Source organism: Taurulus bubalis (genome assembly GCF_910589615.1).
Source record: "Taurulus bubalis genome assembly, chromosome: 3".
Lineage (NCBI taxonomy): Eukaryota > Metazoa > Chordata > Actinopteri > Perciformes > Cottidae > Taurulus > Taurulus bubalis.
The window spans coordinates 25,059,454-25,125,224 of NC_136591.1; the positions used below are offsets into that span (position 1 = coordinate 25,059,454).

At 40.6% G+C, this 65,771-nt stretch overlaps 1 protein-coding gene across 1 annotated transcript; it reads right to left on the bottom strand.

Moving 5' to 3' along the window:
• Positions 1-17,430: 17,430 nt before the first annotated feature.
• LOC306733747 (transforming growth factor beta-3 proprotein-like) lies at positions 17,431-27,790 on the bottom strand (the record flags this gene model as incomplete). Its single annotated transcript, XM_079215041.1, has 7 exons — positions 17,431-17,640; positions 18,476-18,629; positions 18,932-19,097; positions 19,453-19,560; positions 19,655-19,784; positions 23,164-23,327; positions 27,445-27,790. 7 exons carry the CDS (start codon positions 27,788-27,790, stop codon positions 17,482-17,484), a joined length of 1,227 nt encoding a protein of 408 aa, XP_079071167.1. The 3' UTR covers positions 17,431-17,481.
• Positions 27,791-65,771: the final 37,981 nt, after the last annotated feature.

The following is a 65,771-nucleotide window of genomic DNA, read 5'->3' on the forward strand; positions in this document are numbered from 1 at the left end:
TTTGTGATGATCACATTGCATCATGTCATTTATTTGACAAGGTGTTTGCTTGTAGGTAGATTTGATTTAGTTATTGAATACAAATCAAACAAAGAGTGTTTATTCATGTATTTATTTATACATTTATTTAAGCATTTATTTATTCCTGTATGTATTTATTTATACATTTATTTAAGCATTTATTTATTCCTGTATTTATTTATACATTTATTTATTTATTCCTGTATTTATTCTTTCATTTAATTATTTATACTTAAGTCATTTTCTGTCCTCCATAGATTTAAGCGGCTCAATGCATATGTGCGGTGTCTTTATTTATGTACTGTAAGATTGTGGAAGTCTGTGGTGTATGTTGATTGACTCATTGGATTCTTAAACATATATAATGCACAATAAATATTTAGTTGTATACTACATTTTGCTGAAATTAAAGTTAAAACTTAAAACTTGAACAATCCCAGTAGGGAAATTAAGCTTTACAGCAGCCCCAAAATGATGATGATGATGAGCATGACAAAAAAATCTCTATTTACATCTTGTTAAAGAGTTACCTATAGTGTGTATCGTCTAAGAAGTAGTGAATGATTGACTGAGGGGTTGATATCAGGTTATCAGGTTAAGTCATTATTCAGCGGATATTATGAAATCAAATGTTACAAGGCATCTGAGATAATTCGGGATAAAATGGATTAGGGTTTCCCATTCTTAGTTGATGAGTCAATTTATCTGTCTCAGTTCATTTTTAAATGTGATTGGTCTTGATGCTTTTTCCATACTGAATTACTTATTTCCCAAAAAACTAATGAACACATCTCTAGTAAACACAATATTTAAAGTGCTGCTTTTGCATGATGCTTCGTGGAGAAACTCTGATCTGTCGATTTAATTAAGTAGTCTTCTTAAATTGAGGACCAAGCTTATCTGGATATTATGGCGCTAGTTCATCTTACAGCTTGGTCTAAATAAGAGAGGAGCAGACAGGGTTGGCTTCCTCCGCCATTCCTTTTCTCCGATACCTCCCTGCTTGTACCTGTGAGACACCCACCAAATCACCAATAAAGAAGGCCAGGGAGTAATTGTCATGCTACCAGTGTTTTTATAATACCTACTGACAGATGTGATGAATACCACAGCGATATTACTGTGCCGGTCTTGTTTAAGTGCAGCCCGAGCTAACTGATTCTTGGAGGAGCTATAATCAAAGTCTTGGCTTTGCAACCAAGTTGGAGTGAGATTTCTTTCCTGTTTTAAATGCCGTATCATATGTCATGATCTTGAAATACAATTATTTGCCATTTCCACAATACTACCTGCACAGATTATGCCTTTACAATATGTTAAACTTGCTCTATAATAATGTAAATGTTGGCCGTGGGAGCAGTGAAGAGACTTTAATTTGAGCCGTTCGTCCTCAGATGCACAATGAATTCAAACCGGCTAGACGCTAAACTCAGCTTCTGTAAAAGTCGGCGGTTTGAATGTGCTCTATCAAATATTGTTCGGCTTCGGCCATACCCCAATGTGCATTTGCAGTAAAACTATAATGGAGGGAACAGAGGTACATGCTCTGTCTCTTCCGTTATCAATCTGTCATCCACCTCTCATTGTCCTCCAGCCCAACCGTGTCTTTACCAGTTAGCCATGCAGTCATTTTTCCCCCCGGTGAATTATCGCTTTACATTTACCGTGTGGTATCTTAGAGGCTCTTGAGAGCGAGGAAGGCCTTGCGATCTCATGGAAACTCGCTGCTGAAGCCAACAGAGGAGAGAGGGTTAGAGAGAGGGACAATTTAACGGCTGGTCAGGAAAGTTCTATCATAGTAAGACGTATTAAGAACCATCTCTCCTAATCTTATACCCCCAGTCTGTACTGGCCAGCCATTCCCAGAGCCATGTATTTCCACATTGGATTTATCTCATGAGCTGTGAAGATATTTTTCTTCAATCTAAAAGCCAGCTACGTGAAATGCAGACTAGTAGCAGAATTGCGAGGCCAAAGTATTGTAATCTATTTTTTGGTCCGATGCTGATGGTATCAGCAGGGGTGGTAAAGGCAACACTGCTCTGCTCTGATGCCGTGAAATGAAAAAGTACTTTGGGCTGACATCCACGATAAGATATGATTCAACACACAGGCACACTGCTCTTATTGATGTCATGTTACTGAAAATAAATCTTCTCTGCTCCTTTAGCCAAGCCCGGATCATCACTTTGGCCAATGTTTTCTTCGCGTTTCAGGCTCGCAGCCAACATAATGTAGTCACTGCCAGTGAGTTGCTAGGCAGGCATCTTAATGACCAGCTATAATGGTATTCATTCTCGAGAAAAGACAGACGGAGCATCAAAGCAAAAAGTCCCTCTCTCTTGTATCTCCTCCATGTGGAATAAAGTTGAACTTGTGTGTTTTTTGGTGTGTTTGTGGTTCTGGCCATAGCTCTGTAGCTTCCTGGACTGAAATTGTATCTTTACAGAGCTCACCACAATAATGACCTCTCCCAGTGAGCCTTTTCTGAGATCTCTATACTCCCATAGGTACGCCAACATTTAACTGGTAAATTAACAATGGGAAGATCAGCTTTCCTTGTAATTAATTTCTGTGGCATTTTTATGGGAACTTACTTTGGGGCATTGGGTCTCAGTAAGTAAAACTTAAAGGCAAGTGTAATAGCCGAAGAGGGGTCTTTAGTTCGGGGGGAAAAACTGATATCATCGTTGGAAATGGAAAGTTTGCAATATGTTGCACAGCTTTTTGGTTGTGTTTTGTTTTTTAATGAGCTTTCCCTCAAAAGATCTTCTCTTAATTTGGAGTGCGAACACATATTGACATTTGCATTTTCGGTATTTATCAGGTCATTCTATCTAACACAACTTGTAGTGACAAGGATAGACTGAAAATGTCAAATTGTAAAGTATTATAGGCGGTAAATGGCTTTCAGTGCAATATCACACAAAGTCGCAGCGCCCATAATAGATGAAATACATATTAAGTGGTTCTAAGAATGAACATTAGATGGTGCAAGAGAAATTAAATACATGCTTCCGGTCTTCATGCTAAGCTAAGCTAACCCACTCTCGGCTCTGATGCACAAACATGAGCATGAAGGCAAAAAAGCTCTTCCCAAAATGGTGAACTATTCCTTTTAGGAGAGACATCTTTATGGTGCAGTCTGTGTGTATTACTCATGTGCATATAAAGCTTTGCACAAACTCAGCCCCCACTTTGATACATAAAACTACCTCCCCCCCTTTTTGGATTTTTAAAATTATATATATTTTTAATAGCACCGTATACATTTGTCAGTAATGGCTACGAGTTAAAGATTAACATCTAATCAGATTTCAGCCAAAGAATCCCAACACAAGTCTGTTATAAATCTGTTCTCCGACCACATCTGTAGATATACTTGATCATTATAGAGAGGTTTCGATGGATCTACCATATGAAGCTAACCAACAACATACCTGAACAACCTCCAAATTCCCCTGGTGTCTATTTTTAACTCTAGGTCTTGCTGGATGTGCTTTTGCAAAAAGTAATTTTTGGAACATATGGCACAATTTAGAATTGGGATCATAAGACCGTGTGTGCAAACAGGAAACCGTGTCTGTAGTTAGCATGAAATACTTTTAGTTTCTGTTTACTCTCTGAGCAAAACTCATCCGATTCAGATGGGGGGGAAAAACACCCAATAAGAATTAACATTCTGAGTGAAGGGCTCAAATTGTGATGAAAATAAGAAGAAAAGGGGTAATTTCTCACAGGGTTATTCTTAGTTCCTCAAAGCAATACATTACTCATGTGTCCCATAATGTGTGTCACATAAGCCTGCACAGTTGACTTTTATATACAGCAATAGATCTTTTCTGAAGATGAAAGCTGGGCATGCAGTTGAATTCCTTTTCCTTTACTTTGTTGTAAATTATTGGTATTAAGCAATGATTCAATTGGCAATTGCTTGGTTGAGTTCATGTAACCTCCTTTAAATGAAAGCGTCTAAACTGCTGATAGTCCAAGAAAGCTAATTGAGAAGCTGAAATGAGAGTGTCGAAATTTGTTTTGTTTTTTTGCTCTCCTTATATTAAATTGAAGGAGAAAAAACTTGACTCCACCTTCATTGTTTTAAATCAGAGCCAGATGAGGGGCTCTGCACCCCTGATCCCGTGAGGTAAGAAACGCTACTCATGGTGAGCAGTTACATGCTAATGGGATCCCAGTGACACCGCTGGAGCGCCTGCAGGGACCGATTTCCTGGGCAGAGATAAACCTGCACATTCACTGTCTCTAACAACTCCACCAGATTATGTTCTCGACCAATTTTTCTCCCCAGCAGCTCTGGCGCTGAGCTCCGTAATTGTCAATGTTTCAGTCTGAAATTGCAATCTTTATGTGGGATCCACTCCCAGTAACATTTGAATAGCTGTGATTGATCAATGCAGAGGGGCTGTGATTATGTAAGACTGTGGTTTTATTTTCTTTGATACTTTAGCTTGTATTAGGGAGATGACACATTTTTGACTCAACACATATCAGTAAAAACCCCAACGTGTTTGCATTTGATTGCCTCCAAGCACAGCACTCTCCGTGTGAGGCCGAACATTTGGAAGAGAAGTTGTGCCTCTAGATTAATTTATCAAATCCATCTGATAGATGTTGTCTGATAGCAACAGTAAGCAAACCAGCAGACGCCTGAACGTCAGCGCCACCCAGCATGTGTGGGACGACTACCACTGCTGGGAAATTCTTCACAGATATTGTTTACTCTCTGACTCATGCTTTACAATGTGTGGGGTAAGGCCTGGATTTGGTCGTTTAAAGAGTTCGAAGACTTCGAATGAACTGGTTTTCTGGGTTTATCAATCATGCAATACCAGAAGATCAGACTGCAGAATCAATGTTAAAATAAGGCACTATAGTTTATTTGACTGCAACTTTGTTGGTGTTTGATGGTTGACCTGCTGGTTCAATTGTTCATTTAAAAAAAAGCTGGTGAATCAGTGTGTGTTGGGAGGTATGGGTGAGGCCTGAACGCCATATTAAAACATTATGTCATTAAAAGTAAAAAATGATAACAGATGTGTGCAACCCCCCTGAGAGAGCGGGCACTGAATGCAGATCCGCTCGTGAAAAAGTTCAAACACAGACCTCAATTTTGGTAAAAAGTCACAACACTTATTCTAAGGAATAGCAGACTTCTTAAAGCATTTTTTGGCAGAGGACAAATGATTTTAAGATAAGCTAAAGGGGTAGGGGGATTCTTCTCTGGAAAATCCCTGATACATTTCCACATAAACTCAATTGTCTCTGGACAGTTTTATTTCCTGAAAGAAGGGAGGATTGCTCTCAGATCTCCATCTTTTGTTTAGTAGCCTTGATTTTCTTATCAGATTGTAATAGATGTAGTGAAAACGAAGCCAGAAGCAGAGATCACGGCCGTAGTGGGACTGTAAAATAGTACAACCCTGTGGTTTCTGCCTACATTTACAGCACTGATGAAAGATGAATGACCGATCTGACGCACAGTAATCAAGGGAGACTGGATGTAAAAGAAAATCAAATCCTACTCAAGCATACGTGATGTTGCAAATGCATATGTGGAATCGTTTCCTGGGGGCAGACAAAAGTTAAAAATGAAGCTTTGGGCAAAGATAATTGCAAGTGTACAGTAAACCATATATAAAGGTGGATTAACAATAACAGAGGCCATGTGAAACTGTGTTGGTTAATGGCAGGTTATAACATTTGTTATGAAGATTACAAAGGATTAAGTCTCATCCGACCGTAAACATCTTTCATTACTGGCTCTTTAAAATTCCTAGTTAGATTTGCAAATGTTGCTCAGAAAGTATTCTTGGAATTTTAAATATAATTTAATGTCTAATTAACACAAAATCACAACTAAGGTTTGTGTATTGTGCTTCGTAAAATGAGTGTGAAATGTACATGCAAGCATTCAGTACTCAACACTGCTGTTTCTTTACATTACCGCACTGACAAGACTCTGCCTGTGGTTACAATGGTGTCTTTGCAACTTCAATTCATTGTAGACAAACTCACTCTGCTGTTTTTCTTACTGTGACAAAGTGTTGCTTATCTTTCCCAGTATATGTGATGGCATGTATTTTCTTTTTGATGCCTCATGTACAAACTAAAATTAGCAGTGCTGACACCATACATATACCGTGGAAGAGTAGAGAGCCAGCAGAGAGCCAGCAGAGAGGTTGCTGACGCGCAAACTGAATGTACTCTGGAAACCTGTGAGCCAGTATAGCAGATCATACTGGAAATGAGAAAAAAAAAAAAAAAAAACATGCTAATGTGACAAGAGCTCACTAATGCTGTTTTAGCATGGTTTGGATCTATATACTGCTGCGGATATTAGTTACAAGTTTTGAATATTGTTTTATATTTTTAATTCATTCTAAATAAGGCATTATTTCTTGTCTTTAAGTCGCATATGAACAAAATACATCCTTGTATGTGAATTTACTTTCCGCTATTAAATAACCTACTAAAAGTTAATACGAAGATCAATCATAAAAAAACAAATTTGTCTGTACTCTCTCACAGCTCTGACCCAGTTACCTGTCTGCTCTGCTGTCTGCATACCTGAAAGGAGCACAATATTTAAATAGTGGATTAAATACAGTGGTCACAGAGATGAAGCAGTTTGAAATTGAATAAAACAAGACAAGAAAACCTGGAAAACATGAAACCATTATGCATCACTGAAACATGGATTCAATATTTATGGCCCGCAATTGTGAGTCCTACACAACCAAGTGTGTTTCAACAGGGTCTTTGTTGTATCTCAGGGTGTCATATTTCTGGTGGGTGCACAGGCCCCACAGCTTACTTTGCATTAAGGGACAGAGAGGAGGAGAAAGGGGGTTTGGGTCATCAAAGGTTACCTCACAGAGATTTGCAACAAAACGTTCATATAGTCGTCCAGAATGTCAACTAAACTTGTGTAAACCTATATTTCTAATCCTGTGTATCAACCAACCATTGATACTGTTACATAAAGACATCCGACAGCATCAAACAACTACAACAAAATATCTATCTGGCTGCTGGTCACTCCTTTATTGTTAATATGATACCTCACTTTGAGCATGGTGTCACTGGGAGAACAAATAGTAACTCATCAATATGCTAAGCAGTGTTTGCAGTGTTCATTCGGCAAATCTGTGCTCTTGAGCTTCATGGATCCTTTTTAAATATGCCAAAGAATAAGTGGAAACATAATGCCGTAAAAATAAAATTACTGACTTGAGAAATTAATTAAAATAGCTGAATTACTCAATAAAGCTCCTCAAGTGGAAATGTTATTTGTTATTCCATCTTTGGAAATATTAATGGCAAAACAACGTTTTTTAACGCAGGGTGGTTTTTCTGTTTCCTATTACACTGATTATGTTTGCGGTGCTGAAAAGATAAAACTGTATTTAGATGGTAATCCGTGTAATATAAGAAACATGTTATTCACTGGGCTGGAGAAGTGGACCGTTGAACGGCCCGCAGCTTGACTACGAGGATGTTTGTTATTTGCGTTTTTGCAAACATAACAAAACACAGCTGATCAGCTCCATTTACAGCCACAGTGAAACCACTATTTCATTTGGAAGGGAATACAAAGGGAAATCACATAGGGGTCTGCAGATGGAGGGGTGAACAGTGGTGACAGAGGAAGACGACGTCTTATTCTGTATGTTTACACATCTAATTTAGCCATCTGGACACTTTAGATTATCTGAGCATTTTGAGAACAGGGAAACTGAACCAGCAATAGTTTGTTTAGTGGCATTCGATTTCACTGGATACACCATCAGAAGACAAAAAGGCACTCCTTGTGAGGCCATTTCCATCAGGACATCAGTGACTGCTTTTAAGAGTGGAGCCTGCCAAGCCCAAATCGTATGTGGTGCGTTGGAGCATGTAGTGAGAATGCGAGAAAGGGCTGCATATTAGTTTTTGTTTACAGTGACGACAGGATGTAACTTGAAAACTATGCAATGTTTGTTTGAATATCATAAAGAGTTACAGATTATAAATCCTACATGCGTGAGTCAAAGGAACACCCATGATTGTATCACTAGTGATTGACCTTCACAAACCTCCACTGGTGTCAAGCTGTAAATCATAGAGTTGAATCCAGGTTGTAGGCAAAAGTAGACAAGCTGATACTTACTCTCTTGTAAACCCGCTGTAATATAATATGTAAAGGATTTCACTTTTGAAGTGCCTTTGCCAGGAAATCAATCCAGCAGATAATATAGACACCAAATGCTTTAAGACGAAGGTCACAATCCTAAAATAGATGTGCCATCAAAAGACACCAGCAGGGCTGCGCTGTTATCAGCCGCTCCCACAATTGTGAGTTTGCTACTATGTTTCCACACACGTGTTTGTGAGGCTTTTCTTTTGATTACAAAGGAATTATGAATTTTTGATGACCAGCGAAAAAGTATTTCCTGCTACTGTAGGTTTGCCGAGCTACTTCACATCAGACTGTGGCGGCTGGACAGAGGCGGCGTCATAATTAGTTTTAGACTGGCGTTTTGAGACATGTAAGTCACCAATACAACAAGCTTTAGACACGTTATAGAATAGTGTTATTGTAGCAAAGTGGTCGGCCTTAGTTTGCGATTTGGAACCTATAAATGAAAGTGCACCTTTATTTATGACGACCCAACCCCCTAATATAGCCTCTACACACACGTACGCACATAAAAGTACAAACTTCCATAGAGGATTTTAGGCCTGCTGTACATTACAGCACACATATACACACACACACACACACACACACACACACACACACACACACACACACTCACACACACACACACACACACACACACATACATTGTGTGAGACAGCCTGTCGCCTATGGAGCGTTGCCAGCCAAAAGAGTCATGAGGTCTTGTGCAGATTAATGGGGAGGCACAAACCAAACATGTTTCTCATTGACTTTGTGGACGAACAGCATGTCTTTGCTTCTGCTGGTTACTCAGCAACACCAAGGCTGAAATATCTTGTTACTAATAGAAGAGTAATTACGGCGCTATTAGAGATGTACAAATTTGACTTTTTCCACTTTTGTTGAGTAATGTTGGCATCAGGTTGTGTATGTTAATGGACAAAAAAGTCCAACAGTGCAGTTTTCTGAATCCACAGGCTGAACAGTTAAGTTATTGTTAAAACTGAAAAAACTTTTCTTCACTTGGAAAACGTCAGTGCACATTTAAGTTTGTTACTTTTATCTAACTGTACCCGAGCAAAAGGTACTTTCTGACTGTATTTTGATGGCTCGTTATCACTGGAAGCCTATTGTTCCACTCCTCATTTAAAGGCTAAATACTCGATTAGTTTAACAGCTTCTGTTGGAGCCAAACTGTGGCATCTATAGTCCAACCACAGCCCAGTTAAATGCACATGGTCCAAATTTAAATGTAGACTTTGACAATTGAGCTGGAAAAGGCTTTTTACACCAACTTCAACTGCACCTGGAGAACACTATGCATATTATATTAGGTTTTATTACAAAGTCACAGAACATAAAGTGGTGAAAACCTCTTCTGAAACACCTGTTTAAAGATTATTTTAGGAAATACCTGGTTTTCATTTATTTAGTTATAGTCCAAACTCTACAATATATAAGACACCTGGAGACTTTCTCTTCGACCAACATTAAAGCTGGGGGAGGCTGTTTATTTTTGGCATTATTGGGCAAAAATCCCATAATTACATTTCAGCACATTGTAATTCAATTGGTACCTCAGGGTAGGGAGGGTTCTGGAAAAGGCAAAGAAAACACCAGATTTTTAGCATGCAGCCCGTCTCCTGCTGATCTCCTCTGTCCTAAGCCACTCCCAGCAGACATTGTCTGTGCAAGTGCGAGTCATTAATTTCACACATGACGCCATTATATAGGGGCAAAGAGATGGAGAGAAAATGTTGCTCATAGTTTAGTTTCTCTCCATCTCTCTCACAGAATGCTAAACTATGAGAGAGATGGAGAGAAAGTTGTACTTGCCCCGAGCGACTGCTTTGAGCAGAAGGCTAAACTATTAGCAAAATATTCTGTCCTCTTGAAATGCTTTGCCGATATTGCCAGACTCTTGTTTGGGTTGCTATGCAGAGTAGGCAGATGTTGCCAATGCTGGCATAGCAATTTTTCCTGCAGGACATTCAGTCATTGAATGAGGCTTTTACCGTCCAAAGGGACGAGCATCCATATGTGTGTTCAGCAGTCCTTTCTTTTGTACTTCCTATTTGTTTAATCCATGCATGTACTTTGTTCTTCTAATTTCTTCCTACAATACGAAACATAAGTAGCATATACTGTGTGAATCCAAAGGTAAGCGTATTGGTACCTCCAGTATTTAAGTTCCAGAGGGTGGATGTGGGGTCATAAAGCTGTGAGGTTGCAGATTGCAACCTGTTGAAATGTCTCCCGTGTGCCAAGCATGGAGGAAAACTACGGTGGCCGACAAGAAAACCTGAACACCTGAAAACCTGAATGGCCCTGTCTAGAGTCAGTCGTTGTAAGAGTAGCAGAGGTCATTTGACAAGTCATCGATGAAGCAAGACAGAGAGAGCGGTGCAAAAATAAAGTTAGTTTAGCGGTAAGGATTTTAAGTAAATGTGCAGTGGAAGTTGCAGTTTGTGCAGAAATTAATTCTGCACCTCCTCAATACCAACAGAGGTTTCCCATGTTTTGTTTTCCAGCCCTGGAGACCAAAACAACGGTTCCCCCTCCCCCCCTTGTGTGTTATGACCAAGGTCCCTAAAGAGGACCCACTTGGTTGATATACACAGCTCATTCTACAAAAGGTAACAAAAATACAACGATTCATATTTTCAGGTGATTAAACACTAAAGAAAACCTATTCTTATATTTCTGCCAATAGAGCCTCCTACTACGCACTGTTCCTTTAAGGCAAGGTTGCACATGATGCAAGTGTGGTCAAGAAAGCCTTTATTTTCAGCGTTTCTTACATCTGCTGAGGCCTCTTGCAGCTTATTGACTTGGTGACTTTTACGCTTTGCGTTCCTTAGCCTTTATCCAAGGGGCATAAATCTCTTGTTCTTTGTGAAGAGGCAGCTGCATAGCTGTTTTCACCAGTTTGATCCCCAGTTACTGTGAGAACATACAGTATGCCCAGACAGGCAGAAAGATAATAAACTTAGCAAAACCACTTAAGTCCTCATTTTGGAGCTTGTGCAGGAGAAAGCGCCCTGCTGACACGGTCTCCATTACCTGTTTGAGTGGAGGCAGCTGCATAGGAGGCTGTTAAGGATATGACTTCCCTCATCAATCTGGTTTGCACTTCTGGGATGAGGATGGAGAAGAAAGCCGGTGTAACCATTGCCTAGAGGGTAATCTGATGAGAATTACCACTCAGGTGTCCACATGATTTAAGATTTTATTTTTCTCACAAGCCATATATGTGCATGTGTTAGCATAGAATCCCTCCAGTTCAGCTGAGCACACATACAGGATGCTTTAAATGCCACACAGGCATCCTGCTTTATCCTCAGTCCTCATGTTTCTCTGAGGGTTTATATAGCAGTGGGTAAAGCATCAGGGCCTATAACTTTATGTAAACGGAGAAGGTGTTTACAGCTACAGAGACAAAATAAATGAGCTTGAGGAAACCTAAACCCCACTGTTGGCAGTGTTACACAGATTCCTCAAACAAAGGAGTCCTTTTTATTGTTTTATTGTCACGATGGTGTGCAGTTAGACTGTTTGTATATGTGACCATGTCTTCCTGGTGGTCACATGATGAGCATCAGCCTTCTTCATGGAGTTGTTATTTAAAGACCGAAAGCCGTTAAAGGACAATATTGTATTTTTGATGTAATGTCGCAAAATATCCAAATGAAGGGAAAAATTTTGCTGAACAGGCACAAAACCCTGACGAAAATACATTCATATATACGACTGAACTTAAGAAATGCAGGACTATGGCACCGGAGACCTAGTTCACAATCTGCACACCACATGTGGTCAGGTTCCGGCCACAAAAAAAACATTACATAAGGTTAAGAATGATCCTAGTCAGTCCTTTTTTAATCAAGATCAGATCTTTCTCTCACCTTAACACAGTGCTGAGTGCCTTAGATATCCATGAAAACATTGCAGACATTGTGTTTGGTATAAATCTTTTTCTTATTGCCAATGGGTGAACAGATTGTAACGTTAAACTATTATTAAAGTATTAATCTTTTTCTTATTGCCAATGAGCGAACAGATTGTAACGTAAAACTGAGACGTTCCCTGACTCGGTTGCCTATAACAGCCTGTAGACTGATTTCTGTGTAATGGACAACATGAAAAGTCTTCAAATTAGTGACCTAAATCAGTAGTGTTTGTAATACAACAAAATGTCTGTCTTAAGTTTGCTGACATTAGCCACCACAAGCTGCTGGCAAAGTAAGAAATTCAGTTTGAGAGACAGATTACTGCGTTTAAAGGCATCAGACGCCACAGAGGTAAAACAGTAGAAACACATCGTTCATGAAGCAAAGTGAATCCACCAGAAATGTGTGCTTGCATGTGTTTGATTAGCCAATACTACGCCTTATCAGATGAAGTCACGTTTCTGTGCAGCAAAAGCTGGGCCGGATCCAACGTTTTGGGTGGATGACCTTGGTGGAGCCCCCCTGCTACTAAGATTGTATGCTTTTTTCATGCTTAATGACTTATTTCCAAGAAAATAATGAGCATATCTCTATTTGAAGTCTTACTTTTGCCTACTTTTTTGTGGAGAAAGTGAGAACAGATCAGTTGATGACAATCAACTAATGAGTGTTAGTCATCTACAATATCTTTAGTTGAGGACAGCCCTAGTCTGACTGGCTATTGAACTGAGGAAGGCTGATTCGTGTTGAATACCTTTTGATTAGAATCAAGATTGAAGAATGTTTTTCAACTATTTTAGCTATTTTAAATTACAGTCTGGCATTTCTGCCCTCTCTATGTCTTAACATTCATTCTTTACGTTACGTTATTCAAACTGGCGATTTTGGTGACTTTGTTAACTTCGTATCCTGATTGTGCAAATGATAATCTCACACTGTCTCTGTCTCTCTCCCTTTCTCACACAGTCTCTATATTTCCTTCCTCCGGCCACGTGCGCGCTTCCATCCCTCTGTCACGGAAACACACACTCTTCTGTAATATAATGCTGTAGTTTGATCCAGACCTCCCATTCATTTGTTTAGCTATAAAGGTCTATGAAGTTGATATGTGTTTACATATTTGTTCACCCCTCCACTCTTTTCCAGTAACTATGGCTGCTGGCTTGACTGTGTGTGTGTGTGTGTGTGTGTGTGTGTGTGTGTGTGTGTGTGTGTGTGTGTGTGTGTGTGTGTGTGTGTGTGTGTGTGTGTGTGTGTGTGTGCGCGCGCTATCCCAATTGCGGAATTACACAACTCTTTCCACCCTAGGGCCTGAGAACTGGTCTGATGTGACCTGATGATTTTATTGCAGCAACAGTCCTATTTTTCAGTACGCTCTCTCTCTCTCTCTCTCTCTCTCTCTCTCTCTCTCTCTCTCTCTTTCTCTCTCTCTCTCCCACACACACACTTACTTTCCCTCTCTGTGTCTGTCTCTCACCTCCCCCTCTCAATTTATCCCTCTACATCTGTTAATCTGCTCAGGGAATAGCAGCAGACACAGTTTTCCAAACCTCTGTGCATTTACGTGTCATGCAATTCATCATTTGTAAGTTTTGGAAGAGCACAAGTTCGGAGAAAGTCCGACTACAACCCAGAAACGGACTCTGAACTCCAATCAGATTATCACTCGCTCATCCAGTAGCTGGGCGCTGGAAACCTGCTTCGTTGCAGGTTTGGAGTTGAGGTTGCCAGCATGCTCCAGGAAAAAAAGGTCCTTATCTGCATCTTCAAAATCATCCTCCGGTGATATAAATAAAAGCACAGATACAGCAGAAAGATTTATGCAATTAAAGAAGAGATGAGATTGCTTGCTGTGGTTCTTTTGGGGTGGTGCAACTTGTGCAACCGTGATACATCTAAAAGGTGAATATTAAGACAACCACTCTGTCTCATGTTTGACAAACATGTCTCATCACTGCAACATAAGCTTCACTTTTCACTGTATGTCTCTCCCTGTGAGCCTCTCACTGCCTGTGTGGTGTTTTGCTGAAAAATGTGGCTAGCCACTACGTGGGCCAAAATGACTCCTTGCACGAACTGAAAGAGCCAAGCCAAGCTCCTGCCTTTGTTAAGAAAGGCCTTGCCATCGCTAACCCCTCAGCCTGCTTCCATTACACCGACATGGGAAAAGATACTCTGGAAGAATCCGCTGTATTATTTTACTCTTGCTGGGAGTCCACCTAGTGAACAACCGCACCATTTTGGTTGCATTTGCTGACTTGAAGAAGTAAACAGTGAAATGAAGTTGCGGAGCAGTTATGCAATGTTAAACTTACGAGAACATTGCTGTTTTTTGTACATTTTCAACAGGGACAAATGGTGGACGTAAACGTACGAAAGTGGCATAACTTCTGCTGACTTCTGCTGAAGGTTAAAAGTCAATCATGCATGGGGCACGGCTGCTCTTTACCAGTAATGTGTGTTTGTTAGTATAAGCTGTCTGCAAAGCCATTAAAGCTCCGACCCCTGTTTTTAGACCTCGTCATGCCCTCTAGTCTTTGTGTTTCCATCATGGTTCATCTCTGATTGATTGTGACAGGGAACAATAACGGGCACACAGAGAAAGGGAATTCTCTTTGGCTACTTGTCAGTCCATATTAGCTCAAAAGATCCCCAACCCCCCCCCTACAAAATCTGTGCGACTGATTGCCAGTTCAGTAGAGAAAATTAAATAAATAAGCATGCTGCCAGCACCCTTAATAACGACTTTATAAGGCTTTATTGGTTAATAAAATATTTAGTAATGATATATAGAGTTAGAGTTAGGACCAAGCTGTTTTTCCCTTTTATTAATAAAGGTAAATGCATTGAACATAAGCCATCAATTCTGCAGCTACAAATAATAAAATCTCAAAGGTTCATGAGTTCATCACTTTCAAAATAGATCAACAGGTTTGCAGTTTTTATGTTAGTAATTTGGTAATAAATTTGCAATGGATTTAAGTTTCTAGTAAAACATTGATTCCATTTCAAATGGTAATATGATAAGAAATAATACATTTATTTTGGTCCAGATATTCTGCAGCTCTTTTCCAAAGGTCAAAGGCTCCATTAGAGTGGTCTTCCTGATGAATTAAAGGGCGTTATGAAAGCAGTGTCAAATGTAAAATACGTCTCTCAATTTAATGTGTGATTTCGCATTTATGAACAATAAGACCATAACGTGATGTCGGCACATTAATATGTACTGAAAATAAAAGTAATTGCTTTTTGCCTGGGAAAGCTCTCAAGCAACAATTCCAGAGAAAGGGAAGTTGAATTTATTACTCTGGTTAAAAAAAAAAAAAAAGAGAAGAAAAATCCTGCAGGAAACAGGTGGGATTGGTGAGATTCAAGTAAGAAAAATTATGTTCGTATGGAACCAAGGCATTATGAAAAAAAATAGCATTTTAAATGGCATTTCAACATGGCAGACAAGACCAATGGGTAATTCATCATTCATCGTTAAATGTTTTTACAGATCTATTACATTTGATTATCTACTAAATGCAATGCAAAGCTGATTCTTAGTGAGTCTGAAGACTTAAAAAGGGCTCATACAGATTTTGCATGTTGTATTTTTAATAATAATCACGATCAACAAGTCAATCAAACAATATTACTGCAAAAAAAAAACAATCTAAATGTCATCTCAAGACAAGATGACTGGGCGAATGTCAAAAAATACTGGGTTTCAGAATCATTCTCCTGACTCGGAGTAAAATGAGGTCTAACTGTACATCCAGCCACTGTCATGTAATTTTTCCCTCCCTTTTCATTTTTTTTTTGTTCCATTAGGGCTTCACACTGTAAAGGAGCACCAAAACAAACAGAGACGGAGCTGAGGGAATGAAAGACTGCAGTGTTTTTGGGAACTACACACGCGATTCCTTGTCAGCTGGCTGGAGTGGCGGGTGACGGGTGAGTTGATAGGAGAGCAAAGGAGTAGACTGCAATTCAAATGACGTGCCATTTGCTATTATTGCTGGAGAAAAGTGCTCTGATTAAACTTCCTGGGGAAAGTCCCCTTATAATACAAGAAGACTTAAGTCAAACATATACTGGGTCACATACAACAGGTCAAACTAATTATTACATGGACAAAAATCACACAAAATGTAACAGTACCCTTAGTTTAATATAAAAGTGTTTCCACCGATGGAGATAATGGAGATTTTTGTCCCAGTTAATGGCACAATCCCAAAATGACAAGTTGCATAACAGACCAAATCTGCCATTCATGTAAAAGAAATCCCATTAAAAAAAACTGTTGCGTAACACATGCTCTTTTCCAGTATATTCTTTGATGTCCATAAATAATTTGAACCTTAGAGATGAGAACTTCCAGTGAATGGCAGTGTGCTCATGGCTTGTATCCACCACAGTTCTTTGCTTCCATACAGGTCCTCTCTCCTTCTTCTTCTTCTTCTTCTTCTTCTTCTTCTTCTTCTTCTTCTTCTTCTTCTTCTTCTTCTTCTTCTTCTTCTTCGTCTTCTTCCATCCATTCTAATAGATGCACCGCAAATAAAAAAAAAGAAGGCCTTTACTACTGGCTGGCCAAAGAAAGAAAAGCTTGGCTCAACTTCTTTGTTCATTCACTTTCCATTGCAAATCCGGCAGGCATTCTCTCAGCTCTCCTTTTCTCTGACCACAGCTATGGCTTTGGATACAGCAGCAAGTCTGTCCTTTCTCCTTTTGTGTTTGAAGATAGTGTCCACTGTTTGAAGGGATGGGAACCTCAGGCAAGAAGAAGGTATAAAATCCAGCCTGAAAAGACCCTTCAATTGTTCAGTAACGCACAATCTATATTTGTGACTATCGACAATATCACCCCACGGATAGAAACAGGAAGCTGCTCTACTGACACTGAAATTAGAACTTTGTGGTGTATTTGCTCAAACTATGAAGGAGAAAATAAACCACAGAATAAGAATTTTTCATTCGTTGTACTTGTAGCACCTCCTGATTTGTTTGGACAGTTTAAAATTGTACAGGGCTCTACGCAATCTAGATTTAGGAGTGTGTTGTCTACCTTCACAAATCTAGAGGGACATATTTCAATAACATGCTTTGATTGCAAGATGACATTTGGTTTGGACTTTTTAAAATTAAAATAACTACCTCAAGTTTTTAGGAAAAATTCTGCATCCTTAACAAAATACGTGACCTCCAGAGTGATGTTCAGATCTAGGCCACAAGGCCACAGGGTCAGGTAAAGTATTTGTCACAGCTAAGAGTCCAAAAGTCATCAAGCATGGGTTTTCGTCAGTACCTAGTAAAATCCTGCCGTGCTACCTCGCAGTTCACGTCTTCTCAGCTGCACTTGCAAGACTTGACGATCATGTTGGAGAGCTGCTCCACTACAGGGGTCCGTCCAGAGTAGTAAAGTATAGTGAGGGGCTCCAGGTCTTTAGGGACACAGCAGGGGGAAGCCGATGCCTCCGGATTCAGAGTGTTGTACAGGCTCAGCAGCTATTGGAAAGCAAACAGGAGAGATTATATTATATTCATAATCTCGTGATTGATTTACTCTTGCTAATTGGCTTGCTAGCACAGCGATAGCACAACTATGAGCATCTGTAAATAATGCGACACATTCATCATGAAGACTTGGCAAATTCTTATGAGCTTTTAACACATTTTCTGGAAGATTAAGGTCTTCAAAATGCTGTGTGTTAATCTAAAAGTGTCTGCTGGACACAGTTGTGCTCAAACTCAACCAGCGCGCACGCGCGCGCATGTGTGTGTGTGTGTGTGTGTGTGTGTGTGTGTGTGTGTGTGTGTGTGTGTGTGAGTGAGTGTGTACAGGAACCAAAGCAAACCAAACGTAACGCTCAACTCTAAAAAATAATTATAAACTTTAAGCTTTATTTCTATCTTTATTTCTATACAACAGAAATTTGACCTCTGCATTAAACCCATCCGAGGCATGTCAAGCTGTGCCCAGGACGCGACTTAGGGTTCAGTGTCACGCTTGAGGACACTTCGACACGCACACGGAAGACGGGGATCGAACAGCAACAGACGACCCGCTCTGTCCACTGAGCCACAGCCGGCCCAGGTAGATTTTTTTGTATCGTGACAACTTAAGTTCAAAAGTCTTGGAAAGTGTTTTGTCCTATGAAGACCCCTGTGGAAGCAGATGTCCCACATTCAGTTGGGATATCCAAGGAACTAGAGCTATCTGCATGGCTATTTACCACTTGAAGTAAATTAGAAGCTATGCATTGTGTTGTTGTTTTCACTGTGGGAAAAGTCTTGCTCTCACTAACTTTCCTGTTTTGTCTCCCTGATCAGTGGCTCTTACCGAGCTGTGTGTTGTGTCCGAGCTCCTCAGGTAGGGGCAGGGCCCGGAGCAGTAGTTGGCATCGTAACCACTGGGCTCATGGATCCACTTCCAGTCCAAGTCACGACGGAAATCAATGTGAAGCCGGCGGACACAGCAGCTCTCCTCTGTGTTTCTGAAACAGCAATAGCACAGCAATAGTTAAATTTGGCACCCAAATAATGTTTTGTAGTGGTGCTCCGGATATTAAATATCTTTATGGCCACATGTTGGCAATACCAGAAACAGTATGTTGCGGCATATTTTGGGGATATTACAATATGTGTATGAGCTGATGCATATCATATATTAAGAATGACAATAATAAGCACAGGCTTTTCACATGTTTGGGATTAAGAAATGTAAAGGATTTCACCAAAAAGACTAAATGTACTCGCATTATACACTATTGCTAAAGATCATTCATGTGTCCCTTACGAGAAACAGTAGTTTGTGTCCAGCGCTCTCTTGCGTCGGCGTGTGGACTGAGTGTCCAGGCGGTGAGGTGGGATCATCATGAGGATAAGGTGAGGCATGTACTGGTCCTTTCTCTTCTTCAGGTGATCCAGATCCAAGCGGCTGTGCTCCTCATCTCCATCCACACCTGCATTATAGACGCGATGCACTTAAATCAACTATTTAGTGACCTTTTTTTTTCTTTTGTAATTTCTGTCAATCTGAGAATACAATTGGTAAAGTTATCACCTGTGAAGCTGTCATCCCTGTCATTCTTTCACACAATGTAGAAATGAAAACACATACAATATTGCAATGGCAAGTTGATTCTTAGTCTTCAGGCAACAGTATAAAATACAATTAAACCATATTTTAACAGCTAACCAATGATTAATTAAAGAATAAATGGAGTTGTTGAATTGTTGAATATGCAACACAATTCATTGCAGCTAAACTGACACCTGACATAAATAACTATATGACAAAATGTGGTTGAAGCCTACCTTTAAACTTCACCTCCAGCACCTCATTCTCATTGTCAATGATGTCACCGTTTGAGTTGAATGTGTGGCAGGGACAGTGCACACTGATTTCCAAACCCAGATTAGTTCCTGGTAGCAAACAGTGGAAAATAAAGTCAAATTAGCATACTCCCTTTTTAAAATCCAATGCTTACTTGCTTGCTTACAAAGGACACGGTCTTACCTCTGTTCATCAGCCATTCCCGCACTGTTTCAGTCACATCGAAGGAGACCCACTCTGAAGTACCTTTGGTCAGCACGTTCTTGGCTGCAAGGTAGCGTTGTTTCCTAATATGTTCGTTTGGCCTCACAATCTGCAAAGCGAGAATATTAACGGTCACTCGAAAAAGTTCTCACTCAATACTGAAACTACGGAAGCGCATTGCATTCACTGGATAAAAAAAAATAGACCCCTTTTCTCGTAATTACGAGATCCTGATCTCGTAATTACGAGAAAAGATAAAGAAAAAGGAAATGTCTGTAAATCCTCTCTCAGTGGCAATGATGGCGCTATCGCAGTTAATCTGCTATTATTACCTTCTCGGGTTGAGACACTGGGAAATACTGATGTTTCTAAAAAATGAGGATGGTATTAAATTGAGTATGTCAACACTGCGCAGGCATCTCAAGGCGTTAGGGTTGTTCAGGCGGAAAGCCCAGTCTGACGTGCTGGATGTCGCTCTGTTTCTGCAGGAGCAGTTGAACCAACACGGGATGCTTCATGGATACAAATTCATGCATTTGAAATGCATCCAATCTGGTTTGGTAGTGACTGTAACGGACATCTGAGAGTTTAAAGTATTGTAATAGTTTGTTCCTTTTTTTTTGGTCCTTTATTTTAGTCCGTTTTGTTACTGCAGTCGGTGCATTTCCGGTTGCGCTCTTATTTTGAAGGTACAAAAAACGGAAGTTGTTAGTAAGAAACGGACAGAAAGGAAAAGTTGCCATAACAACGGAAAACAGTGATAAATAGGTTTCGGATGTATTAGTTTAGCACCTGGCTGATATGGGCACAAGGTTTGCACCTGTTCAAGTTCATTTTTTGAGAAAATATTGTTTTAGATTGTTACGTTTTTTGTCAGAGCTTAAGATAACCAACTGCTATTTCCGTTTTTCTTCATAGTTCTTAAGGTGACTTCAATAAACCTTTACGAACCATCACTTAAAGACTCCAGACTATAATTCTGCTACAGTGACTCAAAGAACTGTGCGGCACCCTAAGAAGACGCCACATGCATGCCATACAGTGGCCAGTATGGCACCTTTCGTAATCAGGTCAGGATGTCGTAATTACGAGAAAAGATCTCGTAATTACGAGATCAGGATGTCGTAATTACGAGAAAAGGGGTCTATTTTTTTTTTATCCAGTGAATGCAATGCGCTTCCGTATGAAACAGCTTCAACTAACAAATAACACGTAGAATAGAACAGACACAGGGGAGGACGTCTGTACAAAAAGAAGCTGTAATTCGTCAAACTCATGATTGTTGTTTCAATTATCCACTTGCAATGATCACTTGTAATGAATCATGCTATGAGCTCATATGTGATTACTGGAGCATGCAAACAGATGGGAGAGAAAAAAGTTCATGAAATTGCAGCATATATGTGACATTAGACTCAATTAGATGATTAAACAAGAATTAAGCCTCACGATCAGCGGTAAATTCGCCCTGCAATGGCTGTGCCATTGCTTGCTGAAGGATATTTACCGTGTTCACCATCTTAGTTTAGCATGTTAGCAGACAGACTTAGTCATCACTTGAGGTACAAATGTGGCACAACGACAATAAGGAGGCAATTATTGATGCTTCTCTTATACATGATTATTTATATGTGTATGTAGTGCTTGGTAAATTACATAATAAGGGTTGATCAACTTTTGAATTGTTTCAGACCATGACATGGGACTTTGCATATTTTGGCTGATAAAACCTTGTTTTCAGGACTGTGAACATGATCAGACACGCTTAATTGACTTCTCACTCACTTAGCATTGTTGCACCTGATGTGGCGTGACAGGTTGTACCTTAATCCTTATGATTGGAGCATGGAGTCAGGTGACTTAACATACTCCACCCACCTTCAACCTGAAGAGGACTAAACAGCCCAAATAATCCAAAACACCTGGGAGGTGTGCAGGGCCTTTGAATCTGCAGGATCTTTTTTCTTTTGCCTTTTTGGAGAAGAACACCGCCGCAAGCCGACAGACTTACTGTCTGTTAGGAAACTACTGCCTATGTCCACATCCAGACATGGAGCAACATTAGCATTATTTTGGGATCATGTTTGTATCCATCTGAAAGATGCAAGTCTCGAAATATATGTCTCATTAGCTTGCTAGTGTGTTCTACTTTCTAAACAGGCTAGCTAACTAGTTGATAGCCTTGTCTGTACTGTATGTTGTTTTTGAGCCAGGTAGAGTTTAGTTCGTTTACCAACGCTTGTTTGCTGCAAATAGCTGCCTGTTGTGGGTGGCAACCTGTTCTAAGCCAGTGGTATTCAATAATACAGTGCGTCTTAAGACCAAAACAATAAGCTAAAGGCAAAAAAAAAAAAAGGTTGGGTAGAGCTTCTGCGTTGGATTGTTACTTTTCTGTGAGTTTGTCACTGCAAGCAACCTCTTTTTCGTATTACCCCAAGTTCTTTTATTCTTCTATAATATGAAAATATTGATATATTGACATCATGATGTGTCCAGTCATAGCTTGTGGTTAAAAAGGTGGTTGTTCCGTGTGTACAGTGGGAGTATAAAAGTAGCGTTAATGCAATGGTAAATTACAAGTCCAGCAGTACATTTATACTTCCCATGTATTTATAAAGAAAGTGTGAACAAATAACATTTCTCAGGAAATCTCACTTGCATATGACCCTTGTCGACTCTCTTCAGTGATCCTCTCCCTGTGTAACACTGGCCCCGAGATTAACCTCCTCTGCAATTACAGACACGGTAGCCATCAACCAACCTTCTATGAAATGTGGTTTAGTCGTCCGTTTGGCACAAATGTTGGTGTTGAGTTGGAATGAATTGTTGGTAGTTGCCTAAAGTAGTACCATGTGATTGTTAATATTGGACTTTTGGGTTTGTGATGACATCATTCCTGACCAGAGCATCTGTATGTGGTGGTGGTATGTTTTTCATTTTATTTCAATAAGTTGCTTTATATTGAGTCGTTAATACCGAGGACATTACAACCGAAGAACAGGGACCTGATGACGTTGACTTACTGCAGAAGTGTGTTGCATCATTTCATCAATCAGCAGACCAGAGCCCCTTTTTAACCGCTTAATAAACTTTGCTTACTGTTTTAAGACTAAATAAAAAACCTCTACATGACCAAAATGAGGACTGTATTAGATCTGAACTGCCAGCGCTGCACTCGAACAGTACACCACTGTCACGGTTCTCCTAACGTTCTGCAGGCCTGTCGCGCTTTTCGCTTTTGTTCTGGCTGTTACCCAGCATGTCTGCAAACATAATCTCGTTTTTGTTGACTCTTTGTCAATTAGGGCCTGACATCAAATTGTGGAGAACAACTAACCAGCTTATGTAAGATATGTTTTTGACAATTTGACCCATGTTATAACAAAGATTACAATACAGAAAAGAGACTTTGAAGCTCCTTGTTGCCTTGACTGTGAGCTTTGTCTCTCGTCTTGGTAGAAGGACAGGGAAACGGTACCTTTACGCACCTGGTAGAGCTCAATCCGCTGTTCATTTCTCTTGGAGCTTGAGTTTGGCACCCTCAGAGCACGAAACTCTGCTCTGAAGAGGTTGGTTGAGTTCCTCTCCATGGTGGCGACGTTGAAGCGGAACACCTTAGAAGTGATGCCTTTTGGGCAGTAGAGCAGGTCGTCTGGATGAGAGAATAAACATAAAAGGGTTTTGTGAGAGAACAGGTTTGGAAATTCAAATCAAGGTCTAATGCAATACAAACAGCTTAAGTCCGAACACAGACCTTGAATGCTAAATTACCTCTGGACAACATAATCACAGATACGTGTATTATGATTGGTTTCTGGTATGATGGTTGTATTAAAGTGTCCCAGTAAACCATTAGTGTGACAGTGAGCCAGTATGCACATGATCACGATCCTGAAACGGAACTGACTAAATGCATTCAGCCTTCATTCATTTTATTATTTAAAACTGTGTTTTTTTTTCTTTTGGTAAGATGTACAAAACCAAAATGTCCATATGAACAAGGTATTGGCACCATCAAAAAACAAATTATATCTCTAAACATTCTCTGCAGCTGACACACTGTGAATGTACAACATTTAAAAAGTTATCAATAGGGCTGCAACTATCGGTTCCTCTGCCAATTTTTCCTATTATTCGACTAATCGCTACATCAATCAGAAAGTAGTGACAAAAATGCCAATCCAAATGTCCTAAAGCCCAAGAGTGGGTTTTATCTGACGAATACGAAACAATACTTATTTTACTAAATAAGGAGACAAGGGAAAGCAGCAAATCCTCATAATTGAGGTGCTGAAACTTGAACAATTAATTAGTTATCAAAAAGGTTTTCACTCGATTGCCTAATTGATTATTGACCGCTTGTTTGAGTTCTAACACTCGCTGTTTCAGCCTGTGTCCGTCCACAACACGTTTCTAGCTGAGGGAGGAGTGGGTCGGGCGAGGGGTTTCTTTGGATCCGCTCGATGCCAGAGTAATTTCAGTGGTGCTCCAAAGAAGTGCTGCACTCTGTTAACTGAGTTGGCAGTAAATGTAATCATTTCAAACGCTCGATGGCAATGAAAATGGGAACTTGTTTTGTACATCATATTGCTTCAGAAATAAAGCTATACTTTTATATGAAAATAATAGCATGGATTTACAGTAAATGTTTTTTTAATATGCTAGAAGACTCGTAAACCCATTCACACCTAAAATATGATCTCGGGTTTACTGACTCTTTCGTGGCTGGCACTAAGTTTATCAGCCCACAGTGAATGATTGGTGTGGTTGCTTGCCTTATCAAAATTCCTCAGCATTTCTAGAACACGTTTTGTCTATATTTGGTGGAAATGAAAATGTTGTAATTGAAATGGCAATATTATTGAGCTTAGTATGACTTCACTGCCCTGGTATCTGCGTATCAAAAACCCTGCTATCCTCGGCCACACTGACAACTTTTTGGACCCAAACCCCTTTCTGACCATGATGACTTCTCCACAACTCAACCTCAGTCATTGACACATGCCAGATTTTGCATGCGTACCATGCTATAAAAGGAAATCTTTCCGATGATTGCAGTCCAGCCTCTCAATGTAGTAATTTGCCAGTCCTCCAGCAGCTTTCTGCTTCATCTGCACCTGTCACAGATTTGTGTTGGTTCACAGAGCTGCTTCAGATCTACCAAAGGTCAACAGTTTACCTTAAAAAAACATCAAAAAGTGAGTGTGTGTTTGCACATTAACTGAGGGAAAGAGAGTGATGTGACTGGCCAAGAGTCAAAACCTGTTTTACCACAAGGGGCAACACACTTAGGGGGCTGTGTCTTCATAACACTGCCTTCAGTCACTGTTTTCTGTTTCTACCTGATCTTAAAGGAATACTTCACCTTTTTGGGGAAGGCACTCATTTGCTTTCTTGCTGAGAGTTGGATGAGAACATTGATACCCCTCTCATGTGGGTAACATACATATGATCAGCCCAGCCACTGAACTTAGCTTTGTGTAAAGAATGGGATCAGAATAAAGTAGAATGAGAGTAAGACGCAGTAATCTATAAAACTGTTCATCTTGCTCCAGCATATGAAAATCACATTAACCAGCTCAGAGAGTAGGCTCACTATACGGATGTGGATATACAGGGTATTGACAAAAATGCATATTTCCAAGTATGACATCATATTGGACACGTTAAAAAACACTCTGCCATGCCAATACCACAGTTTTAGGAATATTATTAGCGTGTTGACATTTTAAGTATCTGAGAAGGAGAGATGTTGACTAGTGCACACACATAAAGATACTTCTGCCTGGTCAGCACTTGTGCTGTAATATTGACTTTCTGCCTTTTTCCATTTGTTTTCAGCTCATCATATCAAACTCGGGCATGAAGAGCATAATATTACGTTGAAAGGAACTGTGATCTTCACCCAACTGTACGTGTATGTTATTGTGTCTTGCATCATAAAGCTCATCTGTGGCTCTGAATCCAGCAATGAAACCAACACAGGAACACAAGGCATCTACTGCTTGCCGTTTTTGTCAAAAACATTTTTGCGATATTCGAAACAGAACATTGCTGAGGGAAAATAGGTCTTTTTAGAAACACCTGTTGATTTCAAAGGGACTGTGATGCAATGGTCTTGGCTTTGCTCTAGACAATGAGGCCCTCTTTGGCTCCTACACACGCACAGCATTTATCCTTTTCTACTTTCTCAGTAATCCAAACTCAGTCGGACCACATGCTGTATGAATCTCCCTCAAGTGCTGACACATGTCCCTCTCAGCACACGTTTTCCACTCATAGCTTTTGTTTCTATAAAGGCTGCGCCGAATACAGGGTTAGCACAAATCACTTGAAGTAAAAAAAAAAAAGTCAGGCTAACAGGACTTTACTGATAATCTTAACAAATATTTCACTAACAAAATAGAGCTCATTATTAACCAAGCAGTGAAATGTTACCTATACAGCCGAGGCAATAAAATGACGGCACAGTGGAATCATTGAGGTTTTAGGGGGACGGATGCCGGCTCAGTTTCACACTCAATTTAACAAAGTTAAACCTGAGCAACGCAGTAAGTGATCTCATTCTCATGGGCCACCCGTGTGGGTAATTCACTGGCCAAGGCAGGAAGTGGGGTCACTTTAAGCTCCATCTAAATGATGTGTCAGTGAATGTGAGGGCTTCATGGGACCCCATTGTACAGACAGAGTCCGGGGGAGAGAGGGATGCCACTATCCAGACTAACGGGGAGGTCCCTCCATCAGCTAACTTTTCCTGTCCACCTCAGTTCACTTTCCCTACTTCTTCTTCTAAAGGCACCCCCATCCGCCTGGGCAGATGTCCCTCTCATTTGGGCCTGACGGGAAAGGAAGTGGGAACATCTGGGGAGAAGGACAGAATCCATGGAGGAAAAAAAGAAGCGAGAGGAGGAAGAGTGGAGTCAGGAGTAGGAGTAGAGTGACTTTCCTGGAACCCTGGTGCAGAGTTGAAACAGGTTGGTGAGCACTGCAGTAACAAAGCACATCATCGTCCTAGTGCACGCTAGTTCACCGTTCAGCTTTACAAAACATAAAAGAGCTCTGAAAAATGTGTTTTTTTACAAAACTGTTGGGTCACAAATATGTCATATTAAAGTCCCCCTCCCACTCAAAAAAATGTATGTGCTTATTGTTTGTTCACTTGGATGTTTGAGCCTCACTGTGCAGAATGATATATTTGTGCAGTTTGACAAAAAAAAACTGTTTTCACATTCATCCAGTCTAAGTATTACACGTGTACCTAGAAGATGAGTATGTGACATCACAAAGGGTCTGGAAGTCCATCTGCGGTCCAGCGTGCCACTCACAACTGTGATGTGGCAACTTGATGCCTCCAGCATATACACTGAGAATGGACTTTACATTGAAGTAACATCTTGTGCCCAGCCGTTAACTTTTGAAAGACTATTTTCATATCTATAGATTGTGAATTTTAATTGTGCGATTATCTAAATAGGTGAACTTTAAGTGGAAAAGCCTATCTGACACAAATACGTTTTAAAATCAGTGATCTTATTTATCTTGTGCAGCAGACTAAAAACTCATAAAGAGTGGCTGAATAATACGCTTTTAATACTGTAGATATGTATTAATGGCATAGGAGCCTAGCTGAAGTTTTGAGATTCTGTCTGGCTGGCTCGGGCTTTAGGCATGCACTCTTCATTTGGTGCGTAATTACGCACAACGGACCCGTGGAACTGGCATTTAAACAAAACACCAATAAAAACGTTGTAAAGAATTGTAATACTTACTGCTTTCTGGCGGACCGTAGACCATGTTGAATTTGTAAATCTCTTTGGCATAGTACTCGGTCTCTGTGTTGTCCTGACCACAACTTTGCTGCCGATCCCTCCTGAGCTCCTCCAGTAGCTCCTTGGTGCTGTTATACAGCGCTTGAATTTGATACGGGATCTTACTCGGTCCGAGAGAGTGTGGAGGACTTGTCAGTCTGAGTTTGCTCAAAATCTGACCTCGTATCGCTTCGACCCTCTTCCTTTTCACATGGTCGATGTCCACGGTGGCACAAGTTGACAGACACGAGCTCAAAGTTGCGCAGTTGAGGAGGAGGACAAACAGCAAAGCCTTTCCCAAATGCATCTTTCTCTCCGCATTTGGTGCGCTCGGTCGTTGAAATGTGCAGATTCACAGGCGAGGACTGCCCAGGTCAGTGTCAACTATCGTCAAACTGATGAACCCTGTTGTTTCTTTTAACTCCCTTATGAACTAATGATGGAAACACTCAATTAGTTTTCTTGTGGCAGTCCCTTTTGTTACCAGCAAAAAAAATCCAAGTGTATGTCCGCCCATTAGACATTACTCAATTCAAAGTCCCGATCAACAGAAACTGTCCCGCAAATATGAAGTTTATCCGGCACAAACACATCTGTAGAAAACAAACTTTTCTTTTGCATTCTTGTGCTCAATCCCGTGGGTTTGAGTCGTCCCATAGATTGGCACGTCTCTCTCTTTCTCATTAAGCTCTCTGTATTGTCTGTGCGGAGGCAGACCGCAGTCTGTCAGGTTAACGAGGAATACGCGACTTTGAGCGGTCGGGACGGCCTCACATGTTTTATACCACTAGATTCTGACGTTTGATGGAGGAGGGACCGCAGGCTCCCGGTAGAGCCCAGATCATAACAGAGCTCACTGCGATGCATCACGTATCATCTAATAAACATGTAGAATAGTCCAGTGTGTTATTTTCTGACCACGGCAATCTTATGAGCGGTTATATGAAGTTGGACAGTTTGGGCCTTAATATTCTCGCCAGGTTTCTCCTCATTAAGGCATCTGAACTGGAGTAAATAGCTGGTCTTGGTCTATCTTGGTCCTCCGTTGGTGGATTTTAAATGTGTTTTAGTATCAATGGGGATCTCGCAGGCTTTATCGGCTCAGCTGATGTATTTTATGGTTGTACGTCTCACTGTAGCCTGGGCCGAGCTCCCTCTAGCGGCAGATTGTGGCACTAGCAGTTGTCTACCTTTGGTGATTCTCCTCTGTTATATATTTCCCCTCTCAGAGTCTTAAGATATTGCATATTTAGACACTTTTTTTATCGGACGCCAGCATGTTAAGATGTATGAATCATAAAAGTTCCATGCTTGCTTTTCATTGCCCTCCAACAGTCGGATTCAAGGTTGGTTGTTTCAAGGCAAATGTACACAATCACAACAATCAAACCTAAGTCTGGCACTTGAAATATTAAGTCTAAAGTTCACACATTAGTGCTCTGTCTAAACTTAATCTCACAAATGTGTCACTTTTCTAGGACAAAAGATAATGTAGTATTTGTCTGATTCTGTGGTAGCAACTACAATAATGACAATAACTGGGTTAATATATTTGACACATTATACCATCCCATAAAGATAATTGTTGATACTCCGCCGTTGTCCTTGTCTGCTCTTTATTTTATTAGAGCCCTCTTACAAACATCCACACAATTTACGGCATGCTCTCAAATGTCAGATATCCATTCGGGCACATGCAAAAAGACCGAAAGTTTCTTCTGTCATTGCAGATTTTCCCATGCCCTCTCCACCACCACCACCACCACCATCAACAGAATTAATTTATATGCACTGATGTCTGAAGGTTTATTTGCAGGCCCTTAAGTTATTTGATCTTTTAGATTCCCCCCCCCCCTCCACCGGCTGTTTTATCTCGATTCATAGACCATATCCACATTCACAGACCTATTTTAGGTCGCAGCTCACTCAACCACTAGAGGCCCGTTACCCAAACACATGGGATGTGGTATTTCACTATGTTTCTTTAGCCCACCAGTTTGCATAGCGAGAATGATTTCATAGAATGTCCAAACTTGGTAAATATTTGCTTTTGAATCATATTCCCAGGTGCCTGTTTGTAGACTTACTTTGCTTGTTTGCTACGGAAATATTGAGTTTTATGTGTATACATCTTGTGATAAAAATTCATTTCTTCCTCAACTCAACATGATTCTTGAATAAAAATGTAGATTTCATACATGCTCCTGCACCATCTAACAGCATCTCACTTGCTCGCTGTTATTTAAAGCCAAAAGCGTGAAGTGACTTATTTTTGTTATCTGTGAACAGTGTACAGTGTTGAGATTTTGACGTCTTGCATGGAAATGGGCTTCAAACAGCAATTTGTTGCCCAATACTGTAAATATCAGTTGCAATGAAGTTCCATTGTGCTATTTAAGCAGTCAAACTGTAAAAGCTCTGCTGTTTAATGCTAAAGCCGCTAAGTATCTGTTGTCTTTTCGGCTTTGGTCATAGGAACAGTATTGTTTTTTAGTTTGTTGTTTGGAAATTGGTTTCCCATAACGTCGGTCCAAGCTCTGCCTAAAATATCTTCATTCAGAACTTTGGCTCAGTGACGTTTCAGCGATCCAACCCCAAAATGGGTGTTTGGGCTTTTTGCATGATCCAAGAATGAGTAGGGAAGGAGATGTCTTCATCGCCATTGTGAGACTATTTTAAGACAAGCGCCCTGGTATTCATCAGCCACTTTCCCACAGTTCTCCATGCCTACATTGTTGCATTGCGTTATAGCTTGTCTCATAATAAGAAGAAAGAAAAAAGGAAAACTGTGACACACAGTCATTCGTGATTGTATTCTCTTAGCAAGTGTGTTTTGTGGTCTTTGTTCGAGTAAATCATCTCCTGGTTTGTGTGACACACTTCAGTGAATGTACCTTCATGAACGTTTGAATTTGTTGCCTCTGATGTCATGAAAGAGGTTCCTTGTTCGTATCCATGATTCAGTCACATCCTTTGGCAATTACTGGTATGTTGGCAGTTCTCCATTAAGCCAGCAGGTGATGCTGCACAACAAACAATCTCTGCTACCTGCATCTGTATATCAACATGAGAGCAGAGAAACTTAATTTTTTTTACATTTTCAGAGGATACTGGCCACTTTATAAAGGACACCAAAACAACATCTCAGCCTTAAATTCTACCTTTACACACATAATTGTGTTCACTTTTGATCGACAATGTTAGAAAGGTATGAATTTAACTTATTGAGGATATGTAGCTTGCAGTACCATTGAATATACGTAGCTATTGAAGTGACTAAATAGTCTATATTTATTGCATTAGGAAAGCAACCGACATTCAAGACTCCAGAAATTGTTTGTAGGTGAACTACATTTGTCAATAGAATTCCACCTGAGGTTTTTTTGTTTGTGAAATGTCACTTTTAGTTTGAGTATTATTTCTGCAAAATGAAAGAATGCAGAGTGAATGAATTAGAAAATCTATATCTGAATTCATTCTCATCATCAAAACCACTGCTGTACTGCTCTCATCCTTTCATTCTTCCTCTCTGCTTGTATCAGAATTCTAAATAAGAATAAGGCCGAATTATAAATATTCTACCAGCTGTACTTGAGTTGAGCTTATATTTCCATTTGTTTTATCAAGTTTGTGTGGAGAGATTCTGTAATGGGGTCATTGGCCTTCATCAGGAGGCCGTACACACACACACCATCACATGAACTGGGCTGGTACACAGGATTACATCACCCCCCCCCCCCCTCCGCACACACACACACACACATACACACACACACGTACTATTCCATCCTGGCTAGGGATTCCTAGACATGATCCTAGCCATCACCATCAAAGTTCATTCTTACTCCAAGTGTCCTCCAGTGATTACCTCACTGCTGGGTCAGGTTTTAGTGAGTCATTCTCCGGCAATCTCTCCGTCTCGTGCAGCACACAGGAAAGGAATGCAGCTAAAGACCAGAGGATGAAAACAAAAAACACATGCTGGTAGCAATACGGAGGGAGAAGTCTTCTTTTTTCCCTCTCCTGTAATGCAGGTTACATTCCTGCTGACTGTACTTGTCATAGAGGTAACAACAATTGCAGTGCTTAACCTCTTAGCAGCGCAGCGATAGGCCACTGTGTTAAAAAACAAAAACATTTAAAGATTTGAACGTGGTTCTGTTCACCATCTGACCACTTACACACAGTCAGACAGCTTAATACTGGCTAGACAAAGTCAGACAAACCCCAAATACCAAGCAGCCAGATTTCCCAGCTACAGCACACTGACAAGCCGGCACAGTAACGTCTAGGGGCAACAAGGCGATGAGTCATACTTGGGGAGTCAGTCGGATGGGAATGCCAACAGGAGACCCCTTAAACCCACACCAACGGAGACAATGATGCGTATATGTCGCAGTCATACAACTCGAATGACTCATTTGATTCGTCCACCATCTGTGTTAGTCATTGGTTTTCTTAATACATGTACATAGGAAAGGAATACCACGTCGGCTAGACAATGACTTAAGGCGAGATCACGTGGAGTCAGCAAAAGCTTGTCTCTCGATGTGCCATTGTTGTGCCGGAGGTTCATATCATTATAAATGTAATGTATATAATAATAAGTACAGTGCTTTAATTGATTCCACGGTCATTGAGAGGAATATCTCTATGTCGTGGTAAAGTTTGAGGCAGTGGGTCACGTCTTAAATGGTTATCTACTCACAGGTGTGCTCAGGTTGTGTTTCAGGATACGATTAGTTAAGACTCTGGTTCTAACAAACACAGCAGTGAAGCAGACTGCTCTCTCCTTGCTCCAAGCCATGGACAAACTCTACTCTCTAGCGTTACTATCGTGCTCCTCTGCCTTTGGACAAGAGAATCCTTTATTAGTCCCGCAGTGGGGAAATTGCAGGTTCACAGCAGCAAGAGATAGTAGTAAAATAAGAAACAAGTAAAACATATAAGTAAACAGTAAAACAGTGAAAAAAAAAAATATCCACAATAGCACTATTATATATACAATTATATATATAATATACAATTGACTGTCCTTCCAGTTTGTGGACTGATCTTGGTGACTGCTAGCCTCAGTCAAAGCTATTCTCTTCTGCAGCATGATGAAGAAAAAAAAGTTCCATACTACACCTAGACACATCATGCTAGCACTTACTGACCTTTTTTCAAACACTAAAGCAAGACTACAACCTTCGAAAGAAGAAATAGCATAGTTTTCCTTTGATAAATTTCAAAGTTTCATTCATATGCAATAAAGCGCACCACTGTTCAATTATTTACTAGCTTCAAACTGTCTTATTTTACCAACAGCTAATGCTAGCAAACTTAAGCTGGATATTGTTGCTCCGTCACATGTATAATGAGAGTTGGATGCAGACTTGGAGCTGGGTCTGGTTCATTCCTATGAAAGTTGCTCAGTGGTGCATGGAGCCAAAACAAGTTTGACTTCAGAGTATAAAATTACCTGGATCTTCCACACTGCTTTCACATCAATGTGAGGCCTACCATTTTGGACAATTAATATCACACATTTGTCCACTAGTGGGCAGACGACCTTCAAACCAGCTGACAGAGGGACATTCCTGCCACGGCTAACATGTTAGCAAACAGGTGCTCGCTTGCAGGAGACATGAGGGACGTCATCGACACCCCATTGGAGTTGTGTTCCTGTCTACCTGAGGAATGTAAGTCCAATATATACATTTTTTCCCACCAACTCTGAAGCATGCTAGTTGTTTAACCGTCTTCACCAGCTGGTTGCTAACTTTGTCTGCTGAAAACAGGGTTGATGCTAGGAAAAAGACAAAACGATACACTTAATGTGTCCGCAAACCAATCATGATAAAATGATGAAAAGCTCTGTAGAGCTACAAGATAGTTATCATCACGACATGAGACCCCATTCACATTATCTTTAGTTAGTTGATTATATATAAATATTGATTTATAGAGTTTGTAAGAAAAGTTCGGAAAATAACGCTTTCCGTCCCAAATTGAGTGGTTTTAGGTTTCCTCCCGCCAAAAAAATCACTGTCACTTGTTCTTGGCTTTTTGGCTGCTGTAGTCATTGCCATGGTCTTTGGCATGCGCCTGTGACGGCTTGCTCCCATAAGACGGCATATTGCGCTGGCCTGATGTCACAAAGGTGAAGACTGTTCACTTTGCATCTGGGTCTACAGGGGTGGCGATCTGCTGAGTTAAGGCCTTTTGGAAGGCACAGCAGAGGACAAGGTGTCATTGGGCCTCTGCATGAATATGAAATAGCGACGCTCATGATGTTGATTCACACTCCAGACAAATACTGTCAAAGCTAAGGCTAAACACACTTACCATTTTGTGATCAGCACGGAAGGTTGCTGTGCTCAGTGGTGTTTGTTGTGATTACTAATGTCAGGGTTTGTGCAAGTGATTGATGGCAAGAGGCTGACAGCAATTCAGTTATGATTCAGTTAGATATTGGGACCATACTGTGAGGGATTCTTTTTCGGTGACTTCGCTGAGTGTTGTGTTTATGCCGTTTGGGCTAAAGTATACAGCTTTCACTACCATACTGTATGTACTCTTGTTCGCTGATCAGCTGTAGTGAGGAAGAACAGAGAATAAGGAAGAAACAATTTTTCAGTCCTTCTCTAGCTCATCCTCGCTCTTTGTATGGAATTTCAAAGAAACCCACATCAGCCCATTTTTTCCATTTCCCTTCCAACTTTAACCCTCCACACCTCCCACCTCTCTATTCCCGTAAATGCTGCAAGTTGGATAATGAGGAAATTGGCTTTTGGAATCGCGGCAGCATTGGCACACATGGTAGAGAAAGTGTCAAAATAACAGAAAACAAAAGGGAGCTATCCCGGAAACTGTCCCAATTTAAACACAAGCATTGGACAGTAGTTATGAAAGGCCAGAGGTTAATGTCTGTTTTCTGGTTTGGACGAGTACAATGATAATGTGCAACTACTCTCTCTCTCTTTCTCTCTCTCTCTCTCTCTCTCTCTCTCTCTCTCTTTCTCTCTCTCTCTCTCTCTCTCTCTCCCCCTCTCTCTCTCTCTCTCTCTCTCTCTCTCTCTAAAACACAGCCATAATGTAGGTTTGTGCTCACACATAAATTAGTATCATGAACACAAACACAATGGTAGTGTGCATGTATGCACTCACACATATACACACTCACACATATACACACTCACAGCACTGGCCAGGTTAGTGCTGGCCTCCTCATGCAGAGTCTAGACAGGAAGCTGGTCCATGCCAGATTAGGGATTTTCTCCCTTACACACACACACACACACACACACACACACACACACACACACACACACACACACACACACACACACACACACACACACACACACAGTTGCACTGCTGACAGTCATCTTCTTTCAATATGTCTCTGTGTTTTGTGTGCTTGGATGTGTGTCAGAGGGAAAAAAGAGAAAGAAAGAGAGGTAAAAACAGAGACTTGGTGACAGAGCACAGTGTGTATGGAGATGTGTGTGTTTATGTGCTTGTCTGTCTTTGTTTGAACAAGTCTCACACAAAATAAAAAACAACTCAGCCACAAAGAAACAGATTTTGTGTCAAACGCTTTCTTTCTTTTTTTAGACTCTATTACTCATTTTTCCTCGACTTTCCACCCATTGAAATGATAAGTCTGAGGCGCAGTGTGAAAAGTTCAACTTGTCCTTCCCAGGTACAGGGGCGCACTGCATCCTGTAGTGCTTCGCTAAATTAAACCGAGCCCCTACTGTTCTCATCTGCTCACCTGTAGCCCCTGGCAGGCCCGGCCACGACCTTTGACCCCACACAGATGGGTCTGCATAATAAGACACGGGCACACACAGCTAAGTGCCATCTTGGACATGTTTGATGGGTAGCTATATCGGACCAGAGAAGTCTGAAAACTGTATGTATTGGAATGATAATGTGTTGACCTTTATGAGCAGATGAGGGCGATTGTGAATGTGTGTGTGTGTGTGTGTGTGTGTGTGTGTGTGTGTGTGTGTGTGTGTGTGTGTGTGTGTGTGTGTGTTTCTATATTTCTGTGGGTTTGACTGAGCTTTTATGTGTACATGCAGCTACTAATAGAAGATGTGTGCTTACTACACACATTGTGTGTCTCTCTGTGCGTTGTTGGCCTGAGGCCAATGGCCCCTTTGCCCTGTGCATGGCAGGCTGGGCTGTACTTTTCACTCCAACTGTATGAATATGCATGGCCTCCTGGCTTGTGAGACATGGCACTACAGACATAGATGATAAAGAGCTTTCTTTAAAATGTTACGTATAGCTGAAACTCTTTAGTTCTTCTGTTCTTATTTTGGAGAAAAATCCACAGGGCCTCCAAAATGTGTTTTGCCATTTTCATAAGAAGAAAACAATCAAATTTCTTTAAGGAACAGTTCAGTTGTATTTGACTGTTTTTCTGAGATACCTTTTTATGACCTTGTGCTCAATTTGAATGCATGTTGAACTACTGTGTTTAGACTTCTCTGAATTCAAATGAGCAAATTTACAAAGATACGGAAAAGATCTCTGAGATCTTCTGATGCAGAATAAATAAGCAAAAAACTAAAAAAAAAAAAAGAAGACAAAAACCAGTACATTTTCCCCAAAACTGAACCCTGTCTGTCAATTCAGAAGATCCCTGCTGTGAAAAATGAATAATATATACTATATAACCCACCTTCATTCCACCTCAGGACATGAAATATTTAATGTTGACACAAAGCAATCCAAATACTTTTTTTTCATTATCTAAGGTTCAAATCTCTGCCCAAGTCCTTCTGTTTGACACCGCCTGAATATATGAGCATATTTACACCTTGTCTGAGAGAAGATATGACATATGTGCACTGGCCACTGCTGCATTAACAGTATATTTCATTCCCTTCTTGTTCCATCTGTGAAATGATCCTCTTCATTTCCCACATGAGTGGTTTTCTTATCATCCAGGACCCCTCTCGCCTGCCCCGGGGGCTGAGTTAAAGTCGATAAAACACCCAAATATTCTGTTAAACATGGGCGGCCTCTGCCATGCAGCCGCTCCCTGCAATGCCTCCTGGGTAATTATGGTAATAACTCAGCCGTCAGAGGCGAGGCCAGAGGCCTCTGGGATGACGAGGTCAGACCGGAGAGCCTGAGACGAGAGGGGTGGTGGCAGCGGTGGGAGCGGGGTCAAGGTGAAGCGGGCTGGGCTCCCGCGCTGCTATCCCATAAACCCTTGCTGTCACATCAGAGGCCGCTGGATGTATGTGGGCATTCCCTCTAATCGGTCCTCCTCAACAATCAAGATGCTGATGAGGGATGATGACAAGTGTTTGAGTAGCTTGGTTATTTGTGCGGCCTTAACTTACAGACAGACGCCCTGTCGGATGGAAGGTCAAAATCTGCCTCTGTTTGGGCTAATTGTTGTTTTATATACTGTATATATATATATATATATATATATATATATATATATATATATATATATATATATATATATATATATATATTTATATTGATGTGGTTTTGAAAAGCAGACTGGGCAGTCTACCATATTGTTGTGTATTTATTTTGTCTTTATTGAGACAGTCGAGAAAGGAGCAGGACAAAATGTTCTGGCGGAATCTGATCCATTACGGGGACTTGTGGTCCCAGAGACGGAGGTGTACACCATCACTTTCAGAAATTAAAGTCGACTTCTTTGTATTCTCTGTATTGTCTGACTGCACTCTGACAACAGTCTCTCGAATGATGAATAACTGAGAGGAAAAAGAAAGACATTTTTTGCAGAAGATTGATTTGTGTCGATTTCTTTCACATGTTATATTTCCATTCATTTAGAGTCATTTACACTAAATATACCTGATAGTTTTTTATACAGACACTGAGCTGTTGTTGAAGTGAAGGTTAATACAGAAGTAATGCAGTGTGCTACTTCTGAGTTGGTATTTCTAATATAATATATATTTTATATGATTCATCTAAACATTGAATAACCAAAATATTAATACAATAGTTATGTCACTGTACTGAGTATCCATTTTAAGTCAATATGTCTTATATGTCTGAGGTATTTTGAAAGGTGGAAGGATTAGAAATACAGCAGATCACTACAAAGTAAAAGCCAGTGACTCACTTGGTGTGTTTTTGTGCGCGTATGCTTGCGTGCGTGGCCCGAGCCTCTCTTGCATGACCTATATTTAGACTCAAAGTTATGCTAGACGAACAATGACAGAAACACAATATTCCCCCATATTCTGTCCAAATTCTGGTCGGGGGAGAGGCCACAGGAAAAAGTTACCATTCAATCACAATTTTGGCTTCTTCAGCATTTCTTCGTTTCCTTGAACCTTAAATTTCCCCGGCTTGTGCTCCTCCTTCGCTTCCCCAGCCAAGGCTTTGTCCAGGTCATTACAGTCTCTTTGCATAGAAATATCCTCTCGGAAGTATAAATTTGATCGGAAGTGGAGTGAAGTGACAAGTGTAATAATTTCCGGTGACACACATCTCCATTCAGACTGAAGTTTAATGTAAAAGTGATCAGCGCCAGAGCTATTACCTCAGGCATCCAGATGTCAGGGAAAATGAGAAAGCTGCATTCAGGGAAAGTGTGAGTAAAAATCTAACGCCACATTGCAATGAATAACCCAATAACACTCCAGGAAGCTCTCCACTTAAGTTACTTTGAAGCTTAACCAATATTAGTATTGATAGATGTGATCTCAGCCTTAATTTAGCTCCATAGATTATAATTATCATGTTTTTTTGTTCTGTTTTACAAGTATGAACAAGTGCCCGTTCTTAAATATCTCCCATCAGTTTATTCCTGCCCTGCTGTATTGAACCCGTATTCCTGCTTACATAGTTACATATTGCAGTGTATTCGCTGCCATCCACCCTGCGGTTCAATGAGACCTCTGACCTGCAAACAACTATAAATATTTATTTGCGTCGGCTTGTCTAAAAATAACTGTATTACAATAGAGTGTCCTGGATGAGGTCCAGGAGAGTTGTGCAGAGAGCAGTATAGTCAGCATTCAGAGTCCGGCCTCCGTGTCCAGAGAGAGATGGGGCAGTGTCAAGAGGCAGACATATTGATAGCTTTGTGGTCAACAGGAAAAAAGTCACTTAGCGAGGGATCCTTTGGGTCCAAGGATGTATTTCTGGAACACGCAGACGGAAACAAGGAGCAGTTTGGAGCGATGCGCAGTGGTTCTCCAGTGACATCTATAAACACTATCTTTGTCCTTTTTACAACATCACAGTGCTGAATTTTAAATGACAGCAGTGATTCCAAGGTTATAAATATTATAGACCGTGAAACAGTCCAAATGTGGAAGAAATAGACTCAAGACGTCCCCATATTAATAATACAGGCAGTTCAACAATAGTTGCTTGAAGGAAGAACAACCCATCAACAGATTTAAATGCAGCAGTCATCAAATAAAGATTAATTTAAAGAAATAGAAGCAGGATAAAGGCTGATGGGAATGTGTGTTGACGCAAACATAAACTTTTCGGCAACTTGTCGTCACTTTCTGCACTTTCAATATGGCCACCAACACAATATTAAACTTGATTAATACAAACGGGCCTTACAGTGACAACATCCTAATCCAAAATCCGTTTTTTCCCTTTCAGATCAAAATAAAACAGCAGAGGAGGTCTAATCAGGGATTAATCCGACATCAGATTTATTGTTTTAACAGATTCTGTAGGATCCAAAACGTGATAGTGAGTGAAACCTTAAATTGACATGGTTTAACTCCTCTTGTAGATCAAAGCAATCCACTGTCCCTTGTTACAAATGTAAACTTGAATAAAACATATATATATAATCCAATAGAAAATTAGGCCTTTTAACTATATATTTCATAAAACACAAGTCTTCCCACAACTGGATCATACAACTATTCAGCCCACAATGCATCTGCAAACAACTAAAAGTACTTGTAAAATTTTGTAAAATTGTCTCAAAGGGAACTGCATGTATTTCATTACCAGTTACACAAGTAAAATATAATTGTACCTTCTGAGAATTAACTTGTTTTATTTTTTATATATAAAGAATAGAAACAAACATGGTAAACATATCAACGTAAGAAAAATATTCAAGTGTAAAATATGTATTTGGCCCCTACAGTGTCGGTACAGGTCAGCTTCGACTTGACGTAACGAGCACTGACACCTGACATGTGATGTGAATGCTGCACACAGCGACACGTTGAGAGTCGTGTGATCCAGAGCAACAGCTCAAACTGAAGCACGGCCCTCTCAGAGAGCAACTCAGGTCTGTGGCGGGTAATTTCACTTTCTTTCTTTGTGTTGTCTAGTCTTTGTGCTGGTCAATATCAAACTGTCTGGTCGTCTGACTCAGTATGAGACACAAGTCTCACTCCGCAACTTTTGCCTCTCCTCCCCAATCCCTCCTTCACCCCCAGAATGCAATAAATGTCCGGCCATCATTTATTTTAATTCACTCCCCTCTTGCACAGATGAAATGGATTCGTAACCTTGTAGGACAAGGACGTGCATGCCGTCTGCCGTCAGTTGCTGAGTTATTCTCAATTCTTCTAGCATACAGAGAGAGAGAGAGAGAGAGAGAGAGAGAGAGAGAGAGAGAGAGAGAGAGAGAGAGAGAGAGAGAGAGAGACAGAGAGAGAGGCCCAATGATGAAGAGAAATAGTCTGGCATGCAAATTGCCGGCTGCCATGTCCAATGAGGAGGCCTGGCGGAGACTGTCACCGTAGAAACTCTGGACAGGGTTAACGAGGCTGAGGGAGAGACGAGGCTTAAAAAGACAGCGGCGGCGGTGGTGGAGTGAGGGAGGGAAAATAGTCTGAAAAAACTCAGCGTGTGATTTATTTGCCAAATCAAGGCACGATGAGTGGATTATGGCTAGCCTGATGAGAGAGTGTTTAGGGGACGGCTAATTGGACGTGACCAAGGAGGAGAATGCTAAGAGCAGGCCGTGGGGACTGGGTGACGTGTGTCTTTCAGCTGGCAGTTGTTTAACTCAGAGTGTGGAAGTAAAAGAGTGAAGTGGGAAAGAAGAGTGCAGGTGTGTAGGGCTGCAGCTCATGATTCATTTTATGAAATGTTAAATAATTTAGAAAATGACCAGAGGCCACAGTCAAGTTTTAAAAGTTCTTATTTGTCTGATGATTAAATTACTGTCGTATGTATAAAAAATAAAAGAACAGAAGGTTGTCATTTTTTCTTTAAAAATTAAAGATTCAACTATCAAAATAATAATTGTGTGTCGATAGACTAATCGTCACAAAGCTCTAGTTGTGTGTTGACACAATTTAAAGTATTCCCGCACAATGTCCTTTGTCTGGTTTTGGATGGTATGAATTATATGAGCACAGTTGAGCATAATTTTATTCTGTATGCATTTAGATTAGAAAGTGACTCATAAACCTCAGCAATGATCATATTTCTAAATTATGTTTATTCTTAATTATCTTATCTGGCATTAACATTAAAAGTAAGTCAACAATTCGTCCTCTCTCTCAGGTATAAAATGCAGCCTCCGTTTCTTCATCCAGCAACACTGTAACGCCCACTAGAGGGTAGTATTCAACTACAGGCAGCATTTAATATGTATTCATGTTTTCTGCGATGCATCCATAGCTTGCATGACTATCTTTATAGTTTTGTAAAGTACATGTTTTTGTCTCCACAACTCACTTAAAGCATTCAACCCTGTTTTTAAAGACGTGATTTGTTGAGGTGTAATAATGTGATAAACAGGTGAACTTTCTTCTTTTCACTGCTCTCTAATGTGTTTGTGCAAAGTGCCTCCTGGGGTTATAGCATCTCAGAGGGAAATGAAGTCCAGTACACAAGTGTAGAGCAGAAAGTCTTTATTTATGTGTTCCTCAAACCTCCACCTGCTGAAGGATGTCCTTGTGATTGTGAGGATTCACATAAAGTCGTGTTTTTTTTTTCTTTTTTGTTAAGTCTATAATACACTTACCAAAATTAAAATGTTGTGGTACTGGATTTCAGTATATTGCTGCCATTTCAAATTAACTGCATGGATTTGGAAATATGTATTTAATTAGGTGGAGTCATTTATTTTAGGTATTTTGAGAAGCGTGATACAACAATTAGTGTCACCACCTGCTGCTGTTCGGTCTTTGGACATGATGCGGTTCCACTTTTGGAAAGATGTGATAGCCTTTATGCTGCATGTTTCTCTATTTTAGTATTTTGTACCAAATAATATATACTTTGATTTAATGAATACAGTATTATTGTCTTCTTACACCTAAATTACAAAAGAGCCCTTTTGAATTGTATAAAAAAAACGTGATTTCCGAATTTAAAAGCATCAGTTTCTGTTCAGTCGTTGGATGCAGATCCTCTTAGTGATGACATTTCCTTTGTGTGTCCACTGAAGTCCTTGGAAATGTTTAGTTTGCATCTATTTGATCGCTGCAGCATCTCTCTCATTTCATGAGTGCAGCTGCATGCACATTTGAAATGGGTTAGGACACAAATGGGATTAATGCTTGCAAGACATCTCCTAAAGCGTTTCCACCTGTAATGCTGTTTGCAGATGAACTAAATGAGACGTCTCAGCGGGAGCGGGCGTCCTCGTATGCAGAGCGAACGGAGGGAGGCCCGCGCCGGGCTGCACTGTGACCCTCCTACATTCTCCAATTTTGACAGGATGTAGCATATAGGGAAAGAGACAACACGGGAAATGTGATTACACGGTTGCCTAATGTAAGGGAATCTCATTTGTTTTGTCGGCCGTTTGATTGTTCCTTTCTGCGCTGGCAAATTCAGGAAAATACAATGCAGATGTGGATGAGGGCGAGCAGTCACTGTTACCACCCATTCTGAGGATGGGTGCTTTGACTTTGAAAACCTCAAACTTACACTGCTGTCAGACACAAGGAGGAAAATTATTTTTAATAAAGCGTCTGTAGATTTACAGAAGATCATTCTTGACACACAAACATATAAACACAAACATTAAACTGTGGCAAGGATTCTTCTCTTTTTGTGCAGTGCAAAAAAAAAACACAACGCAATGCTCTAAACATGAAATGTAAAAATAAAATCTGAAATGGTCACAAAGCCGGGTTATGACGCAATTGTCTATTAAAGGAAAGACTTTCCTAACCAAGATGAATGAGTGGTATCAAGCTCTGGCATGACAAACGAGGGCCGAAGTGTCGCAAGTGTTTTATGACGGTCCCGAGGGTCCCTATCTCCCATAACCCCTGACCCCTCGACCTCTTAAACCACAAGGGTGATTACAAGTGGACGGCCAATGGAATAACTACTATTCTTCTGTATTACACATGGAGTCAGTAAGTACTTCATGCAGTATTAGAGTATTTGTTTCAACCCAGAAAGACCCACTAGTTCATCCTGTTAAAATGCATAAAATAAGTCCACGACGTATATGAACAGTTTGCAGATAACGAAAAAACTAACTTGGTCACAATCCGTAGGCCTCCTCCTCAGATTGTCCAAGCTAACAGTACATGACTTCTACTACCAGTGGGCCTGAGGCGCTTACGCGCTCAGCGTTAGCGAAGCGTGCATTGCGTACTGTCTGCTGCCATCTTAACTGGTCAGCAGAGTGATGAGCAGAGGTCTCACTCACTGCTCAGTCGCCACACCTGTCATGTAACCGACTATGATATCTGTTCCCCGTGGGACGCATAACTGTGTGACGGTGGCATTTTTCACCGCTGGCTCTGACAGCATCAACGGCGCTGACCGTTAAAAAATCCCGGGGCAGGTAGCAGTTTATCGAGCCGCCGTTGAGGTGAAAGAGCAGTTGAGTAAAGTAGAGCAGTTGAGTAGGTTTTTCCAGCCGTGGTATAATTTTAGGATGAATCTAAGGGCTCTATACAGGTGATGAAAGTGCAGCCATGTGTGACCTCATTGCCACGGCAGTAAAGGAGATGAATAAGTTGAGTTGACTTTTGCTCTGCTCCAGCATTTGATTAGTTGTTTGTTTACTGACGGGATGAATTTTGGGGCGAGGCTAGGTAATGGATGTACTCATGTGGTCTCGCCGTGTGACTGGTTACTGGAGATGTACATCATTTTCCGTAACATTGCAGTCTGAGATTAGTGCAGGGTCCCGGGGGTCTCGCTCGTCACTCCATTTCCTAAATTGACAGCTGGAGAAACTCTATTCCACCGGACGTGATAAACGACACGGGGCATCGGAGGAGTGCGTTGCAGAGGAGAGAAAGGAGTGATAAATGAGAGAGGTTGAGAGGAATCAGGGCAGATGAAAGTTGTTGGGCACTGAGAAATGAATGACAGCTCATTATGAAAATCCGAGGAGGGAGTCTAACTTTTTCCTCCGAGTCGTTTTCTCTATATTTTCTTTTCTCAAATACACTGAATACAGACGCAAATGTCCACAATTTTGAGGCCTTTACTTGTCCTTGACTGTGTTGTTTTTCAGCTGTTGAGAGCATTTATAATGCAAGAATAACAAACATTCAAGGAGATTCAAGACAATAATAACAAATGAAATGCAAATCAATGTAAATGGGTAAATTCACTGATGCCCGATGTGGTGGAGCTCTTTTCCTCCATGTGTGTGTGTCTTGTTTTCTGTATCATTTGCTATTTAAAAAGCAACAGCATGTTTTTTTTCCCATATATCATGAAGACACATGGGACGTCAAACATTCCTGTTATAACTAATTTACTCCTAATTTTAGTAGAAGTAGAGACTGAAGTTTAATAATTATTGTACAGGGTGCCGTTTTTTACTTTAATCTGCAATAGCTGTGGTTTGGTTTGTTGTTTTATAATGTCAAGAGGAACTTCAATTTGTCAAGCTAGAGGTTGCCACCTTTTGTCAGATGCTTTTCAATATTTTTTCATATTTTTTCTTTAACAGGCACTTTTGCACTGGAGATACTATTTTGGCATGAACGCCACTATTTTTGTACATTTGTTGTCATTCTCTGCAGCGTAACCTTTGTCATTTACATTTATAGCGTAGTCAAAGCTATAAGTCACCCATCAAGACATTAGAAAGCTCAAGGAAACCCTTGAGATTGCCAGTTGGCTTTGCTTTATTGGGTATTTTCCCTCAGTAGTCTTACTAGCTTCTTGCAACCTCACTCAATTTAGTTGTTTTAGCCCCCTATGGCCGTGTTGCTGATTTTGAATAAGTGCTCAGGGCACGAGGGGTCAGCTGCAATTTCAGGCGTAGCTAAACTAGTCTATTCTAATGTGAGATCTGAGGTGACTTTGACTTTTGATTAATGACAGTTCTCCAAAGGACATATCACCAGGAAAACTTTCCACAGCATGAAAATCACTTCCAGTAAAAGCTGAAAACATCTCTGTCTTTATGCATACAGAATTTGGCACTGGCTGACTGCATGCAATGTGAAATAATACCCAAGTGCCGTTACAGGAGGCAAACACTGAAAGTGTTTGTTATTAAAATATTTGTACTTCTTAGGCCCCAAAGGCCCACTATGCCTTTTCTCACTTATGCATATTTCCATTATAGTGACATCAAGCAAACAGAGAAATGCTGCTGCCGCCTCTCTCCTGTTCTCTCCTCTTCTCTCTCTCTCTCTCCCTCTCGAGTGCTTCTCTCACAGGCTGTGAAAACAGCAGCCCCAGGGAGTATTCGTATCCCATGAGCCCTTGGGGCAGAAGGCCCGAGGACACGCTATGGGGATCTATTGAGGGGTGTTGTGGAGAGGAGAGCTGCACATCTCAATATGAATACTATAGATAAATGCAAAGCAGATGGCAGTTGAATAGAAGTGGCCTGTTTGGGATTTTAGCAAAGAGATTCAGAGATAATGGCAAAAAGCAGCTATACCGGGAATACAAACGGATGAGCTACTGCTAGTTTAAGAATGCTTTTTACATGTCAAATGGCTGTTAATGGCTGACACTTGCTGTCCTCATTGAAAACAGTGCCGAAACAATAGAAACGGGACCTTTTGATTTTAATGATGTTTGGCAAAGCACACTACTGCGACCATTATTTGTGAATGAGCATGTTGAATAGACGATTTTACACATGTAATTGCTGGTATGTGTTATATGTGGTCAGGAGTGTTCAACATATTAGAAATACCCAAACTTCCTGTGACAAAGCTTTAAATCAAAAGATTGAGATTGAGGTTAAAATTGAGTTCTGCACTAATATTGTTTAATCTACTATGTGTGTTAACTGTTTATTCAAATCAATTGATTGCTTTTAGAATGATTTATAAATCAAAGTTATCATCTCTTGAAGCTCAAATGGTGTTTGTGGCTTGATAATTATCATTACAATTAAATATATGTGTAATATAGTGTAACTAATATACAATTATAACTAATTGTCAGCTTTTGTTTTGACCTGAGTGAGTTCTTGTGCTCGTACAAAATAAAACCACTTAATCTCAGTGAGGTTTCATCCAAAATATGATGCAGCTTCACCAGAAGTAAGACTGTCGTATTGTGGGACAAAGGTCTCTGTGTCTGTACTCTCCTGTATGATCTTATTATCTGTCAGCCAATTTAACAGAGAGGCCTTTGGGGAGTGACAATGAGGATAGGGGAGGAGGAAGGGACGTCCTCACACACACCACACACACACACACACACCTCTGCTCTAATTCACACTGACCTCTGCGGCCTCTCCACAATGCCTGTTTTTGTATTTGATAGGAAAATCGATAGCCTTGCTGGCAGAGAACAACCTCCATGAAGAATTAAAACACGGAAAGTGTTGGTAGCGGTCAATCATTTCTCTGTCCACTAGCACTACACCTACTGATGCAGCCATGAATAAATGCTGTGTGTCTTCCAGAGACACGCTGCCATCATGAAGCGTGACGAGAGAGGAAGCTCAAATGTACAGGTGATGATGCAGGAAATATTTGGTTGTATCCAGAGATTCACTGCAAAATCAATAGCGTTATACATTATTCAAAAATAACCTTTGGCAGCATAATTTAAACATGTTGTTGTGGAAAAAGGTGTACCATTTTTGAAATGTTGAGCCTTTAATTTAAAACAAACAACTATATTTTATATAATGGTTTATAAAAACATTCTATTCAAAGCTATAAATACAAGAGCCACATGTTGTGTGCCATTAAACGTTCATATTCTTACAGTATACAATGACAATATTTATCTCTTGTTATGAAGATGATACTCACCTTTTCTCTCTGACAATAGTAATGGATGTTACAGCTGTTTAAATTTCACTTATGTCTAACTGACTCATCTCAACTCCACACCCACTGATGCAGCCATGAATAAATGCTGTGTGTGTTTCAGAGACGCGCTGCCATCGTGAAGCGCAACGAGAGATGAAACTCAAATGTACAGGTGATGATGCAGGAAAGATGTTGGTTTATTCAAAAGATTCACTGCAAAATCCACACCACTATATGTTATTCAAACATTTTATTGTAATATTTTTAAATTCACAAATATCAAGTATAAGCTGATACCCTGTACACCACTGTGTAAAAATCACCCTTTTCACAAGCACTACACCTCCTAATGTAGTTATGAATAAATGCTGTCGGTACCTATCTGTATGGAATGGAGACATTTTTTTATTTACCTCAAACTTTGTTTGGCATTTCTGTACTGCAGTTTATTTTTATCTATCAGCCAACATATTCACTGATACAGACATATATAAAATGAGTTATTATCAGCCCGACAGATTTATGGCACTGGCTCTACTATGAAACTGTGGTGAATTTCCCCAAGTCAGTCATATCAAATCAACAAAATTAGGCCTTGATTACCGTCAATAATTGAATAATTATCTTTTTTTTTTTTTTAAAGAAAAAGAGAAAATCATGTTTGCATGTATGGACCGCATTTAGCAATAACTGCAATAACATCAATTTTTCCGAATGCGGCCATTGATCCAAGGTCAAGCAGCGTAGACCGGCCTCTCTCATGCCAGTCTTGAGGCCATTCTGAACAGATGTTGGCACAGCCAGCTGGACATGGCGACCTTGAGTAAATCTCAAAGGGGTCTTCTTTGGCATCATGGGCACCCAACTCTCCCCCCTGGCAAAGCAGACCCAGTGCAGCAGCGTGTGTGTGTGTGTGTGTGGGGGGGGGGGGGGGTGTGTATGTGTGTGCTTGCGCGAGCGCCTACAAACCAGCATTGTGTGTCATTCAAGCTTCAGTGAAAAGGTACCAGTGAATCAATCACATGCCCTGTGTAACACCGCACTAAATGAAATTCAATGGACTGATTGAGTGAGTGATGGATGATTCACATACATACAGCCAGAATTAAGTGATGGAGAAACACTCAGAAGGAGGGTGGAGGAGGTGAGGGTTGGTTAGACCTCTGAGAACTGTGTATGTGTATGTGTATGTGTGTGTGTGTGTGTGTGTGTGTGTGTGTGTGTGTGTGTGTGTGTGTGTGTGTGTGTGTGTGTGCGTGTGTGTGTGTGTGTGTGTGTGTGTGTGTGTGTGTGTGTGTGTGTGTGTGTGTGTGCGCGCACACATGTTGCTGTGTGGGTGGGAGAAAAAAAAATGTAAACGTAGAGTGTATAGACTCTGAAGGCTGAGCGCCCTGAGGAGCGGCTGTGTTCATACCCCACATCTGCCATCACAGGATGCAGCAGAATGTGTGTGTGTGTGTGTGTGTGTGTGTGTGTGTGTGTGTGTGTGTGTGTGTGTGTGTGTGTGTGTGTGTGTGTGTGTGTACGTATTTACTTGTGTGTGTTAAAGAGAGTGTGTGGTTACCATCTGGGCAGAACATCAGGGGCACGCCTGGACTGCACGGTGAGCCAGTCCACTTTTAATCTGCCCAGCGCCCTCTCCCCACCAAGGAAGGTCAACGCCTCGGCAAGGACAGCACTGTCACCCCCGTAACACCAACAGTGGGGGTCGGCACTGGCTATCCATAATAGATGGCAGCTGGCTTTAGTGTACGTCTTCACTTTGCCTGGGGCAGCGGTGTTCGCCCATCTTTCATTCCCCGTACTCCGCAGAGCTAATGTGCTGTGTTAATGCTTCTGTGAATCAGGAGGAGTGCTCAGTCGTGTGTCTCCCCTGTAGCTACCGAGCGCTCGTGTCATTGCCAAAATAGGACAGAAGGTGCTTCAACAAAGGAAACATTCATCTGGAAGTGTTTCACAGCACGACAACAAAATCAGCCTTCATACATTAAGAGTTCACAACACCAGTTGGTAAGAGAAATGTGGAGGTGACGAACTTTTATGGGACGGTACGCTTTTGGTGAACACGGCCCTGCAGGTCCAGTTTACAGAACGTCTTTGTGGGTTTGTGCTATTGTGGCGCTGTAATCATCAGAAAGTTCTGTTTTGAACTATGACATTTTTCTCACAAAATGCATCAACCCAAATTTCACAGGCTTTTATGTTAAGTGGCTTCTCAGTCCGACTCGCCCATGAAGCATGATTTCCAAGAGCGTCTTTTTTTTCTAACTTGCCAGAGAGACCAAAACCATTTTAAATGCAAATGACCTACATAAGATTAGCGAGGTAGGCAGTCCGCTCCCTGTTAATTATCACACGCAGTAGTCAATTAACAATGCTAACGATGGGACACTTAGTGAGCGTTAACCCAATTTACCACAGCTAAGAGCCGGGTGGACAGAGTTGCAAGGGGGTAACTTGAGGTTGGATCCGGAGGAGGGGGTCGCATCTTTATTGAGCTCCATCCTCGTCACAGAAACGTTCCCTGGAGCTCAGTTTAGCACTTTAATATGAAAATGACAAGGAATAGAAACTGTTCCGTGATAGCGTGTGGTCCTGCATGCTCTCCTATGGCCTATTCTCCCCCCACAATGTCGATCTGGGCACCATGTGAGCAGAAGGAGGAGCGGGACTCATTCGGGGGTAATTAGAGTTACCCAGAATGCGTTAGCCGAGATGCTGCTCTACAGTTAACAGCATTAGCCATGGCAGGGACGAAGGCGTACTTCAATTTAACAGTTGTCACTAGACCTTGGCTGTGAGAGGCATGGGTGACTGACAGGTCGAGACGAAGCCCTCATTTGTGTGACCGTGTGTGTGACCGTGTGTGTGTGTGTGTGTGTGTGTGTGTGTGTGTGTGTGTGTGTGTGAAAGGTGTTCACCTTATGCACACATTCATGTGTTTTTTTTTTTTTTACTGATGTGAGAAAAGTCGTAGTGGTGTTGGGAGTTTTGTCACCGCTGTGTCTGTCGTTCTGTTACTGTAACCTTGTAAAGCAGGAACCAAAGTGTTTTGTTGTGGGAGACATTGGGTGACATAAGCCACCTGGATGCCTGTATTGGTGTCATGCACTTGCTGTAGTGATACACTCTTTTTTTATTTTATTTATATACAAATAAATTCACTGTTGCAAAACACACAGATTGCCTATTTTTTATATTTTTTTATATTCCAGAGCAGAAAAGTCACGTATTAGCTTTCTGGCTTTCAGTGTTGTAATGTAATGAGAGAAAAATTTCGAATGGTTTGCATACCCATACTAAATACAGAATATCTCCTCAACCACAACTATTATAATTTTGAAAGGTATAATATACAGAAAACACTTCACACTTGAAACTAGTTAAGAGGTTAATATAGCAGTATATGTGTAACTGGTTTATTGGTCTATGATAGAACACAGGAAAGAGAGAGAAAAAAAATCATATCATCGCTTTTTAGTCTACTATAAAATAGCAATATGTGTTAACAGTATCTCTGCAAAGTTTTACTTTGATTAAGTGAAGTTAAATATTTTTAGTTATTCATTTAGTGCACATTTCGTGTACCGTAAGTTTAGGACCGCTGAAAGACAAAATTCCCTAGCTTTCTTCCTGGACCTTGAATGCCTCTGGTTCCAACACAGAGTGGCTCTGCTCAAGCAGATGCACCAATACATACAAGCAAGGCCGTGTGGAATATTGTTTCATCCATAAGTAAGTCATATTTTAGTTTTTGGGCTGGAATGTGGTTGGTATCTTGCTGAGGCTTTGTCTGACAGTGGATTTGATTCTGTAGATCGTAAGCTTTCCAGAAAAGTGCGCTAATCATGTGTGGCATCAAGTTAGGGTACATGAACATTTCTTTTTCCATAGCTTGGGGATCTCTCTTGAATCACTTTTGAGTCCTTTTCGTGTCATATGTATGATTGATTAATATTTATGGTTGAATTGCATTATAAACATGTAACATGGACTTATATGCTCTTTTAAGGCTCTTTTGTTGCTATGTATCAATTAATGGGAGTAGAGGACTTGGAGAGTGAGGAAGAGCTCCTGATGAAGAATTCAGTCCCCATTTTTGGGGGCTGCTGAGGTTTATACGGTATAGTTATGTAAAATGTCAGACTCCAATTAAGTTTAGTGTCAGCTAGTAAAGTTAAAAATGTTCCTTTTGTTTGAGTTTGACAGATGATAAAATAAAACTCTATAAGCCACATTTTCACTTCTTCCAAGATAAAAGCCTCTACAGTGGAGAAATTTGAAGATACTACAGTATATTTGTAATCTATAATGATACAATATCATCCACGGTACTGCAGGGAAATGATCTATTGCTTTGTTCTCGGTTGCCCGACGAGTTTGATATTGATTTTTATCTTTTTTTTGCCATCTTCCCCTTCAGTTACAGCATCCTCTTCAGTCTGTTGAGAAGAGATGTTGCCCTGAAAAAACAACACTTTGCCTTACATATAGAACATTAAGTGCCATTGCTTGAGAGGTAGACCATACTAGGCCTTAACATATGTCTTCCTCCTCCTTTTTCTCTGGTGCCCAATTCTCCAACAGAATGATAAATTGTGTTTTTGTTGGCAAATTCATTTTCTATATTTCATTTTGGCATCCAGTTTAAAGTAAACTGTGGTTTTACTTATACAGCTGTCTTGGAGTCTCTCTCGTTAAAGTAGTTTGTTCCACTTCCTGTAAGTCATGATTTGAACAGGAGGTCTTATCATCATCTACAGACCAGCAGCGGTCCATTGGTATGAACGTTAACATACTCACTCACTGTCCAGGCAGTGACATTCAGGCGTCTCTATCAGACAGTCTCTCTCCAAAATGAAACATCTGCTCCACTTACATAAATCATCATCACACTCTGGCCCTGCCCACCTATTTTCATCTGTGTAACAAGAGCTGTGAGCGTCAGCAGGAAGTGTATTGGTGAGAGCGGCCTATTGATCATTGATCTGGCGCCATCGATCCGAACCGTGCCTTTTTCCCTCCCACCCTAACTCCATCTCTAGGAGTGTAATCTGTTAGGACTCGCGGGGACACTCCTGTTCATTTTTTTCCCTTCGATCTCCCTATGGAATATACGCATAAGCTCAAATAATGAGAATAAATGGTAGTTCTGACTGGTATTTCTCATTTTCGTGTTTTGATTTATTACCTTTAATCAATATGTTTGATTTCAGAAGCAGCACCTTGTGATGCTGCAGAAAGCACCTTTTTTTTATAGAGACAACCACATTTCAAAACGTAGCCTGCATTTTCTTTATTACATGCACTTTACTTTTTTTTCCTCATAACAATTTGTTTTCTGCCTCAAAAGAAGCATTTTATTAAACTAATAATACTGGCAGTTCTCATTCACTGTATGAAAAGTAATGCACTTTAATTTGTTTATGACCCTCGTAACCGTCAGCCAGGACGTGCAGGCCTGCCTCTAGGAAGTCGGATGTCGTATAAAGAGCAACAAAGTCTGCGTTGGGAGGAGGTCGGGGGCGATGGTTGGGTGAAACAAATACGGGAAAGCAAAAGTCAACGTTGACTTAATTCACCTTACTTTTGTTCTGTAATTTAATAATCCTAAAATAATGCCACCTAACAAGCATACTTATTTTACGTTAAAAGTACTTATTTGAACCAAACCAAGATATTTTCCTAAACCTAATAAAGAAGTTGCTGGACATTCATAAGAGAACGCATGAAGAATTACTTTTTATAATTGGCGGAGGATACTTTGAATAATAATGCTGTTAATATTAATCTACACTAATGTAGACACTAAACTGTTACTTTATAAATAGTACATAAATAACTTATTTCACCTAATAGTACGTTGTGATATTGACAGAAAATGGTTTAGGAGTTATACTACAGAGTTCAATCCTGATCTCTTTATCAGTGGCACAAATGGCCGACAGTAAAAGCCAAAACTGTATGATGAGCAGATCAATATACACGTAATTTACAAACTACACGGCAGGTAATCAATAAGTATGAAAGTGTATGAAATATACATTACAGGACTCCTGCTGTAGCGCTGACCACAGACTTTGATAAATAGTCCAGCCATTTATTTTTGTCAGTATTGATTATTCAATCCGGAGAGTTCACCGGAATCGTCCGTCTTTTCTTCTCCTTTTCGCCCGATCTTCTCCTGAAAGCTGATTTATGATTCGTTGGGTCAGATGAGCAGCTGTTGGTTAAAACACCTCGGAGATGAGTAAAAGTGATTTGAAGTAGAGAGCCTCTAATGTGATTTTAAAAAGTCGCTCTCATTGATTGAAATGTGGCATTACCTGGGTTATGTTTTTAATTTTAGCACTCAAAGAGATTGCTTTTGTGTAATATTTGTGTAGATTAGTGTAACTCCAGCATGGTATATGGGCCCCTATCTGTCATGCTTTCCATTTTTAAATGACAAAGCTTCTCTTAAACACCTCAAACACCATACGATAATGACTAAAAAGTATCAGTCTCCAAAGTCATTCCTCCTTAAGACCTTTCCTTGTTTTTACTTTTAGTGTTTTTAGTTTAGTCCTCAAACAGTTTAGGATCTAGGACCCGACTCAACACAGACCGAACGTGGCTATTGCTTGTCATTAGAATAATAAATGTGCTGGGGCTCCTGATTTAGTGTGGCGCTCTGGCCCCTGATGTATGTTAATACCACAACACTGCACCTCTTACCTCGGGTTCATCATTCATCCAGGTAAAAGAGGTGGAATTGAAAAGCAGTCCTTGTTTTTGCTGGAACCTGGATCCCAGTCATTTATTGTGTCAGGAGACAGGGTGGCCCCTCTGCACGTCCTTCACCTCCACGGGCAGAGCCAGCTCCTATTAGACACTAAAGTGTGTTTGTGTGTTATTTCGTGGGTGTTAACATGGAATGGAACACTTAGATAATTGAACTATTTGTGGAAAAAGGTAGAATAAGAGTCAAATGTGGTTTATTACCTTGAATATTCCCTGTTCTTTTTGTTTGGTCAAATTGAATCTGTTGTCCCACATTCCGATTTTTGAGTTCAGTATTAAAGTAAAAGGGGGAAGGATTTGCATTTCATTTCATTTCATGCATATTTTTAATCATGTCTCTTTCTGGCTCTGCCCAGCGCTCCCATTTGAGTCTGGTGAGGCTCTCATTGAGTGAGTGGTGCAGCTCTGGGCTCAGCTAAGTGATGACTGCTGGTGACAGATTGTCCTCCACCACATTGCTAGCACTTCTCCCAGACATGACCGTCCGTCCCTCTTTCATCTCTTCCTGAGTGGACGTGAGGGCTCACCCAGCAATGCAAGACGAATAACACTTCTGCAAGGCCATCAGTCTTTCCAGCAACGAGGCGGCTTACCTTTTAGTGGACTGTAGTCCGCGTAGCACCAGAGTCGCTGCCACCTCAGCTTCGTTCCCTGACCGTCCTGCTGGACGGCCACGGGACTGGCAAGAACGTGCGAGGCTATCTGATGTCTGGTAAATTAATACAAAGATAAGCACGTGGCCTGTTTCTGGTCCATTCTACCTGCGGTGTTTACAAGTACCTAGATTATTGTTTTGTTTTTTTGCAGTGTGTTTGCACATTGTTTTGTCCTCAGGAACTGTTTAAAAATATTCGATAGCAGCTCATTTTTCAGACTTAAACTAAATAATGTAACCTTTGTAAAGGAGAATGATGGAATTTTAAATTATAAACTATAGCATAATTTGAAAGATGCATGACAGGACAAATGTATTAATTACACTTATTCAACAAACTGCTGTATCTGCAGAATCACACATTAGCTCCTGATCAGTGAAACTGTTTACTCTTGTTCAGAAGTTGATTTAGCTGCTTGACCTGTTGCTCTTCCGTTAATAAGAAGCGTCTCGCATTCACTGACGTTCTGTCTCTGAGGATTAAGAGAAAACAGGTTTTTGATTGAGTAAATTGATTTCTTGGCTAACCACTAAACCTCGTCTCCAAAAGGGTTTTTACAAAGTCTGTGACAAAGACACAGAACAGAAACATGTCACAGTGTATGAAAGGAAAGACCATTACTTATACTGTTGCTGTATCCAAAATAATTATGAAAAAAGTCAGACTAAATTTGAAACCAAAATAAATACATCTAAATAAGTTTACGGATGAATGTTTGACCATTTGTACAATTCATAAAAGTGTCATCTGCCTCTAATAAATCAAAGACTACCTTAAAATATTGGCTTTGTTTGAAAGAAATATCGTGAGGAGAAATGTGATATCTGTTCACTGGCCAGCTGCATCAAATTGCCTGAACCTGATTTATTTTCTTTTTGTAAATGTAATCATTGTGCTGGTCAGCTTGAATGTAGAATAATAACTGAGCAAAACATTTTAAACAATACAAAACTATCCTTGAAAAAGGGGAAAGGGAAAATCTTTTTACAAAAACGATCATTTGGGATTTTTCTCCGCCTGAACTACAACAAGGAGTAAATGGGTTGTCTGTGTGAGGGTGTGTGACTACTCCACCTGCCTATTACTCAGGAGGCTGTTGGTGTGAATATGCTCATATGAAAGAGGAGCTTCGGTTGAATCTAGACTCGTGATTCGTCAACTTCACAGGCGCTCTCAGGGAATCCTGAGGCCACACTCCCCTTGCCGCCGCCCGGGGCAATTACGCTCTTTTGAAATGCAAATAGATGGCATGTACATGTGTTGGTGTGCGTGTGTGTGCATGCGCTGCAGTGTGGGCGGGTGGGTGTAGATGCGGGTTTATGTGTGTCTCCATGCACGTCTGTAGGGTGTGCGTGTGTCCCTGTAACTTATCTTAAAAGCACTTAAATCCACTGGCGCCCTGGTGCAGCAGCAGTCAAATACAATCACATCTGAAAGCGCTGCTACCTTGTGCTCGCTCGGCCCATAGAAGGGGCCCTCCGAAACGCAGAGCTGACAAAGAACATACCTTCAATTAGCCAAACGATTAACATTTTAGAGGAAGTCTGTGTTTGGGTCCCTCGGGCTCCCCGCGCTCCCCAGCAGTCTCCCTTTTTATATTCAAATCCACGACATAAAAGTTAGCTATATCTAATCCTAAAAAATGGGTCTTTTACTATTTTGTAAGGAGATAATGCCTGAAGTTTTTTGCAGGCGGTATAATTGCCAGGTTATGGAAGAAGGTGTGCCATTATGTTTAACAATCATCATGGGCAATAGGTGCTCCTGTGAGTCAGAGCAGACAAAGTGCTCAGAAGCAGCACAAAGCCATATGATATTGTCTTTTCTAATTTAGTCGGTGATTAGTCACTCACACTAACCTACATTCATTTAAAGAAGCGTCTCTCTGGGGGTAGCCTCAACGCTTGAGTGGATTTGTGGTCATTATCGTGTTGTGCTGTGGTTTGGTCTTCTCCATAAGAGACGCCATTATTGATTTGTTTCATTTTTTTTTTTTTGTCTGGCTGCTGTCACTTCACTATGGCATCGTGGTGCTGTGTGGGCAGGGGTTGCCCATCTGCCCGCCTCCATAACAGAGTGTGACAGGGTACACAACGGTCCAGCGTGGGAGCTGTAAACTTTGTGTGAACTTACACCACACTGCTGTGCCATTAGGACGAGATGAAATTCCTCTCAGACACTTAACCCGGGGTCAGGTGAAGTGAATTTATCCAAAATATGCCATGCACAGAGAGGTGTCTGCATATGCTTTTTTTGGGGGGGGGTGGGGGAATTTAGAATCAGCTTTTTTCGGCTCAAAACTCGTGGCAGTATGCTGTCAATTGTTATTAATGCTAGACCTCAGGTTCAGTGGATTCAAATGCCAGCTACCTTTGCATTCATGCACTTGAAGCTGTCTTAAATAACGCACAATATGTGAAGGATTTTCAGGTAAATCATTATGTATTAACATTTTCACTGTACAATATGAAATACACAAGGAGATTAACTCAAAAAACCACTAGCTCACACCGGTAAATTGAGACATTGACTCAGTTGAAGGAAACACCCTCTGAAATGCTAAAATTTTGTATTGATTTTCCTCCTGTCTTTCGCCCCGATGCCTCTGGGTAATTGCCTCTTTGCTGCTACTGAACTGAACCATTTCGGTGTCTCTGGCCTGTTATGTAGACTCTTACATTAGGAGGACAACACCGCTGACTTCTAGTGCATCATGTGTAGCAGGGCCTCCCTGGACGTTAAACCCTGGGACACTATAGTAAACTGTTCATGATGAATGTATGACAATAATGTCATGTATAAGAACATAAAGTCTCCATGCTCTGTCTTCTCATTTGCATTTGCTATTCCAGTAATAATACAGTAATTAATACAAATGAGCTGAGCTAAAGTGACTAACGTGGCAAAATAATCTTGACTCACGGTCCGCTTACTTACATTATTTATGTCAGTGGTGGAGGAAGTTTCTCAGATCCTGTACGAATGCATTGTTACAAGGATTTGTCATGCATTTAAAATACACTTTAGACAGACCAGAGTCTTTTTTGGAAAACCTCTCTTTTTATTGGTTCTCCTGTGCCTCCATTCCCCTCGCTGGTCCAGTAAGATGGTCTTGGTCTCCGGCAGCGAGCCGTTGGTATTGGCTCCCAGCGAAGCCGGATCTGGGTTTGTTTGGTGGGTTGGTTGCTGTTGGAGGGCCCGCTTGACATCTGTTTGCTGGAAATGTACAGTAGTTGTCAGATTTTGCCGATAATGGACCCGGTGAAAGGCAAAATAACTAATACTATAATATAGCCAATGTTCTCCTTGATGATTGAATTAGTATTAAATTCAGACTGTTTTAAAAGTTCAATAGTAACTTTAATAGAAAACGTAAAACATATTTGCTGTGGAGAATTAATCGTTGTTGTTGAATTAGCATTATTGTGTTACTTCCAGTTTTTTTTCTCAAAAAATGACCAGAAGTCTGAGTTGAAGCCTCATAATTGTTAACGGTGTCAAAGGCAAACGGCCCCACTGCTCCTGTTTGACAGGTGTCAACTTGGGTGCCATAGAGAGCGTTAATAAGCAGGATCTGTGGCTGAGAGTTGATGCGAGTGGGTCTCAAATATTTCCACCTTTATGTGACAGATTCTGATGAAAGCTTTTGACAGCTGGAACATTATGTTTGGAGCTCGGCAGGATAAATTATTATTTTCATACTAGAGGTCTCATCCCAGCACTGCACTTTAATTCTGTCAGGATGCTTGACTGCCCTCTGAAAATGGAAGACAATGAACACTCGCTATGAAATGTCTTTTTTAGGACAATGAGCCTTGTGGGCTTTAGAGAGAGATGGAGATAAAGTGTTGATGACAGTCCCCAATTCCCAAGATCTAGAATAAATGTTTTCCTCTTTCTTGGTCCAGAAAAGAACTCTATCCATCACGTTTTAGCAGCACTCTGTGTTTCCAGGTCTAGTTGTAGTTCATCTGGATGAAAGGCACCCAGATTGAAGGTTTTTCTTTTTAAGTTTTAAGCTGTTAATGTGCTTTGGAGCTGCCTCTTTAAGGTTCATAACGGTATTATAAAGTGACACATGTCTTGGCAGAATCTGCAAGCGTATCAAACATCAGACACGACAAAGGAGTAAAAATTGATTGAAATTCCTTTGATGTGGCATTGTCTCAGTCACGAGGAAGATCAAATGGAGAAAGAGCTGTGGTAAATTGCTCTGTGAGTGTGGCTGCTGAAACCAATACAGTTTTCTTTGCTTTGCTAATTATTAATTACCCATCTCCATGCATATGTGTTTATTCCTAATTGTATTTGATGGATGAGTGGCAGCTTTGACACCTCATTAGACCAGATTAATTGAACGACACAATATTTATGTCTTGGCAATGACCAGTTATCCTACCATCTATCACTGAGATGATCTCGCTGATTGAAAACCACTGGTCCGTGTAATCCTAATTATTTGGAATTAGAAAAGAATTTATAGCTTCTTGTGGCGTTTTTCTGTGATGACGGCAAATTGGAAACATTAAATGCATAACGAGGGAGAAAATGAGAGGAAGACACAATCATGGAATTAATGGGGGTGAATGTCGGAGAAGGGGGAAGGGCGCATTAAACAAACGAGGTGCATGCCTTATAGACCCACAGCTTTTCACAGCACATAGTCATAGACACACACCGTCATGTTTTCACCAGATTCTGGCATAACATTTGTCTCTTTCTCATAATTCTAAAAGGGAATGCCCACAGGATGCCTATTTAGAAGAGGGGTTCCTTTTTTAACATTTACTTAAACCTGTATATTCTCCAACTCCCCATCCACTCACTTCCAAACATGCTTCTGCAGAACATCTCGATCCATATTCTTGTCTTTTATAAAAAAGTTGGATGAGAGCTGGAAAAAAACATTTCCACTGAACTTCATATAACCCTCCTCTAACTTCTGCAAAGCTTTGCCCCTCATGGGAGGAGCACAAACTAAAATCCAGCATTTGAGCTCTCAGAGAAGCAACAAGGCCCGGAAGAGTGGAGCTTTTACTATCATACAGTATAGAAAAGCCTCAAGGAACAGACTTCTTTCCCAGGTAGTGAGAACTTCCTCAAGCTTATTTTTTTCCCAACTTTTCAAGTTTCTAACACCATTAGCTGGCTCCCCCGTGGTCTTGAAAGCGGCAGCACTGATTGAATTAAGCTGTTTCCTTCTTTGAGACATTTTGACAAGCTTTCTTACACAGAAGTCAGTCACTGCTGTAACTACATGTCCCGATATGCTCGTGCAGCAGTCACACACAATGTGTGCACACATACAGTACACAGTGAGGCGCGCACACGTGTGCAAATACAAACTGAATCTACCAAACTATCTTTAGAAATCTGCTGACCAGAATCGCTCAATGGGATATAGACCAAAGACATTCTTAGAAGCTGCTCTGTAATGCCATTTACACCATAGTATTTTAATCAGTTTAACTGGCCGTTTTAGATTCACTTGGCTCAATGTGCTCTTTCTGGTTTTAAAAATAGGACAAATGGTCTTTTGGAATCAACTGGGGAGAAGTTTAATCTCATTGAATGGAGCCAAAGCCAGATGTTTAGCACTACACAGTATAGAATACAAGATTATACCGGCCTGATATAGCCCTTCCACCACCCGTTTATTTTTATCCTCTATTAAGGCAGCGATATCCTTAAAGGCTGCCAAAATTATCCTGTAAAAATGCTGACTGGGAAATATGAAAGGTTCCAGGCGGTTCTAGTAAGCAATCTGCGCGCATGGTGGAGCAATGTGACTGCTGTGCTTGCTATACCAACAGGGGTGACCCCAGTTGGATGGAGAGGTGAGACTAAATGAAAGTCATCCATGGATCTTAGCGGAGCCAAGTCTTGAATACCAAGCCTCTCTTTAAAATGAGATTTACTGCCAACGGAGGCTGCTTTACATAAATGTTTGTTTTTAGTATTATATTCATCAGCACTGTGTAAACAGGCTGCAACTCTTGCAGTTTAAAATGCACCAGACATTTATTTTTTCCTCCCTTTATAAGACTATGCATGATGCTTTCAAGTGTGTGTGTGTGTGTGTGTGTGTGTGTGTGTGTGTGTGTGTGTGTGTGTGTGTGTGTGTGTGTGTGTGTGTGTGTGTGTCGTTGGTCGCTGTTTAAATTATGCATTGAACTAATTTGATCATTTATCAGCATAGCTAAAATCATGCTCAGATGATTTTTGTTTCACAGGATACGCCGCTGACTCTAAGTGTTTTGACAATCCTCTCGTCTTTGGAGGTGATTTATACTGAAGCGTTGTGGGAATGAGACAAGCAAAGAGGATAATTTCCTTATCAAACACACGATAAGTCATTTGAAACTGAAAGTTTTGTACTTAAGTTAAGCGTTCCTCAGAGTGGAGCTGGTAATTGAAGAGTTACCAGTGCCCTGTGGGTGTTCTGAGACGTTGAAGTCGGTACGAGCCCAACCGGCAGCTCCGTGACACGAATTCGATGAACATACAACACGTTTTTTGGTAACACTTACTTAAGTTGTCACCACTTAGTCTACAGATCAGTACCTACACATATAAATCTAAGTGCATATTCCCCAGTGCATGTTTTAAACACAAGCTAGCTGTTGCTTCTGTGTCAAAAAATAAATAAATGCTGCACGCTCTTTAAAGAGATCTAAATAAAATGAATAACTGAAAAGTATCATCGTGTTTTGGAGTATTTTTGTCCAGCAGACACTCAAAGCAACCGTGTAAAGTTACCCACTTCTCTCGGTGCTAGCTGTTTTACCTGCAGGGTCTAAACACAGCAGGCTTGCTTCGTATGCATAAGCGTCATAAAGCTGTAAAAAGCTGACGCCACGAGGGCCGTTTTTGCCAGCTGCCTTATTGGAATGAACTTGAGAGGAATGTATTGATCCTGTTTCTGGATGGCAATGACACAACCTGGCTTCGCTTTAGAGGTGACTCCGTCCAGACCCTCTTGTGTTATGCAGGTGACGTAGACGAGTTGCCGAGGATTCAGCTGGTGTCAAGGAGCTATTTAAAATTAGAGCATGCTGGTGCAATTGATTTTGTTTATATTTAATGTGATTAAAACACAGACCATTTGCTGTTGCTGGAATCACAATCGCGGCCTTTATTTGGAGCATAGATGCAACGCAGGTTATAGAAATGTCCTCAAGATAATATATGCCATTTGGCGATTGCATTTAACCAAAGTGTCTTGTCATGATTGAGGACATTTTAATAATGAATGATGCAGTGAGAATAACTGTGATAGTGGGGGTGCCACGTTACATGACAGCCCGAATGTAAGGAGACAAGATTTTAAGAGTTTATAAAAACAGATCTTTACTTAAAATAAGAAATCATAAAAGTAAATGTAATGTAAGTCTCTGCACGAAATCAAAACGACTTCTCATCTTAATATAGTTATAATACATGTATCCGCAATATAAATGGCTATAGTGTAGATGCAAACAGGCGCTCTGAACATTAGATAATACCAAATATTCTCTTATTCTCTCTTATAGGAGCAAATAAGCATAATTTATCATTTTGGACAGATATAGATATATATATATATATATATATATATATATATATATATATATATATAAACCCTATATCTAAATATACCACCAATATAATAAATGATCAACTGAGGATTTCCTACATGGACATTGCATGACAAAGTGTCACAGCAAAAACAGGTCCAGTCTCAATATAGAGATCCCAGCATCCATTTCTGTCCCTCGTCGCGTGAGTCCAGCTCTCTCAATCAGAATATCCGAGTCCTGCTACGAGTCCCTGATTAACACCGCTGCTTGTGTAGTTTTGTTTTAGCTGTCCGCAGTTAAATGAGAAATGAAGAGGCAAGAGATAGAGGCTAATAGCATTTATTAACCCAGCGTGAACTGGTAGCGGGGCAACCACGCTCCTCCACCTGCACCGCCTCGTCCCGGTGGCTCAGTCAGCGGGGCCCAGAGAGGGGACGGGGACATAATACAAACCAACGAATGCACCCAGCTGATTAATGCAGCCCTGTGGCTATAGTAATTATCCCTCTCCACACTCCTCCAGCAGACGAGCCAAACAAGTGTGTGGCAGCGAGAGGGAAATGTGCAAATGATGGATCTGTGGGATTCAGGTTCTGGTCAGTGCGCTGCGTGTTAGTAGTTGGATAAAGACACATTTGTTGATTTGTGGACTTCCCTTTTAGAAGTTCAATCTCTGCAGTATTTTGGTCTGAATTTGTACAGGGTTTCCAATTTGTTTTAGTGGATGAAAATATAATTTGTATCATCAAAACATGTTGTTGTTTTTTTATTCCAATGTTAAAGTGAGAACACTTCTTTCCAACATGATACCAAGATGTACAAAAAACTGATATTGAACATGTAACAAAGCATCTTAAACCAAAATGATATCAGCGCAAAGTAAACCAAGAAAACAAATACACCTAAATACAGCAAAACAGAATAATAAAACAGGTAAAACCTCTGATAATCGCTCTTATAGTTGTCCGATTTATTTATAACGTTGCTTTGTTACTTTAGTGGCTTTATAATGAAATTACTTCCAGAAAGGTGTAACACAGAAACATTATCAGACTCTTTTTTTAATTGTTTAATTTGAGTCTTAGTTCTATGTTTCTACTTTATGTCATTACTTCTGATGGAAGTTGTGCACTCTAGTTTCCTCAGTATGAATAGATTGTTAGAAAAATAACATAAATACATGTGACTATCCTAAGCCAATGATAATGATCATGTCCTATTTCTGTTTGTGGGCTTTCACAAGATAAGATATGTTTTTTCTCTCCTAATTCTTCCTCTAAATACAGCAGAACATTTCTAATTTGAATGGAAACATAGTTTATGCGTCATAATTCTTTTCAGAGATGAAATCGTTTCCAATTTCATCAACTTTCTATAATTCTATAATTCTACAACTCTAACTAAAAGAAACACGTAATTGACTAAGTTTATTTTAAGGGAAATTACTTTTTAGCCATTTTATTCTTTCTTCTTTGTTTCAGTCATGTAATTTAGAGTACGGTCATGTGATGAGCTAAGTTAAAGCAGTGAGGTGTCAGCCCTTTATATCCAGCTTTACTTTAGGATTTTCCTGTGCACTTTTCATGTAATTCACTCAATTATTTGATCAGTTTCTCGTTGTTAAAGTTGCCATGCAGCATTTGTCACAAGGTAAGTCCACAGCACCAGTTAGGAGGAAGTACCCAGTGGGCTTCCTGCTGAGCCACATGGTACAGTGTCTGTTTGGAGAGGTCAGAAGGTCGGACATAAAAGACCAGTTTGCCCATGAATCATGAATTTAATTACATGCAGACAGTGTAACAGGGTGATCGTGTCCCTCAACGCACCACAATATGTAATTACTATTTATTGACAGATAATGATTGGTTCTTTTTCACTTTTCGGAAACAAGCTGCTGGTTGCACACACACACACACACACACACACAAACACACACACGGTTAACTCTCAGCGTTTCTGAGCGTTTTGTCCAGGTTTTATGTTATTAGCTCTTCTATCTACACGAGCACACACATTTTCAATTTTGCAAACAACATAAGCCTGAATGTCTCTCCCCGAAAATAAACCCAATTCCCGTTTCCAGCATTTAGAGGCAGTGGAAATGGGGAATACATCACTGAGAGTGACAAACACCAAATGAGAGCAAAACTATTCTGAAAACATAAACTGCTGCCTGCACTGTGTTTTGATCCAAGACTTGCTGTGATCTGCTTAAAGAGACACACTCTTGGTCGTAGAGCTGAAAATCTGTTTTGCTTAAATACAGACCTAATGATTGGATTACTGCTTCTTCGTTTGGCGATAGCGTGATAGTGGGATTACCGAATGTGCGCTCAATAGATTTCCTGTCAGATGCCATGAAGCCCGGTGTCCCCTCGCTGTGTAAGCTGGCTGGCTGAGAAGGAGGGAGACAGCTGAGCCCTGGACTTACAATATGGCCCACCTCAGAAAACTGGCAACACAAACACAAGTGTAGTGATTCTTTTAATTAATAGACTGAAATAAAACTACCCTGATAAATGGGAATGTCATTGTGATAAGCTAAGGGAGATAATAATTGTGTTAAAATGTGTTTATTTAACCAACTACGCAGCTTGACTTCTATCCAATTTCTTTCATCTGAGATTTATTTCACATGCACACAAACTTTTTGAACACTTCCACGTTGGATTTTCATTTCATTAACTTCTCCCCCAGCGTTCAACCTTGATGTGAAATCGTCATACATGTCATCTTCACATTAGCGTCAGCCTTCTCTCTCCGCCTCATTAAAAACATAAACCTATCTCCTCTATTGATTATGTCTGGATGTCTTAATCAGATCAGCGGGAATATCCTGGTTTTCCCGCTGCAGGAAAGTACATGAAATGTACAAAATATTGATCAAAGAATTTAATTGAGAATCCGTAGCTCCTTTATTAAAGTAATCAGCCCTCGCTCCTGTGACTTTGATATGGACTGACATGAAAAGAAAACGTCCAAATTTATGATTCCGTTTTTTTTTGGTTGGGAAACAGAGTCTGTCCCGAAGCTTCTGGCGACACAGCACCGCTGTGATCAATAAGAGCGTGTGATGGGTTTTGTATCGATCAGGAAAATGTGGGTTGATGAAGTGGGTTGGATGAGGAGGGGGGGGGGGCTTTGAGTTTCCCCTGATGGCTGCCACATTACACAGACGTGGTAAAGATCCACTCAAACTTGTCTGTCGTCGTCATCGTTATTATCGTTCCTGCCGAGGTCATTATCACTCTCGGTTTCCTACATCCTGTCTCTTTGGTTATTGGTCTCTTCACAGTGTGATTGGTGAAATGCTGTGGGAAGCAGCTGTCATTACTTCAAAGGAGGGCATGCTGTGGAAAGCCAGATCCATGGTGGAGAGGATAAAGGAGTAAAGAGAACAGTTTAGCTCTGTAAGCTGGCACTGAGCCTTTTAAAGCACAGTAAACAGACCTGTTTAAATCGCCTTCAGTGAGCGCTGCTGCTACTGCTGTTGCTTGTGAATTACTACCGTCCACTTCAGTTTACTTGTGCAGTTGTAAGCACTTTATGTGAAACTCCTCATCTATCTCCCTATCTATATCTATATCCACTATATTTCTATATCTATCTGAGGGGGTCTGCCTGTGTCTCTGTATTTTGCAGCGCTCCCTTGTGAATGACTGGACACCGACTGGTCGTTGATTAGCCCGTCCCATCTCGGTAATCTCTCGCCCTCATTGGCTGCTCTCAGGACAGCCTTCCTGAAACCGACCAATGGCAGCAGCTCCATATGCAGCGAACCACTCCTTCCTGCTCTTAAAGAGCCCGAGTGACTTCAATGGAGACTCAATCCCCTCACTGACTTGCTCAGACTGAGTGCGCTCTCACCCCTGCTGCTCTCCATCCATCTGTGTCTGTCTTTTATTCTCTCTTTCTCTATCCTTCACTCTCCTGATCTTTACTCTTTCTCCTCTTCTCGACACTTACTTCCCGTTTCCTGTCTTCATCTGTACTTCAGGTTTTCCTCCTCTTTCTGTATCAACACCTCTCTACGTCTCTCCACACGTACTCCTGAGCATCCTGAGTGTGCAGCACCTGTGCAGACTGGAGTTTGTCGGGCCGAGGCAGAAGGTTTTTTTTTTTTATATTTTGTGTGT